The following is a 72,089-nucleotide window of genomic DNA, read 5'->3' on the forward strand; positions in this document are numbered from 1 at the left end:
CCAAAGGTACTCGTATATGTGGTTCGCTGCCATAGTCCACTAAAGCCAAACTTCACAGCACTGTCCTATCGGATACGTTCGTCGTACGTCCTGCATTGATTTCTGCGGCTATTTCCCGTAGTGTTGCATGTCTGTCAGTACTGACGTCTCTAAGCAAACGCCGCTGGTCTAGGTCGTTAAGTGAAGGCCGTCGGCCATCCTCTTGTCCGTGGTGAGAGATAATGCCTGAAATGCGGTATTCTCGGCACACTCTTGACACAATGGATATTGGAACAATGAATTCGCTAAGCATTTACCATGCGTCTAGCTCCAACCACCATTCCGTGTTCAAAGTCTGTTAATTTCCATTCTGCGGCCATAATCACGTCGGAAACTTTTCACATGAATCACCTAATTAGGAACCACAGCTCTGCCAATGGACTGCCCTTCTATACCTTCGTATGCGATGCTACCGCCATCTGTATATGTGCATGTCCCACGACGTTTTGTCATTTGTGTATCCAACCGCTCGGGAGTACATTCAACCTTTTACATTTCACGTGCTGACTAGTAGAGTGTTAGCCTATCGTCGATTGTTCAGTCCTCCCCCTGACGGTACCCTCCTAAGAGGACAATGGTATATAATTTGAAGTAAAATCAAACAGCTTGTTACACTTTCTCTTGATCATTAGAATGAACAGAAGAAAACATATCAGAAATGCTTTGGCTTTCGTTGATTCACTTCCTCATACAGGGGGAATCAGAAGGAGAATCGTAGGCATATTAGATTTTTGGCAAACAGAATTTTACGAACTGGGACTGAATGTCAGCAGCTGTATAATATCTATCACTTCACTAAGAGTTTAGGTACTAGAAATCGAACGAACAAACCACTTAAAATATTTAGCGAGCTTGTTTTCTCAATCTGGTCTATCAATCAAGAAATAGCAAACAGAATTCAAGCAGCTTCCTAAATCTTCTATTCTGTTTCGTCACTTAGTGTTAGATTGAGCTTTCCCGTCTCTTTAGAAGATCGCACTTTTTAAAACGTATTTGGCCAAATATTTGAAATGTTGGCATGTAAGTACCGAAATTGGTAACATGAATCAGTAGTCGCCTTCAGGGAGCTGAGATGCCGTTTCTTCAGTCTTGTCTTCAAAAAGCAAAGTAGGATGAAACAGAAAAATGACGGCATCTGAAAACGTATCTATTCAGAAAGGAGTCGGATGGATGCCATGGAACTCAACATAGTGAGTGGTAGGGCCGTATGAAAAACAAAAATCATCTTTAAACAAAATTCGTTGACAATAATTCGAAAGATTATATGATAGAGAAGACCTGGCTGAATGATAGCGACATTTTAACGACCGCGACGAACACATTTAGAACGACACTTGCGAGATATGTACTACTATTTTAAATGTCGAAAGCCAAGAATATTAACGGGTCATAACTTCATGAAACGGTCCCCCGTACAACTTTGACCGGGTTAGGTGCGAACAGCAGACGAAGATGTGTGTGATGATGATGGTGACAACAGGACGTATAGCAACTTTCCTTATCAGTGTCTGGGTTTCCATCGTTTTGGACCACGCTTTCTGAGTGCTGCTGTTTTCAGAAACCTTACTGTAAATGCTTGAAATACCGCTGTACGATTAACTTTTACCGCCTAACCATGTTACAGCACGGAATAACTTTATAAATTTAGGTCTCAAAATCGCTCTTCAGTCAGAAAGTTCTTCGTAGAATCTTGACTCCAATTTCAAACTTGTAAACTGCATAAATGTTCACTTAAAATTCTACAAATTTTTGTGAATGTTCCTTTCAGTCGATAGCAGATTTACTTTGATAACATGGAGATAAGATCTTCCTAAACTTGCAATCTTTGACAGACCGTAATTGACAGAACCAACAAACAGTACTGCAAAAGATGAACTAGGGGATTACAAGTGTCTTTGCAATCGACATACTACTTATGTTTTTGTAATATACATTTCTCATTAGTACTAAAACAGACGCACCGACTTCCAGCCCCTAATGCCTTGATAATTGGTGTTATTAATAACTGGACCCTTCTGCTCATAAAAGTTCCACACACTGACATTGCACAAAGGCCTTGTGAAGAGTAGTTAGAAATATTCCCTTTTCTCAGATGTGAAACTGTAATTCTACTCTGCGACTCGCTGATATATTAACGAGTACTTTCTATCCCAATGCAGAAGTCAACAAAGAGGTCTCTTTTATCAAAGGGCAGAAACGCTGTGAAATGTTGTCCTTTCCGAGCCGTTTTACTCGTCATGAATGGGAGGTGAGACATTTATTCGGATAAATTTTAATGTTTAGCTCGATGTGGAGACAAAAGTGTCAAAGTAAATGGACCCATCGTGTCTCTTGGCGTGTTAAAATTCCTGGAAATTCTCAATAAGAGCTTGCCAGTACGCTTGGAACAGTCTGTTAAAGAGAGGGAAAATGAGAGGAAGAGGGAAATCAAAAGAGTCGGACGCATTTCTGAGAACACCTAGTCTTCCGTGCTAAATTACCGTCTCATGAAGGGGTTTAGAGTGCTTCGTAGGGTTCCCGTAATTTCCGTGCGGCAGACAGTGACATTTCTCTTAAAGTGACTAAAAGTTGACGTAATTTGGGAAGCAGAAACCGGGACAAACAGGGACACATCTCTTAAGCTTCACAAAGTGGCAGATGAGAGCAAATTGTCCCTTTTAGTCGCGAGATTGCGAACCACTGCAGCGATCGCCTAACGGTAGGAGAGAGGTAGTTCACACAAGCAGATCCTCAGAGCAGACACACCACACAACAGCTGACATTCGATGAGTGAGACACTATTTTCGAGGGGGAAGGAGTATTTAAAAAAGAGAAAGAGGAGGAGAGGAAAGTTGTCACAAAACTGTACAGCATTTAGCAGAATAAAAGATTTAATCCAAAGGTACATTGCACACTTATTGTTTTGCCCGTTAGCTGCACCCATATGTACTGAAATTCATGATGCGCAAGTTTAAAATTTTTTGGTGAACTGGTAGGCCTAACAAGAAGTCCTCAGTGGTGCGATCGACCTTTTGAAACCATCTATGCGGTTATGTAGGAGAAGATCCCATGTACCACAAATTGCAGTCATTCACCCTGGTGGGTCCTCATTTACGAGTAATTGGCAAAAAAAGAATTTCAGAATTTTTTTTGACATTCAATAGCATTAAGAAAGGTGGTTCAAATTATCTGGTTTTGTGGTGTAAACGGGAGGATAATAGGTGCACACGCAAGGGATTTTGGATTTGAATCTCGCCAGGTCCAGTCAACTTTTTTCTTTTTCAAAAAAATCTTTATCGAAATAACTTCGATCATCTTCTCTATTATATTGCTTGAATTACGTGTAGTTCTTTTATCCCCATTCTTTTCTCACATCCTTTTAATCATAATATCAACTTGTTCATTTGCTCTCATTTGGCTTCTTATTACTCTCTTTCCACTTGAGTCCGCAGCTCGTGGTCTCGCGGTCGAGTTATCGCTTTCCGGGTAGGGCGTCCCGGGTTCCATTCCCGACGCGGTCAAGGATTACCACCTGCCTCGAGATAACTGGGTGTTTCTGTTATCCTCATCATTTCATCATACTTCCTGAAAGTGGCGCGACTGGACTGAGTAAAGGTTCGGAATTTTTACTGTCGATGATGATAATCGCGCACTTGACTGCCCCACAAACCAATCATCATCATCATCATCTTTCCACTTGAAATCGTTATTCGTGTGTTTTTAACTAATTTTGTGTATTAATTTCGATTTAATTTACTCTGTTTTATCGCCCTGTTCTTTCATTGACATTATTGTGTGGATATTTGATTATATCTATTTCTCATTTTCTTTGAATTTTTTTATACTTCTAAAAACTTCTTTCAGTTAAATCTTCATTTACGTTATTTTGTTCATAGTCCAATAGATATTTAGGTTATGTTTTAATTGTTTGTATGATGATTACCATGCAAAAAAATGCACAGCTGGTAACAAAAAATATATTTCTCACACCACTGGACAGTCAATATTTGTAGATTATTTGGTCTCTTTTTTTTAGATGATCGGTATTTCAAAATATTTAAATATTATAATACATAAAGACAATTTAAATTCATATTCCCAAAAATTCCGATTGGAAACTTAATGATATAAAGAAAAATTAAACAAATAAAAATGTACATTTAAACCAATTAACGGAATAAAAGTAATGATCAAAGTCATTTCGATAAAGATTTTTTAAAAAAATTACAGCAACTGACGAGTTTAATCCCACAACCTGAAGTATGTGAAGCTGTTATCCTATCGATTACACCACACAACCAGACTATTTAATTTAGCTTTTTCAACGCTATTGGGTATCGCACTAATATCAAAATTTTTTTTTTTTCGTCTGTTACTGGCGAACGACGGGCCACCAGGTTGTACCCCTGCGGGGTATGATAACTGGGATCTTAACCTGCATCATCGTATATTTCATTTTGAGAAGTACACCGCCCCGCTGGGGGCTTCCCTTTGAACTGTATTTTTCCAATTCTTTTCCAAAAACAGACGACACCTAACAAATCAGACAGAGAGAAATTTACACATTCCAATGTGGCTGTCTACAAGAAGTTATTTCAAAAGTACGGAATCTAGTACTGACACTATTCCGTTACTGTTAGAATTATCGCTCATCCGTACTAGCACGTTCATATTATTGCGCCCGCGCACACCGCAGATGCTCAACATTGCAAGTTGCGATCAGTCGGTTATAAATTTGTTCGCAGTGTGTAATGCGAGTAGCAGGCGATTCGCTTTACAACTGCCAAACCAGCTGCAGAGCCGAAGCACTCGTGTGGAACGCTCTCATTTGACCCCGTGTATTGAGAATCGCTTCAGCTAACTACAGCCAGCCCGTATTCTCTCGCGCGAAAGACCCAAAGCTTCATTCAGCTGATTTAGTAAAATAAATAAATCACACTTAATACTAAGTATAATTAATGTAATAAAATCAGAGATAGAACATTATAATAACAATACTTGCGACGACATAATAAATTACCCAGCTACTTTTTTTAACAACTTTGCATTATTAGGCGCAAATTAAATACTTAAATGTGTTGAAATGCAGAGGTTTGTCTGTACACAAGTAACACAATTTCATTTAAAATTCTCTGCTCTCCTCTACATTTGATATTTATCGAGTTTCTGAGCTTTCGAGGTAAGATCCTTCCACTGACTTAAAAAAAAAAAAAACTGAACTCTGCCCGAACATGTAGTCCCAACGGTACCGACCGGCCGTCGTGTCATCCTCAGCCCACAGGCGTCACTGGACGCGGATATGATAGGGCGTGTGGTCAGCGCACCGCTCTCCGGGCCGTATGTCAGTTTACGAGATCAGAATCGCTACTTCTCGATCAATTAGCTCCTTAGTCTGCCTCACAAGGGTTGAGTGCACCCCGCTTACCAACAGCGCTCGGCATACCAGATGGTCACAAGTCACAGCACTTCATTTCGTAATTAAAAACACAATTTACTGTTGCTTCGACTGTTGATGTTTGTTATTTATGCTGTTCCTCAGTCCGCTCGACACTGATAAGAGAGAGCACTATTCCCAAGTTAATATTGTGTCCTGGAACACTAAACACGAATATACGCAGATTTAGTACTTGCAAATACTGCTCTATGCGTCCGCACTTTTCGGAGAAATTGATCCATTTCTCCTAACATGATTTACTAGACAAGTTGTCACTATTCTTTCTGATGCAGTGACTTGTATGAAGTTCCAAAACTGGTCAAAGAATGCACTGTCGCCTACTGATAATTCTTTAGGTTGCAGAAATATTACTGGCCTTGTCACTTCATTTGCAACCAGCTCCCTGTCCAGCAACAGTCTTTAAAAATGTCGAATTCTTCTACCATTTCTTTAAAGAAACCGGACAAGTTTCTACATCTACATGGATACTCTGCAAATCACATTTAACTGCCTTGCTGAGGGTTCATCGATCACCTTCACAATTCTCTATCATTCCAAATTCGTAAAGGGCGCCGAAAGAACGAATACTTATATCTTTCCGTGCGAACTTTGATTTCCCTTATTTTATCATGGTGACCGTTTCTCCCATCGTAGGTCGGCGTCATCAAAATGCTTTCGCATTCGGAGGAGTAAGTTGGTGACTGGAATTTCAAATGGTTCAAATGGCTCTGAGAACTGTGCGACTTAACTTCTGAGGTCATCAGTCGCCCAGAACTTAGAGCTAATTAAACCTAACTAACCTAAGGAAATCACACACATCCATGCCCGAGGCAGGAGTCGAACCTGCGACCGTAGCGGTCACGCGGTTCCAGACTGAAGCGCTTATAACCGCACGGCCACACCGGCCGGCGGACTGGAATTTCGTGAGAAGATTCCTCCGCAACGAAAAACGCCTTTGTTTTAATGGTGTTCATCCCAAATTTTGTATCATTTCAGTGACACTCTCCCCCCTATTTAGCTAATAATAATAGTAAACGTGCTGCCCTTCATTGAACTTTTTCGATATACTTCGTCAATCCTATCTGGTAAGGATCCCACACCTTGCAGCAGTATTCTAAAAGAGGACGGACAAGCGTAGTGTAGGCAGTCTGCTTGGTAGGTCTGTTACATTTTATAAGTTTCCTGCCAATAAAACACAGTCTTTGGTTAGCCTTCCCCACAACATTTTCTATATGTTCCTTCTAATTTAAGTTGTTCGTAATAGTAATACATAAGTATTTAGTTGAATTTACGACCTTTAGATTTGACTGATTTATTGTGTAACCGAAGATTAATTGATTCCTTTTAGCATTCATGTGGATGACCTGACGCTTTTCGTTATTTGGGGTCAATCGCCAATTTTCACACCATACGTATATCTTTTCTAAATCGCTTTGCAATTTGTTTTAAAATTCTGATGACTTTATTATCAATAAACGACAGCGTCATCTCCAAACAACCTAAGACGGCTGCTCAGATTGTCTCCCAAATCGTTTATATAGATAAGAAACAGCAAAGGGCCTATAGCACTACCTTGGGGAACGCCAGCAGTCACTTCTGTTTTACTCGATGACTTTCCGTCAGTTACTAAGAACTGTTACCTCTCTGACAGGAAATCACGAATCCAGGCACGTAACTGAGACGATATTCCATACGCACGCAATGTCGCTACAAGGCGCTTGTGTGGTACAGTGTCAAAAGGCCTCCCGAAATCCAGAAATACGCCATCAATTTGAAATCCCTTCTCAATAGCACTCAACACTTCGTGTGAGTAAAGAGCTATTTATGTTTCACAAGAACGATGTTTTTTGAATACGTGTTGACTATGTGTCAATAGACAGTTCCCTTCGAACTAATTCATGATATTCGAACACAAATATGTTCCAGAATTGTGCTGCGTATCGACGTTAATTATTTCAGCCTATAATTTAGTGGATGACTCCTACTACGTTTCTTGAATGTTGGTGTGCCCTGTGCAACTTTTCGTCTTTGCATACGAATCTTTCGTTGAGCGAACGTTTGTTTCCTAAAACTTTTCGATTTCAGGATGGAATTTCAGAATTTCTCTCGCTGATGCAACCTCTATTTTGTGTCAAGGTACATGTCACTTTGCGTGGTACAAATTTTTCCTCTTTACGCCATACTTACATTCCCACAACGCCTTCCAAAATCGCAGATACTTCTGTAATCCTGCTACCTGCTGAAACACCCACCGTTATGTCCCTTATGGGGTTTTGTGTGATTTACCAAATCCGCGAAAGAGTTAATTATTATGAATATATGACCGTGTGCTTAATGGATGAAAGGCCTTCGGTTTTTCTGCTGTGGTTTCGGGTTTTTTTCAACAGACTGCGGATGTTCTGAGACGGAATACTTGATGATTGAAAGTTTTTCCATTATTAAAGACCAAAAAGGTTGCGATGTACAAACTGATATGTATTTTCTATTAACACACAAATTCTGAGGCAGTTGGTACCTTCGCCTTACACGTTTAATTACGGTTATATGTGTTATTAGTTGCTGATTTTAAGTACTTCGTCACACGCAATGATGATGGTTAACAAACAATCCATGGTTGCTGCTGGCCGACGCGGTTGACTCGAAACACGTTTTGTATCACTCGCGAATGGGTATTGATGAGTGTAAACCCCACGACGATAAGTGGACGCGCTCATTTGTCACACTCCGGTGAATTTACGATTTACTCCTCACTCGGCACACCCGCCATTGACACCGTACTCAGCTCGAACGCTATTCTTGTCCGTCTTCCCAGTACTGCTTTCACCCGACACTAATCTCACTGCCTCCTGCAGCCCTCGACAATCGACTCCTGTCTGCTATCGACCTGGGTGTCGGATACTAATATCTATGTTCGTGGGATCACGAATCCCTTACAGTGCGTTCTCAAATTTAGTTGTCTCTGAAATACACTCATCTCACTGTGCAGAAACCGTAAATATGGCTCATTCAGCGTATTCAAAAACAGCTGTCACAAATTAAAGTGCGTTTAGTAATGAAACGGAGAATAGCCTACGACCATCATGCAGTTTTAGTACTCGCTCCATTGCAACAAAGATAACAGTTTTTGTTTGTCTGTAACAGCAGTGTATGATACTCTATGTGAACAAACACAAAAAATTCTTTTAGGCCTTTAGACGCTCCATTCGACTTCGTGAGTGGATACGTGTAATTACAAATGTTTTCACGTCAACACTCAGCACGTCAGCGGCTGCCTTTGCAGTATTATGCAATGTGTGTGTGTGTGTGTGTGTGTGTGTGTGTGTGTGTGTGTGTGTGTGCGTGTGTGAGTCCGGAATGGAACTCTTACAAGATATTTGTTTACTTCATGTTTACTTCACTTTTCAGTTTCACAAAACATCCTTTGTCCCACCTCGTTGTACTCCTTGAAAATTAGTGTGCTACGGCAAACCGGTACGCTCTTTTATCAGTTTCGTTTTCTATTGTGACAGTGACACGAAATGTACTTATTACAGAGAGAGTTTCATGTGGCAGAGAAGTTTATTTAAGTAATTTCACTCAAAAGCTATTTTTCGTTATAAAATACTGAATAATTAAAGGAAATATTATCTCGCCCACATGATTACCAGCGTCTGTAGCTACATCAGAATAACGGACATTTGAAATATCATAACACATTTGTTTGGCAGTGTTGGGTGCTAACACTGATTTCACAGTTGCTGCTGATTTTGTTCCGCGCCTGCAGCTTAGCCTAGAAACACAATCGACTAATTTAAAAGACATAATGTTTGAACCAATTGTAGCACATCGTTAATTCCGCTGCTGTTACTAATTCGCCCTGTTTAAATGAATTTTGAAACAAAATAACTGAACATTTTTTAAGCTCTTCGATTTTTGCTTTACGCTAGGTTAAATGATCCTTAATACCCCCCATGTGCACCCATACCTCTTATAAATTACACATTCTCGTTCATAGTCACTTCTTCCTCGTTTTAAGAAGAATCATTCTTCTGAATACTTTTCTTGGAATGAACACTGTCTGTTTGGCATTTTCAGTTTACGTCAAACAGCCGAACAACTGAACATCAAATTACCCGCTACACGACTCATAGAAATAGACAACCATGTTGCTGTAAAGCGAAAATTAATCTGAGATATGGGATAATAATACAAACTGTGCAGCGTTACCGTGCAATAATACTCCTTAAGAGACTCAGTCAGCTGCGATAACAGAAGCTGTCGTTTCTTAGGTAAAGAGCTCAAGTTGAAATGTAGGTTCAAGTAAGAACTTGGAGAAATGATAGATAATATTAAGAATATTTCTCTGAAATCCGAAATCAGGGAGAAACTGCGGTCTGTCCTAAAAGTATTTTTCGGGACACTGATTTCTTTAATCTGAAACCGGGACAGTCCATGAAAACCGGGATATCTCGCAACCCTAGCTTCGTATCGTCGATATTAAGTAATTATTAGCGAAGAATTACTTTCGAATCCAACAATGTAGCGTAAGTTGGAAGGGTCCGATCAGAGGTTATAGCTCACACACTCAGGCAATTTTTTTTAGCACTGAAAACAAGCACATATCTGTCTGTGGGTGAAGCTATTTACACGCCCGACTTGCCCGGAAGTGACGTCAAAATGATGCATCCGTGTCCAGCAGCACATTTCGAGTAAGCCAGCCGTGACACTGATACTATCTTCTCCCGTGTGGGAGAGGACACACAGAACACAGAAATATACTGGACGCTTGGAAATCCAGAATCAACAGCTAAATATTTCACTCACAACAATTTAAGTTGTACACTTAGGTTCCTGCTTACTCATATCCTCGAAAATCACATCATATTCAGAAATAAACGGACAAGCATTAGTGACTAAGAATAACATAAATTTATATTGGTTCACATTTCACTTGCTGCAATTGAAGCAGCACTCTTAGGTTCCTGCTTAACCACAACCTCCGAAATCTTTACATGCGCTGAAAAATCGGCCAAGTATTTGTGACAAGCAAAGATACGAAAGTCATTGTTGCTCGTTTCACTTGTAGCAGTTTCATACTTTGATTTCTAATTACTCAGAAGTCACAAAATTAAAGAAACTCATATCTGAGACATCCTGCTCGTCTACGTAACGATATTGTAGAATATACTTGAATTACATTCATAGCGAAGTCACAGAAATGTTTAAAACACTAAGATAAAAATGTTAACATGTAGCAGAACGCGAACCAACTTCCTTCTGCTTCACAATCCACGTGCTTCACTACTACCCTGAGCCGCAAACATGCAACTTTCACCTTCATTTTTGTTCATCTTACTATTGCTGAAGGTTTTACTGCCGTTATGTCATTAACTTTCATTTAATTGCTCAAATCGCACCAAGGGTAATGTGTTTGGGATAAATCTTCACTCCGGCGTTGCCTTAAAGTGACATACTGGAAATCATAACACGAAAGCAGGGAAATACGACAAAATCGATATTGCGTCCGTCGCATCAAGTGACACTTCATTTTACATCACTTACCTTTAAGCTGTGCGTCTTGTTAGCTTATCCCGTCTGATAATGTACACTCACGTGATGTCGTGGGGCTTGTCAGAGATAACTAGCGGAGGCCACAGAGAACATAATTCACAGTACTGCGTGCTGCGGAGAGGAGGCCTATTCTCATCAAGGGTTTTGGGGAGTTCTGCGTCAACCTCTTTGGCAGGCAGCCTTTCCCGGCACCATGGAGAGTCGGTACATCAGAGAATCCGTTAACGGCAGACTTAGACCACTTCCGTTTAGGACCAGAGATTTTTATATCATACTGGTACTATCTTTGATTCAATGCGGCAGGTGCCATATTCATTTTGCCATAATAACTGTTTTGTGTTATAACTTCCAGCTCCCGTTTCAAGGCAACGTCGCATTGAAAATTTATCCAAACACGTCACCATCATCACTAAATGTCAGTTAATAACGCATCAAAATATAAACCCTCCAAGACATACTTTTATAACCAATGCAGGATATGGCAGTTCTATGACTGAAGCCTAGAACAATGGATAATGTCGAGGATTACAGTCGAACGATGTACGTTTGTGTCATGCTATACGCAAATATTTTTATCCTTGCTAGCCATAAAACTTCCTGATATATTAAAAATGTGTACCGCAGTGAGACTCAAACGTAGGTCCTTTGCCTTTCGTGGGCAAATGCTCTGCCAATTGAGCTACCCAAGCGCGACTCACGTCCCATCCTCGCAGCCTTACCTCCGCCAGTACCTGGTCTCCTACCTTCCAGACTTTACGCAAGTTCTCCTGCGGAACTTACGGTACTAGCACGCCTGGAAGAAAGGATACTGCTGATACATTTCTTGGACAGGTCGTGAGTCATACTTGGGTAGCTCACTTGGTAGACCACTTGACAACGCGATACAAAGGTCCTGACTTCGAGTTTCAGTCTGGCATACAGTTCCAATCTGCCAGAAAGTTTCGTATCAGTACACACTCTGCTGCTGAATGGGAATTTCATTTTGGAAACATCTTCCAGGCTGTGGCTCAGCCAAGTCCCCGCAGTACTCTTTCTTGCAGAAGTGCTGGTCTTGCAAGTACCGCAGGAGAGCTTCTGTGAAGTTTGGAAGGTGGGAGACGAGGTACTGGGAGAAGTAAAGTTGTGAGCGCGGGTTGTGAGACATACCAGTGTCGCCCAGTTGGTACAGCATACGTCTGCACGAGGTAAAGGTCCTGAGTTCGAGTCTCGATCAGGAAGAGTTTTAATCTGGCAGGCTGTTTCATGTCAGCGTACACTCCGCTGCAGCGTGAAAATTTCGCTCTAGAAACATTGTTAACACGTTTGGGGACTTTCGTATGAATGTAAAAAAAGTATATTCTGCAGTATTCAATATTTTTTACATTTCCCTCAGGTTATAGAACGAAAGATAAAATAAATATTTGGGTGTTTATTTCTGAATATGTGGTGATTTCCGAGTGTGTGGTTAGGCAGGAACCTTAGAGGACAGCTTTAATTTCTGAAGGTAAAAAGATGACCAATAACGTGCATATTTTTCCTTGTCACAAACATTTGGATGTTTATATCCTAGCGTACGCGAAGAGCATGTAGAGACAGGTACTTCACATGTAACAACCAATGGGTGTTCCAGTTGGTGGCTATAGTGTTGTGTCGGGGTTGCAGCTCACTATACGGGCTAGGCTGTGGCTTGTTGCGAGCCTTGACCACGCATTTAATTCGCGGTTTGGTTGGGATTCTCATTTTACATACACATATATCTTGCAATGTTCATTCAAAGTGATTTCACGAACCGCTTGTTTTATGACTCTTATGGGAATTTTGAGGTTCTGGTGTGAACTATTTCAGCCACCTTGACATGTGAGTCCTAAGACCCAGATATAACTTCTGCATCATCAAGTGGATGTGGTTTTAGAAATCTCCTTCTCTTCCACAAAACCCATTAGAAAATTGTGTAATTTTTGTTATAGCTCTTGCTGAGTAGTTAAGTGGTTTGTTAATTTGTGTGCAAGTGGACTATACAGACCATGTGGGAGTACAAATTTTTTATATTCCCAAACACAGTAGTATACATTTCCTTAGATTTCTCGGACCTCATGTAGTTTTTCTGTAGCCTCCCATACTGCCACGTGGTGTTCATTCATACTTATAATTGGTGCTCTCGTGGCACCCAACACCATTTCCAGGGAAGTCTGTTCAAAAACCGAAGCACATACACAGTTTTAAGTGCAAATACCAGCTGTCTTTCGTAAGATTTTTCAGCAATCAGGTAAGAATGCAGTAATGCAGCTTGTGGGGAGCAGCTTATTCATTTTTAGATTTACTAGAGCTGATTCTACGACATAGAAATCAAATTTGGTCACAAGGAATCGATGCTCTAAGGAAGATAAGGTACACACTCGGTAATTTTTTAAGTGCTACATATGCATAATATTCAGAGCTAGTTGGAAATGCTGTGCAGAAAACAAACCCGTGGCACTCACGAATATCCTATTACGTTTTTGGTTGGTATTTTACTGAGATCTGCGTTATTCAGGGTTACATATCTGAAAATTTGATAAAATATATGAAGATACGTATTCAATATTTATTTGAACTTGGATTCAGGGTTATTTACGAAGATAAAGTAAACTTTCCACCTTACAAACTGAACGGTATTAGTTGCCCAACATACACACTTTTGCTTCACCCCAATTCCTAGAAATCCTGAAGATAGACGTTGACTGCGGATATTGTATCGCAGACACAGTCCCTTTGACTGTTCAGAGATGTCACTAAGCCCGCCAAAAGATATAAACAACCACCCATGAGCAGCGCCAATTAGATGGAGGGGGTCCGACAGCAGATCAGTTCCAGTCATTCCACCAATAAGAAGGTACACGGTTCGATCGCGTCCGCATTGTTACTTTGTGCCAGGAAGGGCTCACAAAACTGGAAGTGTCCAGGCGTCTCGGAGTGAACCAAAGCGATGATGTTCGGATATGGAGGAGACACAGAGCGATAGGAACTGTCGATGACGTACCTCGGTCAGGCCGCCCAAGGGCTACTACTGCAGTGGATGACCGCCACCTACGGACTATGGCTCGGAGCAACCCTGACAGCAACGCCACCATGTTAAATAATGCTTTTCGTGTGGCTACAGGATGTCGTGTTATGACTCAAACTGTGCGCAATAGGTTGCATGATGCATAACTTCACTCCCGACGTCCATGGAGAGGTCCATCTTTGCAACCACGACACCATACAGCGCGGTACAGACGAGCCCAACAATATGCCGAATGGACCGCTCAGGACTGGCATCACGTTCTCTTCACCGATGAGTGTCGCATATGCCTTCAACCAGAAAATCGCCGGAGACGTATATGAAATATACCCGGTCAGCCTGAACGCCTTATTCACTGCCCAGCGAGTGCAGCAGGGTGGAGGTTACCAGCTGCTTTGGGGTGGCATTATGTGGGGCCGACGTACGCTGCTGGTGGTCATGGAAGGCGCCGTAACGGCCTTACGATACGTGAATTCCATCTTCCGCCCGACAGTGCAATCATATCGGCAGCATATTGGCGAGGCACTCATCTTCCTGGACGACAATTCGTGCACGTCATGTGAATGACTTCCTTCAGAATAACGACATCTCTCAACTGGAGTGGCCAGCATGTTCCCCAAACATAAACCCTATCGAACATGCCTGGAATTGATTGAAAAGGGCTGTTAATGAGCAACGTGACCCACCAACAACTCTGAGGGATCTACGCTGATTCGCCGTTGAGAAGTGGGACAATCTGAACCAACAATGCCTCGATGAACTTGTGGATAGTATGCCACGACGAATACAAGCATACATCAATGCAAGAGGACGTGCTACTGAGTATTAGAGGTTCCGGCGTGTACAGCAGTCTGGACCACTACCTCTGAATGTCTCGCTGTATGTTGGTTACAACATGCAAATGTCATGATGATCTCTCCACTGTCAAGATATTCCCGACTTGACCTCCATTCGGATCTCTGGGAGGGGACTCCAGTGGGGAGGGGGAGGTGACTATGACAAAAAGACGGAATAATCAACGAAAGGATAACGTTTTAAAAATGTCGGCGTGGTATATAAGAAGTTTTAAAATGGTACAGAAGTTAGAAAATCTGAAAATGGAATTGCTAGGCTGAATCTAGATACAGTGGTTGTCACTGAATTGAAATGGAATGAAGATAAGAGTTTCTAGTCCATGTGTATAGAAAATATCAACATCATCGGAAAATGGTATGACGGGAGTAGGATTCGTTGTGAAAAGGATGTTGGGGCGGAGAGTAAGCCACCGTGAAGAGTTCAGCTACACATGCCGATATCTGAAGCAGTAGATGGAGAGACGGAGGAAGTATATGAAGATACTGAACCAGTACGTCAAGTGAGATGACAATCTAACAGGCATGGGGGACTGGAATGTGGTTGTAAGGGAACGAGTAGGAGAAAAGATAACAGGAGAATATGGGCTTGGGACAAGCAGTGAGAGAGGAAAAAGTCTAATAGAGTTCTGTAATAAATTACAGCTAGTAATAGCGATTACTCTGTTGAAAAATGAGAAGAGGAGGATAAATACTTGAAAAATGCCGTGTGATACGGGAAGATTTCACTTAGATTACATCATGGTCAGATAGAGTTTCTGAAACAAGATACACGACTGTAAGGCGTACCGAGGAGAAGATATAGACACAGAGCACAATGTAGCAGTGATGGACAGTAGGCTGAAGTTTAAAAGATTAGTCAGGAAGAATCAATACGCAAAGATGTGGGATATGGAAATGCTAAGGAATGAAGTTTTTTAAGGTTGTGAACACTGCAATAAGGAATAGCTCAGTAAGCATTACAGTAAAAGACAAATGGACATCTCAACAAAGAGCAATCATAAAAGTTGAAAGAAAACATCGGTACAAAGTACGTAACTGGAAGAAATCATGAATAACAAAAGAATTAGAAAAATGTCCAGGGAAATTCAGGAATACAGAAACACAAGTCTCTGAGGAATGAAATAAAAGGGAAATGCGGCGAATCCAAGGCAATATGGCTGCAGGAAAAATGTGAAGAATTAGAATGACTGACTCAGCATATAGGAAAGTAAAAAGAAGCAAGGGTGGTGACATTCACTGCGCAATGGAAATTTCCATTCTTAAATGCGGAGGAGAGAACGGGTATGTGGACATAGTACACTGGAGGCCTCTGTGAGGGGGAGGATTTGCCTGCTGACGTGATAGAAGTAGAAATTGTAGTCGATAGGGAAAACAGAGGAGATGCAGTATTAGAATCAGAATTTAAAGGTGCTTTGGAAGGCTTAAGATCGTATAAGGTAGAAGGGATGGATAAAATTCCATCGCAGTTTTTAAAATCATTTGGGGAAGTGGCAACAAAACGAATATTCGTATTGGTGTGTAGAATATATGAGACTGGTGATACACCATCAGACATTCAGAGAAGCATCGTCCACGCAATTCCGAAGATTGCAAGGGGTCGACAAGTGCGATAACTATCGCACAATCAGTCTAACAGCTCACGCATCCAACTTACTGAGAAGAGTCATATACAGAAGAATGGAAAAGAAAATCTGTTAAATGACGATCATTTTTTTATGGAGGTTAAAGGCACCAGAGAGGGAGTACAGGTGTTGTGGTTGATAACGGAAGCAAGACTGAAGAAAAATAAAGACACGTTCATTGGATTTGCCAACTTGGAAAAAGCGTTCGACAATGTAAAATTGTGCAAGATGTTCGAAATTCCAAGAAAAATGTGGGTAAAATATAGGGAAAGACGGGTTATATACATGTACAAGAACCAAGAGTGAACAATAAGACTAAAAGACCAAGAAAGAAGCGCTCGGATGAAAAAGGGTGTAAGACAGAGATGTAATCTTTCGTGCCTATTGTTCAATGTATAGATCGAAGAAGCAATGATGACAACAAAAGTTAGGTTCAATAGTGTGATAATAATTCAAGGTGAATGGATATCAACCATAAGTTGTCATTGACAGTGGGGAAGAATACGGAATACGGATTGAGAGTAATCCAAAGAAAGACGAGAGTCGTAACAGAAATGAGAGGAGGTAGAATCACGACATAAGAATTGGGGACACGAAGTAGACGAAGTGAAGGGATTCTGCAAAAAAGACCTCATGATGGACATAGCTAGGAGATCATAAGTAGACTACTGGTGAAAAGGGCGTACAAGGCCAAGAGACGTGTATTAGTATCAAACATGGACTTTAATTTGAGGATTAAATTTCTAAGAATGTACGTTTGGAGCACAGAATATTATGGTAGTGAAACACGGACTGTTGGAGAACAGGAACTGAGGAGATTCGAAGCCTTTAAATGCGGTACTGCAGAAGAATGTTTAAAGTTAGGTGGACTGATAAGGTACGGAATGAGGAGGTTCTCCCCAGAATCGGCGAGAAAAGGACTATATACAAAACATCGACAGGAAGAAGGGACGGGATGATAGGACATCTATTAAGAGATCAAAGAATAACTTCCTTGGTACTAGAGGGAGTTGTAGAGGCCGAGAACTATATTACTCATACGATCCAGATACAAGATACTAAGGTCTTCTCAAAATACTCTCAGTTATTCACAATTACTGGCAGTCATATGTCACGTAGATCACACACACACATCATGCTGAAGGCACTCAAGTACGAGTAATGAGATATATGCATCTGGCCTAATTTTACGTAAAACGTAATGGCCACAGTACCAAAAATGCATGCCAAAAGTCGCCAAGTGATGATCGAAGGGATCGCTGTGATAAGAAGAAATCTAAGGTTACCAGTCACTAAATGCTGGCACCTATTTCGGCTGGATCAGAGGTGTGATTCTTTCTACACATCGGTCGTAGTGCCTGGAGACTGTGTAATGTAACGCTGAAACTGGTTGCACAAATAAAAGAGAACTGGAAATTTAGGTGGCTCCTCGAATTTTTATTTGATATGTTATAGTGAACAGCCGAGGTCCCTCAACAATCACATATAAAGATGGACTTACAGGGAAGACCAAATGGGACCTGCTATGAAAAGAAATGGCACTGCAGACCATCACTCGGGCGAAAATCATATTGGACTCCCACCATTGGCCAGGCCGTCTCCAGACATGTATTCGACGTCGAATCACATGAACTGGAGTAGAATTGTCTTCGGAGGTGAGTGCCGTATTGAACTGAGGCCCGCTGAACAGTGAATATGTGTCTGGAAACCCCCCTTCCAGACAGCAATGGGACGACAGTCGCCTGTCATATGGCCCAACAACCAGGAGTGATATTCTTGGACACCATTTCTTTTTACAGAACGACACGTTTGGTTGTCATCCCCGGCATCCTTGCAGCACAGCTTTACCTCGACGATATTCTACGCCTCGTTTTGTTTCCCTTGGTGGCAGGCATCCTGGGTTTGCATTTCAGCTAAATAATGCCTGGCCGCACACGGCGAGAATTTCTGGTGCCTGTCTTCGTGCTTGAAAAACATTACCTTGGCTATAAGGGTTGCCACATATCACCCCAACTGATAGAGTTTGGAGTATTATTGGCTTGACGATCTAAGACGCCACTTGGACAGAAATTGGCACTATACTCCTCAGGACATCCAACAACAGTATCAGTCAATGCCAAGCCGAATAACTGATTGCATAAGGGCCACAGATGGACCAACGCGTTATTGCTCAATTTGTAAATCTCTTTCTCTTGAATAAATTTTCTGAATTTGTGATCGTCTGTGTCTTCAAAAGAGGTTATAAGAGGAACATCAACAAAAGTAATACAAGGGAAACAGAATGTAGTCGAATTAATTCGGAGGATGCTGAGGGAAATAAATTAGGATATGCGACACTGAATGTGGGAGATGTGTTTAGCTTCCTAGGCAGCAAAACAATTGACGATGACCAAACAGGGTACAAACTGCTGAGTGGCAAGGCAATAGCAAGGAAAGGATTTCAGAAAGAGAGAATTTCGTTGACATCGATTATAAAATTAAGTTTTACGAAGTCTTTCCTTGGTGTCTGTATGCAGTGTAGCTTGCCATGTAGGTGAACTACGGACGACAAGCAGTTCAGACAAGAAGAGAACGGAAGCTTTTGATATATGGTGCTACAGAAGAATGTTGACGATTACATGAGTAGATCGAATAACACATGAGGAGAACAGAATTAGGGAGAAACATTTATGGCAGAACTTGACTAAAAGTTGGTATGCGATTATATGACACGTCATGGGGTATCCGTCACCGCCATACTGGCGTATCACCCGGGTTGATGGTATGGGATGCCACTGGTTACACGTCTCGGTCACCTCTTGTTCACATTGACGGTACTTTGAACAGTGGACGTTACATTTCAGATGTGTTACGACCCGTGGCTCTACCCTTCATTCGATCCCTGCGAATCCCTACATTTCAGCAGGATAATGCACGATCGCATGTTGCAGGTCCTGTAGGGGCCTTTCTGGAGACAGAAAATGTTCGACTGCTGTCCTGGCCAGGACATTCTCCAGATCTCTCACCTATTGAAAACGTCTGGTCAATGGTGGCCGAGCAACTGGCTCGTTACAATACGCCAGTCACTACTCTTGATGAACTGTGGTATCGTGTTGAAGCTGCATGGGCAGCTGTAGCTGTCCATGCCATCCAAGCTGTGTTTGACTCAATGCCCAGGCGAATCAAGGCCGTTATTACGGCCGGAGGTGGTTGTTCTGGGTACTGATTTCTCAGGATCTATGCACCCAAATTGCGTGAAAATGTAATCACATGTCAGTGCTAGTATAATATATTTGTCCAGTGAATACCCGTTTACCATCTGCATTTCTTCTTGGTGTAGCAATTTTAATGGTCAGTTATGTATTAGTCATGGCTTCGTTTGCGCGGTACAGAGTAGCGTGGAGAGGTACATCAGACAAGTGTTCGGAGTGAAGACGGCGGCGTATTTACGATGCCTGGGCGCTGTGAGAACTCGAGAGAAACGGCGTGAGTGCGTGCGGCCCAGGTGTGATGGAGACAGAGGGGAGCGGCTGTCGTCATTTGCGGCGCCCCTCAGCCCAGCTACCCTCCCTGGGGCCACATGTGCGCGCGGGTTCCGTTTGCATGCTAATGCCGCGGTCGGCCGGATGGCTTCCGCGAACGAGCCGAGGCGTCGCTGGGAGCATCTCCGCCGATATCCCGCGCCGCAGCCGCCGCCTCCACCTACCACCACCGACCACCCACACCTGCCAGCTGCTACCTGCGCAGTTACGACGCATGGCCGGGGAGCGGCCAGAATCACTGAGCAGCCGGGCAAACTCGGCGCGCAGAATGGCTCCATTCTCAGCCGACCCACCACCCCGTGTGCCCACTCAGCAGACGCACATTGCCTTTGGCCCACTTCACTGGGCCAGTGTAGGTTTGGACAGCCAGGAGCTGTGAAGGCAGATCGTGCCTGAATGATTACCTAAATGTAATTGGTCAGTAAATAGAAAGAGTTACAGCGATCACCTTCCAGGCTAACACCATTCCATTCGTGGCAGAAATCGACATAGAAAAAAAAAGCTGAAAGTTTTAATTGCAAATAAAAGAGTCAGAGTCAAAGAGTCAAATAAAAGAGTAAAACCGTTCGCTCGACGAAAGATCCGTACCCAAAGACTTGAAAGTTGTACAGGTCACACCGATATTCAAGAAAGTTAGTATGAGTAATCCACTAAATTACAGGCCCATATCTTTAACGTAGATATGTGGCATGATTTTAGAACATATATTGTGTTCGAACATTATGAATTACCTCGAAGAAAACGGTCTATTGACACACAGTCAACATTTGTTTACAAATCATCGTTCTTGTGAAATACAAGTAGCTCTTTTTTCACATGAAGTGTTGAGTGCTATTGACAAGGTATTTCAGATCGATTCCGTATTTCTGGATTTCTGGAAGACTTTTGACACTGTACAACACAAGCGGCTCGTATTGAAATTGCGTGCTTATGGAATATCGTCTCAGTTATGTGGCTGTATTTCTGATTTCCTGTCAGAGAGGTCACAGTTCGTAGTAACTGACGGAAAGTCATCGAGTTAAACAGAAGTGATTTCTCGTGGTCCCCAATGTAGTGTTATAGGCCTTTTGCTGTTCCCTCTCTATATAAACGATTTGGGAGACAATCTGAGCAGCCGTCTTCGGTTGTTTGCAGATGAAATGTCGTGTGGCTAGGGCCTCCCGTCGGGTAGACCGTTCGCCTGGTGCAAGTCTTTCGATTTGACGCCACTTCGGCGACTTGCGCGTCGATGGGGATGAAATGATGATGATTAGGACAACACAACACCCAGTCCCTGAGCGGAGAAAATCTCCGACCCAGCCGGGAATCGAACCCGGGCCATTAGGATTGACAGTCTGTCGCGCTGACCACTCAGCTACTGGGGGCGGACGTTTGCAGATGACGCTGTCGTTTATCGACTAATAAAGTCATCAGAAGATCAAAACAGACCGCAAAACAATTTAGAAAAAAATATCTGAATGGTGCGTAAAGTGGCAGTTGACCCTGAATAACGAAAAGTGTGAGGTCATCCACATGTGTGCTAAAAGGAACTCGTTAAACTTCGGTTACACGATAAATCAGTCTAATCTAAAACCCGCAAATTCAACTAAATACCTAGGTATTACAATTACGAACAACTTAAATTGGAAGGAACACATAGAAAATGCAAACTAAAGACTGCGTTTTATTGGCAGGACACTTAAAAAATATAACAGACCTACTAAGGAGACTGCCTACACTACGCTTGTCCGTCCTCTTCTAGAATAGTGCTGCGCCGTGTGGGATCCTTACTAGATAGGATTGACCTAGCAAATCGAAAAACTTCAAAGAAAGACAGTACGTTTTGTATAAGCGCGAAATATGGGAGAGAGTGTCACAGAAATGATACAGGATTTGGGCTGGAAATCATTAAAAGAAAGCCGTTTTTCGTTGCGACATTATCTTCTCACGAAATTCGAATCACCAACTTTCTCCTCCATATGCGAAAATATTTTGTTGACACCGACCTACTTAGGGAGGAACGATCATCACGATAAAATAAGGGAAATCAGAGTTCATACGGAAAGAAGATGCCAGAAACGTTTCAAGATTTTGTCTCCTATTTCATAGATGAAAGTTAATTCAAAATGGCCAAAGTCAGGATTAAACTATATTTCCTGTTGTCATTTATGGTTTATTTAATATGCTGTTTAGATCTATCTATTAACTTTCAGCATCAAATTGCAAAATATTAAAACTTTCTCTAGAGCCCAGTGCACCCTATGTGAAACTTATACTGCCGTACATGTGCCAGATACCATTTGCGTTCATAATATATGGAGATGTAGATTTCATCTAATAAATGGTCTGTGTTTTCCTGCCGTACAGTGAATGGCAATCGTTATCATACGTCAAACGGTTCCGGTTTTATTCAGGTACCACTTCAGCAATTACCTATAAGTTAATAATATGTAAGAATGATACAGGAGAGCTGCATCGTTTAGAACGGTACAACTTCTACAAAACTGCCTCATCACGACGATATTACCGTCCGTTTGAGGCGTGAAGCCTTATATTGCTCCTGTTTAGAGCCTGTGTATCGGGAGAATGACTCGTGCGTGCACAGTGGCAGATGGTCTGAAGCACGTTCAGTCGAGTACGTAGTTCTAATTTTCATCTGCTAGGGGACAGAAGCGGACAGAGAGACTCAAGAAACCGGTCAACAGAATGTTTTTGTGAATTGTTCTGTTTATCTTTTGAACGCTTTGTTTTGTTTATTTATGTTTGTACAGTTTTGTATACGGTTTTAGTAGTGTGAGGTATGCGCGAATGTGATCTCCCGTTACGTAGATTATTAGTCTACAGATAAACGCTGTGCGAACTAGCGTGGGAAATTTTAAGACACTGTGAATACAGACGATGGGGAATTTTGTATCATTATATATTACGTAATTTCCCTAAGTCACTGCAGGCAAATGCCGGGATAGTTCTTTTGAAAGGGCTCGGCCGGCTTCCTTCCCAGTCCTTCCCCAAGCCGATGACACCGATGACCTCGCTATTTGGTCTCTTCCCCCAAAACAATTCAATATTACGTAAGTTTATGGTAAAAGGAAAGCTAACTCGAATGCAAATGAAAATAGTTAATAACCTCAAGTATAAAAAAAATATCAGAATTTTAAATATTTATTTCGCGAAAAAATACAGTTCGAATGCGTGTTATTTGTTGATTAGTTAGTCATGGGAAGCGTGGACTAACGCGGGAAAATAATGTTTTTCTATTGGCCTTAAAGAAAATTGACTAGTCAGAACGGAATATTCTTTGCGCGTCTTTTTGTCTTGGAGATAGAGAATTCTTACAGCAGTCTAAAGTAGTCGGAGCCCAGCATTTCAATGGTACGGACGTGTGTAGTGTGAGCCAATTTTAGTTGTGCTACATGCCACAACAGTGCTTTTAAGTGAAGGCATATTTATTCCGGAGTGGTTTTATTTCTTTTTAATTTTAATTTTTTTTAATAGAAAGTATGGACTTTCTAAGTAATTCTGTGTACGAGAAAAGACATTAATCCCCGTGGCCTACTGATCAGATCGGGGACTAAAAACTTGAGTGCATTAGACAGCGATAAACTTAACAGTGTGGTGAGCATTTTCATTTAAGAACAATCCGTGCTTAGTAGCTGTTCAGATTTCGGGAATACGTTAGCATAAACTTGCTAATATGAGTCAAAGAGTTTGTGCACGACTGTGTTAGGATTAGAACGGGCTTGGCCAGTGAACGTGTAATTCTTGACTTAAGAATATACCAAAGTTTTCCCAGTATTTCCACCCTTCATTCAAAATAAAAACCTTTTCCCGATTCTTAAAATAGTAACGTTGTATGCAGCCTGGTGCGAGGTGCAGTACGGTAGGTTTCTGCTCGGCTTTCCTACCAGCGATCTGCTGCAACGAGTTCATGGGTAGGTGCAGGTAAAAAAGGAAAAAAGGAACCGCACCGCCGCACATTGTCACAAGTCACATTCACCTCTAAAATGCTTCCGGGTGGATAAAGCAAGACTGAAGTTTGATGTTCGTTTCAACAATCTTTAAATGCTCAGAACAATTTTTAATTGTGGGACTGCCTAATATCGCTTATCTTTTATCAGAAACTGCGCCTAACTGGTGTTGCCCAAACTCCCTCAGCTTCAACAAAATACAAGTTTCATTTTCATTTGAGGATACAAGTCAGGATTATGGATGAAATTTATAGAGACCATTGATGGTATTAATAAGGGCAGCACACCTAAAAGCAGTTGACATAGGGAAACTCATTTGTCTAACAATGAAAGGTTATTGATTCCAAAATCTCACAAATTAATGAAACGATTCAATTCAGGGAATCTAAACTAGGATATGACGTACACTGAGTGCAATCAGTTCTGCCACAGTCCAGCGCTAATCATCCCATCAGACAGTGATAATTTTCAATTAGAGAATTATCCCATTAGCTAATTAGTATGCGCTGTAATCTCACTAATCCTTATAAGCTCATTAGGCCCAAGCATTGGCTTCCCGAATGGAGACATTGCTGGTAATTAAATATACATGAAGTATTGTTTTAACGTCTCAAAAGCATGTTCTGCACAATTACAGTCCATTCTGACAAGAGACTAACGAATGTGGGAAAGTATTAGAATTCTTGCCTGGAAAGTTCTTTCAGAGTTATGCTGATCTCTAGATGTTTGAAACATTTTAAAACGCATTAAAATAACAGTCTTTGGTACAAGTCACATATCAGCATTTTATTTATTTTTGCTAGACTCGTAAATAAACTGCTCATGCAGGAGAAAATAAAATGTAATTGAAATAATATCCATCCGATTTCGGAAGGCCATAGCTTCTATATAAATGGAGATAAAACTTTGGATGAATTTCTGCTTGAACATAGAACTACGAACTTTTAATAGAAAGAATAATCTACTTTTATATAATACACACAACCATAGCCTACTTTTTACAGTTACATTTTGCGTAAACACTTTCATTCACCTTCCTCAAATACTCAGTGTGCCTTCCATAGCACATTTGATAAACTTTCAAATGACAGAATTGTCCCATAAAGTTGTTATCTCGTTGCTGTTGCTGTGTAGCGTCCATTTATCCAAATATTTTGTCGGCACAAATACGCAGTCTATCATAAACATAAAAAGAAATCACATGCCATGATGTCTAACGACAATTCAGGCCAATACAGCAATGCGAAACATGGATGGCCCTTATGCTGCACGAGATACAATGACATATACACAGATCGTAACTGAATCGAACCTGTTGGAACGAAGAATTCAAGGCATATTTTCCTACTTTGCTCTCTGAATCTGCATCTACATCTACATCTACATGTACATGGATACCCTGCAGATCATACTTTAGTGCCTGGCAGAGGGTTCATCGAATCACCGTCACAATAATTCTCTGTTGTTCCACTCTCGAACAACGCGCTGAAAAAACGAACACCTATATACTCGTATTTCCGTACGAGCTCTGATTTCCCTTATTTTATTGCGATTGTCGTTTCTCTCTATGTATGTCTGCGTCAAAAAAAATATTTTTCCATTGTAAGTTGGTGATTCAAATTTCGTGAGCAGATCCCGTGACAGCGAGAAACGCCTTTGTTTTAATGATGTCCACCCTAAATCCCGTGTCACATCCGTTACACTCTCTCCACTGTTTCTCGATAATGCAAAACGTGCTGCCCTTTTTTGAACTTTCTTGATGTACTCCATCAATCCTATCTGGTAAGGATCCCAGACCACGCAGCAGCACTCCAAGAGAGGACGGACAAGCGTATCTATATCTACATCCATACTCCGCAAGCCACCTGACGGTGTGTGGCGGAGTGTATCCTGAGTACCTCTATCGGTTCTCTCTTCTATTCCAGTCTCGTATTGTTCGTGGAAAGAAGGATTGTCGGTATGCTTCTGTGTGGGCTCTAATCTCTCTGATTTTATCCTCATGGTCTCTTCGCGAGATATACGTAGTAGGGAGCAATATGCTGCTTGACTCTTCGGTGAGGTATGTTCTCGAAACTTTAACAAAAGCCCGTACCGAGCTACCGAGCGTCTCTCCTGCAGTGTCTTCCACTGGAGTTTATCTATCATCTCCGTAACGCTTTCGCGATTACTAAATGATCCTGTAACAAAGCGCGCTGCTCTCCGCTGGATCATCTCTATCTCTTCTATCAACCCTATCTGGTACGGATCCCACACTGCTGAGCAGTATTCAAGCAGTGGGCGAACAAGCGTACTGTAACCTACTTCCTACGTTTTCGGATTGCATTTCCTTAGGATTGTTCCAATGAATCTCAGTCTGGCATCTGCTTTACCGACGATCAACTTTATATGATCATTCCATTTTAAATCACTCCTAATGCGTACTCCGAGATAATTTATGGAATTAACTGCTTCCAGTTGCTGACCTGCCATTTTGTAGCGAAATGATAAGGGATATATCTTTCTATGTATTCGCAGCGCATTACACTTGTCTACATTGAGATTCAATTGCCATTCCCTGCACCATGCGTCAATTCGCTGCAGATCCTCCTGCATTTCAGTACAATTTTCCATTGTTATAACCTCTCGATTCACCACAGCATCATCTGCAAAAAGCCTCAGTGAACTTCCGATGTCATCCACAAGGTCATTTATGTATATTGTGAATAGCAACGGTCCTATGACACTCCTCTGCGGCACACCTGAAATCACTCTTACTTCGGAAGACTTCTCTCCATTGAGAATGACACCCTGCGTTCTGTTATCTAGGAACTCTTCAATCCAATCACACAATTGGTCTGATAGACCATATGCTCTTACTTTGTTCATTAAACGACTGTGGGGAACTGAGTCTGCAGTCACTTTAGTAAATCTGTTGTATCTTCTAAGTGTTCTGCCAATAGAACGCAGTCTTTGGTTTGCCTTTCCCACAACAGTTTCTCTGTATTCTTTCCAATTTAAGTTGTTCGTAATTGCAATTCCTAAGTATTTAGTTGAATTTACGGCCCTTAGGTTTGATTAATTAATCGTGTAACTGAAGTGAAAGGACTCACAGCATTCATGTGGATGACGTCACTCAGTTCATTATTTAGGGTCAATTGCCAATTTGCGCAAAATAAAGATACCTAATTTAAATAGTTTTGCAACTGGTTTAGATTTTCTGATGACTTTACTAGACGATAAATGACAGCATTGTCTGCAAACCACCTAAATCGGCTGCTCAGATTCTCTCCTAAATCGTTTTCATAGATAAGGAACAACAGAGGGCCTGTAACACTACCTTGGGGAACGCCAGATATCACTTCTGTTTCACTCAACGACTTTCCGTCAGTTACTAAGAACTGTGACCTCTCTGGCAGGAAATCACCAATCGAGTCGCCTAACTGAGACACTATTCCATAAACAAGCAAATTCATCACAAGCCACTTGTGAGATTTAGTGTCACAAGACCTCTGGAACTCCAGAAACATTGAACAAATTTGAAACCGCTTGTCAATAGTCCTCAACATTTCGTAATCCGTGTTGACTGTGTCTCTTCGAGGTAATTCGTAATGTTAGAGAACAACATATGTTCAAAAATTCTGCTGCATATCGACTATAATTATATGCGCCTGTAATTTAGTGGATTAGTCCTATTGCCTTTCTTGAATACTGGTATGACCAACGCAGCTTCCCAGTTTTTGCTGGAGCGAGCGGTTGTATATTATTGTTAAGTATAGAACTATTGCTATCACCATATGACTCGACGCCTCGGGTGCCATACCGATCAGCCTGGCTGCATACAATCCTCCCCCCCCCCCCCCTCCCCGCCACACCATGCACTCCAAGAAAGAAGAGTGGGAAGCTGCGAACATGCCATATTAAGATGACATTGCAGTCACACTCCATATATTTCTCAATAGCATATATCACAAACGGAACAAATGTTCTCTATGTAGTCTAAGCGGCGAGTGGAAATTTGTACTCTGAGCAACGGCAATCCTGCGCGGCATTCGTATCTATAATACTGTCGTCTCTTTTTACAGTTTGTGGCAAGCCAGTACAGCTAATACGTACCCTAACCTCATTATTATTGCTACTCCCTTCATCTAACAATTCTTGCTCTTCAAAACCTTGCAAAATTCACTCTTATTCCTCTCTCAAAACTTTGGTCTTCAGATTGCCACTGTTGCCTTCATGTAAGCCTTTACCTCATCTTCGTCCTCATGTGATTTAATCCAGTTAATCTGTCCCTCCCTACTACGTTAGGGTTTACCATTTCCTTCTTGACCCGTGTATCTAATGTGTCCAAAATGCTGTCAGCTATATAATGAGAGCGGTTTAGTACATCACTGGTACTGCCTGTATCTGTTTCATCATCCCTCTTTTCGGTTTGCCTGTACTGACTATCTGCGGTCTGCGCTTTCTTTACTGCCTGTGTTACTGTTTCCGCCTTGTGGGTGCCAGTTTCCTCGTAGACGGAACTTAGTTTCCCTCACGCGGCCTATTCGATTCAAATTCGATTCAGAATCAGATCGGGTAGTATTCTGCTCTCCGTCTTGTCTCAACGGTACATAATTTCTATTTCTGCCTTCGTCACAATAATTATTGCGGAAGCACTGTGGATTTCGACCTCCTATACCTCTACCAAGCCTCGACAACGATAATTATGTCGTGTATTCTAAACTTCCATACCTCTAGCGTTCACGTTGCCATTGACATTATTTAGGTTGTTTAAATGACTGTTAACTTATCAGTTAAAGATTTCTCTCAAACGTGTTTCACGGCTTTCACATCTGAGAGGAAAGTTGAAATCGGATACGATGATCATGAGACTCGAAGGTAAGCTGCCTTGTTATTGGCAGAAAAAAATCATTTCCGCACGTAGGGACGTTGTGGTTCACTGAGTACCTGGAGCGAATGGAAAGAGTAACTGATGTTGAGAATGTCAGAAGCTTTAACTATAAAATCTAAAAAGGAAAATGCAAAGGCTCAATCTAGATAGGGTAGGGGTCAGTGAAGTGAAGTGGAAAGAAGACAGGGATTTCCGGTCAGATGAGTACAAGGTAATTTCAACAGCAGAATGAAATGGTATAAGGGGAGTAGGATTCGTTATGGATAGGAAGGTAGGGCAGAGAGTGTGCTGCTGTGAACAGTTCAGTGACAGGGTTGTTCTTATCAGAATCTACAGAAAGCCAACACCGACAACAATAGTTCAGGTGTACATGCGGATGTCGCAAGTTGAACATGAATAGATAAAGAATATGTATGAGGAAATTGAAAAGGTAATACAGTATGTAAAGGGGGATGAAAATCTAATAGTCATGGAAGACTGGAATGCAGATGTAGGGGAAGGAGTAGAAGAAAAGGTTACAAGAGAAAATGGGCTTGGCGTAAGGAATGAGAGAGAGGAAAGACTAATTGAGTTTTGTAACAAGTTTCTGATGGTAATAGCGAATTCTCTGTTCAATAATAACAAGAGGAAGAGGTATACTTGGAAGAGGTCTGGTGATACGGGAAGATTTCAGTTAGATTACATTATGGTCAGATATATATTACAAAATGAGATTCTGGATTGTGAGGTGTACCCAGAAACAGACATAGACTCAGATCACACTATAGTAGTGATGATGTGTTGGCTGAAGTTTAGGACATTAGTCAGGAAGAATCAATACGCAAAGTGGGATGCGGAAGTACTAAGGAATGACGAGATACGCTTGAAGTTTTCTAAGGCTGTAGATACAGCAATAAGGAATACCAGTAAGCAGTACGGCTGAAGAGACATCCCCTAAAAGTGAAATCACACAAGTTGGGAAGGAAAACGTAGGTAAAAAGAAGGTAACTGCGAAGAAATCATGGGTAACAGAGTAGATACATCATTAGATCGATGAAAGGAGGAAGTACGAAAGTGCTTCGGGAAACTCAGGAATACAGAAACACAAATCGCTGAGGAACGAAATAAATAGGAAGTGCTGGGAAGTTACGCCGAAAGGGCTGCATGAAAAATGTGAAGACATCGAAAAAGAAATGTCTCAGCATACAGGAAAGTCAAATCAAGCTTCAGTGACATTAAAAGCAAGGGTGACAACATTAAGAGTGCAACGGGAATTCCACTGTTAAATGCAGAGGAGAGAGAGGAAAGATGGAAAGAGTACATTGAAGGCCTCTTTGAGTAGGAAGATTTGTCTGATATGATAGAAGAAGAGACAGGAGTCTATTTAGAAGAGATAGGGGGCCTAGTATTCGAATCAGAAATTGAAAGAGCTTTGGAGGACTTATGATCAAATAAGGCAGAAAGGATAAATAAGATTCCATAAAAATTTCTAAAATCATTGGGTGAAGTGGCAACAAAACGATTGTTCACGTTGGTGTGTAGATTGTATGAGTCTGGCGACATACCATCTGACTTTCGGAAAAGCATCATCCACACAATTCCGAAGACTGCAAGAGCTGGAAGGTGCGAGAATTGACTCGCAGTCAGCTAAACAGCACATGCCTCCAAGTTGTTTACAAGAATAATATACAGAAGAATGGAAAAGAAAATTGAGGATACGCTAGATGGCGATCAGTTTGGCTTTAACAAAAGTAAAGGCACGAGAGAGGCAATTCTGACGTTGCGTTTAATAATGGAAACAAGACTAAAGAAAAATCAAGACACGTTCGTAGGATTTATCGACCTGGAAAAAGAATTCGTCAATATAAATTGGCGCATGGTGTTCGAAATTCTGAAAAAATTAGGTTTGAGCAATAGGGAGAGACGAGTCGTACACAACATGTATTACAGCCAGCAGGGAATAATAATAGTGGACGACCAAGAACGAAGTTCTCGTATTTAAAAGGGTGTAAGAAAAGAATGTAGCCTTTCGCTCCTACTGTTCAATCTGTACATCGAAGAAACAATGATGGAAATAAAAGAAAGGTTCAGGAGTGGAATTAAAATACAAGGTGAAACGATATCAATGATACGATTCGCTGAGGACATTGCTATCCTGAGTGAAAGTGAAGAAGAATTAAATGATCTGCTGAACGGAATCAACAGTCTAATGAGTGCAGAGTTTGGATTAAGAGTAAATCGAAGAAAGACGAAGGTAATGAGAAGTAGTAGAAATCAGAAGAGCGAGAAACTTAACGCCAGGATTGATTTTCACGAATTAGATGAAGTTAAGGGATTCTGCTACCTAGGCAGTAAAACATCCAATGACGGACGGAGCAAGGAGGTCATCAAAAGCAGTCTTGCTATGACAAAAAAGGCATTCCTGGCCAAGAGAAGTCTACTACACTACTGGCCATTAAAATGGCTACACCACGAAGATGACGTGCTACAAAAGGGAAATTTAACCGACAGGAAGAAGATGCTGTGATATGCAAATGATTAGCTTTTCAGAGGATTCACACAAGGTTGGCGCCGGTGGCGACACCTACAACGTGCTGACATGAGGAAAGTTTCCAACCGATTTCTCATACACAAACAGCAGTTGACCGTTGCCTGGTGAAACGTTGTTGTGATGCCTCGTGTAAGGAGGAGAAATGCCTATCATCACGATTCCGACTTCGATAAAGGTCAGATTGTAGCCTACCGCGATTGCGGTTTATCGTATCGCGACATTGCTGCTCGCGTTGGTCGAGATTCAATGACTGTTAGCAGAATATGGAATCGGTGGGTTCAGGAGGGTAATACGGAACGCCGTGCTGGATCCCCAACGGCCGCGTTACACTAGCAGTCGAGATGGCAGGCATCTTATCCGCATGTCTGTAACGGATCGTGCAGCCACGTCTCGATCCCTGAGTCAACAAATGGGGACGTTTGCTAGACAACAACCATCTGCACGAACAGCAGCATGGACTATCAGCTCGGAGACCATGGCTGCGGTTACCCTTGACGGTGCATCACAGACAGGAACCCAGGCGATGGTGTACTCAACGATGAACCTGGGCGCACGAATGCCAAAACGTCATTTTTCGGGATTAATCCAGGTTCTGTTAACAGCATCATGATGGTAGCATCCGTGTTTGGCGACATATCGGTGAACGCACATTGGAAGCGTGTATTCGTCACCGCTATACTGGCGTATCACCTGGCGTGATGATATGGGGTGCACGTCTCGGTCAACTCTTGTTCACATTGGCATAACTTTGAACAGTGGACGTTACATTTCAGATGTGTTACGACCCGTGGCTCTACCCTTCATTCGATCCCTGCGAATCCCTACATTTCAGCAGGATAATGCACGACCGCATGTTTCGGGTCCCGTACGGTCTTTTCTGGATACAGAAAATGTTCGACTGCTGCCGCGGCCAGCACATTCTTCAGATCTCTCACCAATTGAAAACGTCTGGTCAATGGTGGGCGAGCAACTGGCTCGTCACAATACGCCAGTTACTACTCTTGATGAACTGTGGTATCGTGTTGAAGCTGCATGGGCAGCTGTACCTGTACACGCCATCCAAACTCTGTTTGACTCAATGCCCAGGCGTATCAAGGCCGTTATTACGGCCAGAGGTGGTTGTTCTGGGCACTGATTTCTCAGGATCTATGCACCCAAACTGCGTGAAAATGTAATCACATGTCAGTTCTAGTGTAATATATTTGTCCAATAAATACCCGTTTATCATCTGCATTTCTTCTTGGTGTAGCAGTTTTATTGGCCAGTAGTGTAATATCAAATATATCAAATATCGGCCTTAATTTGAGGAAGACGTGTTTGGAGACAGCCCGGTCAGGCTGAACGCGTTAGACATACCGTCCAGCGAGTGCAGCAAGGTGGAGGTTCCCTGTTTTTTTGAAGTAGCATTGTGTGGGGCCGACGTACACCACTGGTTGTCATGGTAGATGACGTAACGTCTGTACGATAAGTGAATGCCATCCTCCGACCGATAGTGCAACCATATCGGCGGCATACTGACGGGGCATTCGCCTTCATGGACTACACATCGCCCCCCATCGTGCACATCTGTGAATGACTTCCTTCAGAAGAACGACATCGCTCGACTAGAGTGGCCAGCTTGTTCTCCAGATATGAAACCTATCGAACATGCCTGGTATAGATTGAAAAGTGCTGGTTATGGTCGACGTGATCCACCGACCACTCTGAGGCGTCTACGCCAAATCGTCGTTGAGGAGTGGGACAATCTGGACCAACAGTGCCTTGATGAACTTATGGAAAGTATGCCACGACGAATACAGGCATGCATCAATGCAAGAGGATGTGCTACTGGGTATTAGAGGTAATGGTGTGTACAGCAATCGGGACCACCATCTCTGAAGGTCTTGCTGTGTGGTTGTACAACATGGAATGTGTGGTTTTCATGAGCAGCAAAAGGGCATAAATGATGTTTATGTTGATATCTTATCAAATATTCTGTACAGGCTCCGGAGCTCTCGGAAACGAGGTGACGCAAACCTTTTTTTTGTATATTACCTATTATCCCTACTGCTAAAAATAGCTGGTAAAGATCAGCGTGTATTCTACCACTAAAATTTATTGGTGTGGGGTGCACTGTTCGTAAACTGGTTTTATATTACAGCAGTCACAAGTTGTAAGCAACGCTCCACTCACAGTGGTCTATTTGCGATTCACTACAACTTATTGTTTGTTTATTAGTTCCTCGATTATTTGCAAGTCTCTGTTCGGATACACAGCTCTGCTTTTGATACTTTTCACAGGTTCTCGTAATTAGCGCTATTTCATCGTAACAATGGTGTCAGTCTCTTTCACGAGTGTACATGTGACTCTTTCGCGACACAGCTATCTGTTGATCTCATGACACGTTACTCGAAAAAAAAATACATATATATATATATATATATATATATATATATATATATATATATATATTCACTCGTGAATTTTAACTACGCACATTTATTCGTCTCTCACAATTAGAATTGAAACGTCCCCTTTGAATAATTATACATGACTGTGCTTAAACTGACACACAATATTTTTGGCGCAACGCAATCTGACTTTCAGTAATCCCTACAAAAGAATGGCCCTGACTAACATTAACCTATACGTTTCACAAATCACTTACCTCACAAAAATCTTCGTTACTCGAACTACTGCAATACAGCGAGCGCCACTATTGCCAGCTAAATAAAAGATTCAAACTACGGAAGGCACTAACTACTGATAGGCATAGTTAGCAAAAGAAAGATTTTAATAGAGAACAAACAATGTATTTACCTTAAGAGTCATAATATGTATAAAAGTTCATGACATCCAGTCTTACAGATTTCAAAACTCCGCCATCTCTCCCCCCACATCCACCACTGCTGGCGGCTCACCTCCAACTGCGCAACGCTACGCGCTGTTAACATCCAGCTGCCCAACACTACAATGGCAGACAACAATGCAAACCAGCCACAGACTGCACACAGCACAGCCAGTGATTTTCATACAGAGCGCTACGAGTCATTACCAATATAAAAAGGGGACTGATGACCATGGATGTTAAGTCCCATAGTGCTCAGAGCCACCAATATAAAAACCTGAACAGCCTACTTATAGAATGCTCACTGTATGATGATCAAATTCATCTATCTTTCTCAGCAAACGTGCTGATGCATCTGATAGTTATCTTGACAACAAACACATGAATGTTGAATGTAGGCTCCTCACGATAATTTACAGATGCAGTCACTCATGAGGACAAATATAAAACATTCAGCTTCTATCGTGAATATTTTACCCTTTCCTAACAACACAACACTTGTCATTTTTGCAGGCCGAACGTCGTATACCTGGTGTGGCCAACAAAAACTTACAAACGGCTCCTTAACAGTGACAACTTGTGCTCTCGAAAGGGCAACTATCGATTCTGATGTTAGCAATGATACTTAAGTGCTTTTACAAGCATTGAAAATTTCGTATGACTTACACATCTGATCTGGCTTCCATTTTTTCTTACAGCAAAACAACCCAAAATATTTTATGTTGTACAGAAAAACAAGCTGAATGTGACTGCAATTGATTATACAATGCACATCCAATCTGAAAGTCTATTTTCTGCCAAATTCGCTGCGACATAATCATATTATGATGTGTAGCTTTTCAATCTTTTCATAATATGGAAATTTTGTTACATAAGCACAGTATCCTTGATGAATCCCAGAAGGTAAAATTCATATGTGTCAGTTACAGTGAATGTGGGCGCAGCATATAAATGTTGAAGAGTTTTCAAAGAAACCTACGACGTCCTTGAGGTAGCATGAGAATGCGCCATCTTGCATGATGTGTTCCTGCGTTCTTGGTTAGGGTCAAAAGTTTTTCGAACATATCTAAGTTCACTAATCTGTAGATTCTATTCTATATGAAAAAGAAAGGGCCATCAACTTTTTTCTTGCTCAGCGCATAAAAGACGTTAAAGTCTGGGTCATTACGAACGTTGTTGTGGATTTTCATTTCCCCAACTCCCAGAGTCGTGTTCATTAACTTCACCGCATTACTAAAACGTCAACTCATCTCTTAAGATATTGTTTCCAATCAGATTTTCATCTTTTACCAATCAATGTAACACTTCCACACAAAAGTCGTCATATGCAATCCCGTAAGATTTTTTAGGTCATACGCGATTATTAATTTTTATCGTTTGAGATGTTTGTGTGTCAAACAGCAACATGTAAGACACCCAGCTCACAAGAAATATCCTGGGTTAATTTAGTAAATCTATTAATAGGGCTTTGCTGACACTTGCTTTATAAAGTCATCAGACACCAGTGGAGAACCTGGGGATGTTTATGGATCACCGAGCCCCAAGTTTGACGAAACATATATGCTTGTTGGTTGACAAACTGGAAGGATCTTTACTGTACTCTGTACAAAAATTACGTTGCACATTTTCAATTTACTAGCCGAAATAATACAACGAGTTTGTCCAGGACAAGTAAAAGCAGCAATGTTTGCTCAAATTGGGCCTACTGCTTGCAGTGGTATGATTCGTATTAACGTTCTGCGTGAATCAAAACTTGATCCATCTTCCTACAAAATTACGGCATGAATAACTGTGTGAAACGTCGATTAAGTCTGCATGAACATCCAGAGTATTTATAAACTCGTTTTATAAACACCCCGTACGGAAGAAGGCTGACAAAGCAAGTATAAATTCTGACCTGCTACGGGCGTCACACATTATTCACAAAGTGCTTTTCAAGCACGACACTCGACAAACGTAATTTTTAGTTGAGAGACAGACACCTGTAATTGACTAACAAAGTTGATTAGTATCGTTTAGATTATGCAATCTTGCCGGAGAGCCATATTGTCGCTTGGTTGCAGCAGGGGAATCCCCCCCTCCCCATCCACCTGCCACCCTCTTCTCCTCCGCCCCTCCCCCTTTTCTCTCCACCATTCCCTGTCGCTGGCAGGTGGCAGTCCCTTCTCGCGTGGTAATTTACTTTGCTCCCCGGTGCTTCTTCCCTGCAACATCAAAGGCGGCGCCGTGAAGATCAATCAAGGCCGCTGCAGCCGCTTCCTCCTAATTAATTGGGCCTTCTGTGTGGCGGCGACGATACGCCCGCCCGCGTAATTGCAGAGGCAAATCTAATCTGCACGCCGTGTCGCTCTCAAACATGGGCGCTGGCCGACGAATGCGCTCCGGAGCGGCCGTAAGTTTGTGACGTTTTGACGAACGGTTCAGTCGGCGACGGTCTACAAAAGGAAGGTACTGTACTTAAACAGCGATACTGAGGAAATTTATAGCAGTTAGTCGTGCCAGCGCTACTGCAATACTGTTTATGGCTCTCGGCAGTGGTGAGATATTTCTTGCCACCGGAAACTTACTAACTGAGCCTTAAACGCCCGAAGCAACAACCTCTAATTCTCTCTTTACATACACTGTTGTAAAAAGTGTTTAACTAAACATACACTCCTGGAAATGGAAAAAAGAACACATTGACACCGGTGTGTCAGACCCACCATACTTGCTCCGGACACTGCGAGAGGGCTGTACAAGCAATGATCACACGCACGGCACAGCGGACACACCAGGAACCGCGGTGATGGCCGTCGAATGGCGCTAGCTGCGCAGCATTTGTGCACCGCCGCCGTCAGTGTCAGCCAGTTTGCCGTGGCATACGGAGCTCCATCGCAGTCTTTAACACTGGTAGCATGCCGCGACAGCGTGGACGTGAACCGTATGTGCAGTTGACGGACTTTGAGCGAGGGCGTATAGTGGGCATGCGGGAGGCCGGGTGGACGTACCGCCGAATTGCTCAACACGTGGGGCGTGAGGTCTCCACAGTACATCGATGTTGTCGCCAGTGGTCGGCGGAAGGTGCTCGTGCCCGTCGACCTGGGACCGGACCGCAGCGACGCACGGATGCACGCCAAGACCGTAGGATCCTACGCAGTGCCGTAGGGGACCGCACCGCCACTTCCCAGCAAATTAGGGACACTGTTGCTCCTGGGGTATCGGCGAGGACCATTCGCAACCGTCTCCATGAAGCTGGGCTACGGTCCCGCACACCGTTAGGCCGTCTTCCGCTCACGCCCCAACATCGTGCAGCCCGCCTCCAGTGGTGTCGCGACAGGCGTGAATGGAGGGACGAATGGAGACGTGTCGTCTTCAGCGATGAGAGTCGGTTCTGCCTTGGTGCCAATGATGGTCGTATGCGTGTTTGGCGCCGTGCAGGTGAGCGCCACAATCAGGACTGCATACGACCGAGGCGCACAGGGCCAACACCCGGCATCATGGTGTGGGGAGCGATCTCCTACACTGGCCGTACACCACTGGTGATCGTCGAGGGGACACTGAATAGTGCACGGTACATCCAAACCGTCATCGAACCCATCGTTCTACCATTCCTAGACCGGCAATGGAACGTGCTGTTCCAACAGGACAATGCACGTCCGCATGTATCCCGTGCCACCCAACGTGCTCTAGAAGGTGTAAGTCAACTACCCTGGCCAGCAAGATCTCCGGATCTGTCCCCCATTGAGCATGTTTGGGACTGGATGAAGCGTCGTCTCACGCGGTCTGCACGTCCCGCACGAGCGCTGGTCCAACTGAGGCGCCAGGTGGAAATGGCATGGCAAGCCGTTCCACAGGACTACATCCAGCATCTCTACGATCGTCTCCATAGGAGAATAGCAGCCTGCATTGCTGCGAAAGGTGGATATACACTGTACTAGTGCCGACATTGTGCATGCTCTGTTGCCTGTGTCTATGTGCCTGTGGTTCTGTCAGTGTGATCATGTGATGTATCTGACCCCAGGAATGTGTCAATAAAGTTTCCCCTTCCTGGGACAATGAATTCACGGTGTTCTTATTTCAATTTCCAGGAGTGTAGTAGCGATTTTTAAAGTTTATTGGCTTCTTACATGCCCAGGGAACGACCACACTCCTGTCACATTACTCTGCGTAATTCATATCTAGCTCGAATCGTCTGAAGTTTTCGAGATCTCATAATTTGTGAACTACACGACAAAAAAAGGTAGTTCGTATACCATGACTGGCTGGGTGTCCATCAAGAAAGACGTTCATCCACCTGTTTACAAGTTGGTTTAATTGTTCTTTGGATGCCACTTCACTAACTTGCCTATAACCTACTCCAAGTAATGCTGGCAGGGATAGGGGATGTACAGTTTAACGTGATATTCAAACATTTCCTATTGGCATATCTTCGTATCATCGAGAGGTAAGACATACTGAAAAATTCTGCCATCTGGCAGGTATTCAGTCCCACCACTTTACAGTCTCCAGTCTCGCACTCTATCCATAGACCACCAAGCCCAAAATTATAGTAGTGTTATATGACCTTTGGATTGTCATCCATAGAGAGTGAAACGAGACACCAGGATGACAGTAGATTAGTTCATTTAATTTCTACTCTATTGACCATTAAAATTGCGACACGACGAAGATGACGTGCTACAGACACGAAATTTAACCGACAGGAGGAAGATGCTGTGATATGCAAAAGATAAGCTTTTCAGAGCATTCACACAAGTTTGGCGTTGATGGCGACATCTACAACGTGCTAACATGAGGAAAGTTTCCAACCAATTTCTCATACACAAACAGCAGTTTGCCGGCGTTGACTGGTGAAACGTTGTTGTGATGCCTCGTGTAAGGAGGAGAAATGCATACCATCAAGCTTCCGACTTTGGTAAAGGTCGGATAGAAGCCTATCGCGATTGCGGTTTATCGTATCGCGACATTGCTGCTCGCTTTGGTCGATATACAATGACTGTTAACAGAATATGGAATCGGTGGGTTCAGGAGGGTAATACGGAACGCCGTGCTGGATCCCAACGGCCTCGTATCACTAGCAGTCGAGATGAAAGGCATCTTATCCGCATAGCTGTAACGGATCGTGCAGCCACGTCTCGATCCCTGAGTCAGCAGATGGGGACGTTTGCAAGACAACAACCATCAGCACGAACAGTTCGACGAGGTTTGCAGTAGCATGGACTATCAGCTCGGAGATCATGGCTGCGGTTACCCTTGACGCTGCATCACAGACAGGAGCGCCTGCGATGGTGTACTCAACCACGAAACTGGGTGCACGAATGGCAAAACGTCGTTTTGTCGGATGAATCCAGGTTCTGTTTACAGCATCATGATGGTGCATCCGTGTTTGGCGACATCGCAGTAAACGCACATTGGAATCGTGTATTCGTCATCGCCATACTGGCGTATCACCCGGCGGGATGGTATGGGGTGCCACTGGTTACACGTCTCGGTCACCTCTTGTTCGCATTGATGGTGCTTTGAACAGTGGATGTGTTACGACCCGTGGCTCTACCCTTCATTCGATCCCTGCGAAACCCTACATTTCAGCAGGATAATGCACGACCGCATGTTGCAGGTCCTGTACGGGCCTTTCTGGATACAGAAAATGTTCGACTGCTGCCCTGGCCAGCACGTTCTCCTGATCTCTCACCAACTGAAAACGTCTGGTCAATGGTGGCCGAGCAACTGGCTCGTCACGATACGCCAGTCACTACTCTTGATGAACTGTGGTATTGTGTTAAAGCTGCATGGGCAGCTGTACCTGTACATGCCATCCAAACTCTGTTTGGCTCAATACCCAGGCGTATCAAGGCCGTTATTACGACCGGAGATTGTTGTTCTGGGTACTAATTTCTCAGTATCTGTGCACCCAAATTGCGCAAAAATGTAATCATATGTGAATTCTAGTATAATTTATTTGTCCAATGAATGCCCATTTATCATCTGCGTTTTTTCTTGGTGTAGCAATTTTAATAGCCAGTAGTGTATATTCTAGACCTCAGTCATAGTACATCAGGAACAGCTCGGAGGAGGCATCTAATTGCGTCTCTTACAAAGCAGATGTCTGGCATTGCTGACACTACAAAGAGAAGGACCGTGAATGAAGTCCCTCGAATGCCACTGTCACCGACACCCCCGGCTGCGGCCATGATGACAGCACAGCGGCACAGCTGACGATGGCCGTGAACTTCCTGCAGCGAGACGGTGGTTCCGTTGTGACTCAGAGCAGGCTGCCCTGTCTCGTAATCGAACAGCAGACCCCGTAACGCATTCTCCAATGTCGCTCCAGGTGTCACGGGCTTGTGGTGTAGACTGTGATACTGAGATGAGAGTGATTTAGTACACGAATGGTTAAGTACTTATATGCCACAGACTATGCTCGTTTAGGTGTTGAGGCATGTACCCTGAACACTTTGATGGTGGCAAGTGAGGAAAGACTTCTGTCATTCTCCTAGCGTACTGCAGTGTCAGCTGTTGCTATACCACACCCAGGTGATCCCACTTCACATCTGTCAGCCGTGTTTTGCATCACAATAAATAACACTCTTGTCTGCCTGCGGCTGCTCAGCTGCAGTTCACTTCTTCTCTGGCGTATTTTTTACCAAATACAGTTGATAAGCTATGATAGTAAGGATTTCTCTGAACTGAAGACTGGACTATATTTTCTTTAACTTGAGATGGAAACATTCTCTACATCTCTGGACTGCTCGTAGCAAAGATAGAGAGAGCGAGATTTCTTGCATGCTGCTCCAACAGATTCTTCCAGTTTACTGTCATACCTCCTTTGTCAGTCACTTTCGCTGACTCGTAGTGCCAGCGACTCAGTGGGAGTTGGAACTTGAAGCCCCTAGAGCAAGCGCCAGGGATGAGTTTTGCAATTACACAGGGGTTTTGGCGGAGGCCTTAGCCTCGCTTAAAGGAATAACATCTTGCAAGGAGCCTGGCGGTCAGTGCGAAATGTGCAAATACCTGGGGGACCCATGCAGATACGAGGATAGAGTGTAGACACAAAGTTCCAAGAATTCGCACAGGGTGGCGTTTGACACTAAACAACTATGGAAAAAAGTGTGCTTAAAGAAAAGTTTCTTGGACAGTGAGGAGATTGCTTATAAATCATGAACTCCAGCAGATTCTTGGATGAAGTACGAACATGAGACTGTTGGGGCCTTACAGAGAGAAATCCGTTACAAAGAAATATTGTGTGGCTGGTTTCACAGCACCAAATGATTGAAGAAACACGCCAAAAAATATGTGTAACCAATGTTGCAAGCAGCCCTGAAAGCGAAAATCTGAGAAAGGCGCCAATTCTCCACACAATGTAGAAAATTTCCATCCAGCACTTGGAGGCGTGGTTACAAAACAGCTGTCAGTCATTGGACGACATTGCAAATTTACTCCGCAAAAGATAACCCCGAGAGCGTGAAAATTTCAAGAAGTCGTTGAGTTTCGCAAGGTGATGAGAAGGGAAGAGGACGGAGACAACGTGGACGAAAGAGGATACGGGGGCTCTTCCACCCATCGCGCACATCCACCTGCAGACACCGTGATATCGCCGCCACAGCTACAGCAACATACGGTGACAAGGCAGAGACCAGTCGTCGAAAAGCCGCGAGTCACTGGTGAGAGTCGTCGACTTGCCACTGCCGCTACGAGACAATGCGCCGTACCGACACACGACAGATAACTTTGAAGAGTGTTTAAATGATTCATTGTCCCCTCCTTCCCGTGAATAATCGAGTCGCGTCCACCCCAGCGAAATCGGCCCTGAGGCGTGAACTAATTTTATGTTTTGCCATGTGCGTAAAAGTTACCGAAAGAAATGTAGTCATCCAAATAATATGGTCCATTCGCTTGTAAATCCCTTACCCTCATAACCTTTTGCTTTTTGATTTCACATAATTACTGATGTTAATTAGTTAACAGCATAATTAGTAATCTAAATGTCAATTTATACAAGAGATCAAAGCAATCTCAACTCACCACATGTTTGATTCCCAACGTGGGGCAGTATAATTAGTATTCTTCATGTCATTTTATGCTAGAGATCAAAGATTTCTTGATTCACTACATTACTCGCTCATTAAAAACTGTACCACAATCTCTTACTGTTTTTTTATTGGATAATAGTATACAATGAAGAAGTGATGGGGACGAACTGTTTTACAAAAATATCTGCTGACCATCTTTTGACGGGACAGAATGACCTGTGATGTCTTAGTGTTTAGTTTAAGAACAAGGTTTTGTGCTTAGTTCGATACTGAACCAAGGTCTCCAGCCGAGAGTATTAATAACCAATGAACACGGTTCAAGGTTCATAGTTGACAGTCCTCATTCCAGGTTGCCTTTCTAATGGCTTCCATGGGCAACAAACATTTGATTTTCAATATTTAATACAGTTATTGTACAAAATTAAAAATTTTATATGCTTTCATAATGCACCCATTAAGAAGCATAATCTTACATGTCTGACACAACAACACAAGTTAGAAACTGCTTAGACGTGTTCAGACAGCATAGCTCCCCACGCCCAAATGCTATGAATGTACTCATCCAGTATTTGAGAGTGAGAGCATGTAACGACTTCCAACAAGCTTTATACGTAATTCCAGAACTTTTCCACATTTTTTTCCCATATACATAGTTAACATCAAATATTTAACGCTATGACATGGCACTTTTATTTATTGCTTATTTGTGAGGTGAGTACAAGGCTTGCTAGCTCAGGAAGGACGCTCGGGGTTATCTTGCTAAGAAACGAGATGATGGGGGGGGGGGGGGGATTAGAGAGTTGATTTGGCCACAGGAACTAAGTCTCAGGGACTCTAGAGAACGGAAGTGGGTCCCCTGGGGTTGGGGTCTATAGTTTCTGGGTAAGGTTGTCGTAAGCCTTTGGTCAAAGCTCTGGAGGCGAATGTGGTTTTCACATTAGCTTGTCAAACCGAGACTTGAGTTGAATCTCAGACAATTGTCCTATAACTGATTCTTGTTAGGCGACCCGCTAAAAGCAAATACGACCTCTGGAATCCTAATTTGTTTGTCTCGCTAGGAAATGCTTCCTATGCAAAGCAAGCGTAGATCCTTTTTGTTTAGCTACCAAATATGATTTCTATGTGTTGTTACGACTTGCGTTTTGCGAGTTTTGAACTAAATTCGTCGTATATGTGTTAAAGGCTGGTTAAAGAGAATTAAAAAAGTTAGACGGGGCAGTTGCTGTCCAACACATTAACTCATTTGTAAAGTAATCAGACGTTTGAAGCCGTTTTACACGTGTAGTTCAGTTTACTGATACATAACTGATAAGCCACCAGAAATGTTCAAATTGACCTATAATGTACGAATTCCTCCAAATCAATTACCTGAATTATTACTGTAGCGTCCGCAATTTGCTTCTCAAATAAGTATCAGTCGTGATTCCGGTGCCGTGGACGATGAGTATAGGGGACAGACGCGACCGCTCATCAGTGACTAACGCCTCCACAGGAGCAGAAATTCGTTCCCCCCGACGTTTACGGAATCAGCGCGGGTTTGCATGGAGGCCTCGCCGGCTTAAACGAACCGGCTAACCGCTAAACCGAGGGTGGAGGCGAGGTGTGTTGCGGGCCGGCCGACCCTGCGCCTGTGGAGCCTGCAGCCCTTTAACATTTGCGAGATTTTGCGATTTACACGGCGAAGCGAGAATTCTCTGGCAAACTCAGAGAAACGGGTGAAACTGCTGAGAGCGAAGTTTCCTCTCAGTTAAGCAGGATCTTCCAACGCCTCGCTTTGCGCAATAAAATCGTGTTTCGGGCAAAGCAGATCCGTTCAAGATAAACCCAGTGAACCTCACATTTGAACTAAATAAAAACTTTTCTTTTTCGGCTGTCTAAATGTTCTTTTCGCATAATCCAGCATACTTCTGAAATCTTTTTCATGATGTATTAAGAGGACTTGGTGGAGGAGAAGAAGAAGGGCTAGAAGAACACGAACAACAACAAAAAGAACAAGTAATGAGAAGATAACTGTTGTAGAAACACAGCCTATCTTTTTTACTATTTTATTTATCCAGAATACTTTCACAGTTTTACTCAGTAAGCGACCGGTGATAAAGATGTACCTTACTGGCAAAACTGCTCATTCACAAACTGAAGTGTATTTTGCAAATATCAGTGAGTGAAATTTTGAATCAGTAAACTCATACAAATACATGCGTGCAACAATTTGTGAAGATGTTCATCTACATCTACATGCTTACTTTGCAATTCACACTTAAGTGCCTCGCAGAGGATTCATCGAACCATTTTCATACTACTTCTCCACCATTCCACTCTCGAATGGCGCGTGGGAAAAGGGAACACCTAAATCTTTCCGTTCCAGCTCTGATTTCTCTCATTTTATTATGACAATCGTTTCTCCCTACGTAGGTGGCTGTCAACAAAATATTTTCGCATTCGAAAGAGAAAGATGGTGATTGAAATTTGGTAAACAGATCTCGCCGCAAAGTAAACCGCCTTTGTTTCAGTGACTACCACCCCAACTCGAATATCATATCAGTGATCCTCTCACCCCTATTGCGCGATAACACGAAACTGGCTGCCTTTCTTAGCACTTTTTCGATGTCCTCCGTCAAACCTACCTGGTAGGGATCTCACACCGCGCAGCAGTATAGCAGAGGACGGACAAGTGTAATGTAGGCTGTCTTTTTAGTGGGTTTGTCGCACCCTCTAAGTGTTCTGCCAACAATGCGCAGTCTTTGTTTCGCCTTCCCCACAATGTTATCTATGTGGTCTTTCCAATTTAAGTTGCTCATAATTGTAATTCCTAGGTATTTAGTCGAATTGACAGCCCCTAGATTAGTGCGATTTATCGTATACCCAAAATTTAATGGATTTCTTTTAAAACCCATGTGGATGACACTCTTCTTTGTTTAGTGCCACTTTTCGCACCATACATAAATTCTCTCTAGATCATTTTGTAATTGGAATTGATCGTCTGATGATTTTACTAGACGGTAAATTACAACGTCATCTGCAAACAATCTAAGGGGATGCTCAGATTATCACCTAGATCATTTATATAAATCAGGAACAGCAGAGGGCCTATAAACCCCACCTTGCAGAACGCCCGATATCACTTCTGTTGTACTCGATGGTTTACCATCTATCACTACGAACTGTGACCTCTCTGAGAGGAAATCACCAATCCAGTCACACAAATGAGACGATACTCCATACGCACGCAATTTGATTAATAGTCGCTTGTGAGGAACGGTGTCAAAAGCCTTTTGGAAATCTAAGAATATGGAATCGATCTGAGATCCCTTGTCGACAGCACTCTTTACTTCATGGGAATAAAGAGCTAGCTGTTTTGCACAAGAACGATATTTTCCGAATACGTGTTGGTTCAAATGGCTCTGAGCACTATGGGACTCAACTGCTGTGGTCATCAGTCCCCTAGAACTTAGAACTACATAAACCTAACTAACCTAAGGACATCACACACATCCATGCCCGAGGCAGGATTCGAACCTGCGACCGTAGCAGTCGCACGGTTCCGGACTGCGCGCCTAGAACCGCGAGACCACCGAGGCCGGCGAATACGTGTTGGTTATGTATCAATAAGTAATTTTCTTCAAGGTGATTCATAATGTTCGAGTACAGTATATGCTCCAAAATCCTACTGCAGATTGAGGTCAGTGATATGGACCTGTAATTCAATGTGTTACTCCTATTTCCCTTCTTGAATACTGGTGTGGCCTGTGCTACTTTCCAGTCTTTAGGAACAGACCTTTCGTCAGTGAGCGGGTACGAGGGGCCCTCTGCCGGTCACGTTCCTCCAACCACTTCCCGCCTGTGCGGAATTCTGGCGTTAGCGCTAACAGAGGGCGCTGATTATGTTTTCTTTCATTTGTGGCTCCTTTAGCGATTTGTTTTATGCTTGTGTAATATTACCCGGTGCACTATCAACGGTGTTTAATATTTATGTCATTATCTAGACTTTTGGCACTAGAGCACATGTCAACCACTGTTTCTTAACTCTTCCTCTTTTTAACAATATTACTTTTGCCGTGTTCTTCTTTTTATTGCTTTTTATTACTGTAATACCTTTTATACGTTATTAGCTTATTACAGACTTCAACTATTGTATCCCCCTTTATTTTCGCTGTTTCTATTAATTATTGAAAACTAGTGTATGCCGACATTAGCGACATCTGGTTAACTTACAACACAAACATCTTGTGGCTATTGTACGGCAGCTTGTTTTAAACAGTAGTACTACTGACAACATGACTCGTGCTTGTGATGTTATTTGTGTGTATTTGACGATACTGGTGCTGATCCCGCATTTAACATTTGACGATGCCACTATGGCTGCAGTACATTAGAACTTTGTTTTTTATGAAACAGGCATGCCTCTTCATATTTAAAGCGCACAAATGAAAATTTTGTCAGTACTACTTTTCATTATCGTCTATACATTGTTCTTAAGCTGTATACAGTTTGCAAGTGTATTTATGTCTTTTCCCATTCTTGCTGCAGATCTGATGATGGTCATTAAAGACCGAAACCGGTAATCTGTTAACAAAAAAGTTTTTTTTCCATAGACGTAAATTAAAGGAAACTTATTACATATACGGGTCACTGTTTTTTCGCTACGATGTCGCAGCTTGCGAAACTTAGATAGATTGATCGCCTTCCACCATCATCGATGCCACATGCACCGTGCGTTTTTCTGACTAGCAGTCATTCCTCGCCAGGTGGTGCTGCTATCGCCTGCATGTGTTTATATCGGTGGTCATAATGTCTAGCTGATCGGTATATTCGAGTAAGGATGAAGTATGTCTGGAACAACAGTGAAAAATTTACTATATGGGAGGTGCGTTGTTGGTGCATCAACTATGTATGTTTCAACATGTTACCCACAGACGCACATATATTTACTTTAAGTTGATAATTACATTCGCTTACGTTTATTCTGTAACTTCTTCTTCCTCTGGACTTCAAGGTTTAGACACTTGTGCCTCTTACTGTTCTGCGTTCATCTTTCACTGTCACCTCCTTCTGGGCTTTCCTACGTCCCTTCTTCCTCTTGGCTGGTACACCATGGCGTGATGTGGGATTCTCTCTACACCAGTGGTGGTAACTGATGTTTCCTAAGATTTCATTTGCTTCAGTTTTTATTAATACTATAATTATCTAGCTTAATGCTAATATTTTGGTTTCTTACATAGTCTTCCCAGTTAACACCTCTAATTGTCCCGAGAAACATGATTTCGACTGCCTGTATTTTACTTTCACCACTCTTCTTAGGGATTCATGACCTACATTCATATAGTTGTAGCCGGGGTGTTATAAAAATTTAATTTTGTTTCCTTCCGTATTTTGTTCTGGAATGTTTTATGATTTCCCATGTTGAATGTTGTTTTTTAATCTTATTTTCTATATTCCTAACATATCACAGGTTACTTCGTAACGTAAAAAATTAAAGCTGGAGGCCTGCTTGAGTGGTGCCGCATCTATTATTGTTATTTTTGAGTGGTTGCTGTATTTCACATAATGAACCATGATTTTAGTTTTGTTCATTCATATTCAAAGATTATATTACCCTTATCCAAACTAATGAAATTTAAACTCAGCTTGCCTAGCTCGTTATCAGTTTCTTCCAAAATTGGAACAACATCTACGTACGCAAGGATATTAGGTATATAGTTATATTAATCTATATACCCGAATTTACTTCCTATCGCTAGATCTTAATCAAATCACTTCCACATGCATTAAAAAATGTTGGTGACAGGCCACAGCCGTATTTAATTCCCTAATTGTCAGTGATTTCTTTACTTTTATTATTATTTTTGTAGCCTTGTGTAAGCTTTTAACATTTAGCTTTAGTGAGATGTCCCGCTTCATTCATGATATCTTGTAGTTCCTGTCTGTTCCCAGCTGTACGTTAGGACCGCCAAGTAATGTTACTAGTTGGTGTTCCTATTGTGCGACTGCCTGGCGGCGGAAGGTTTCTGCCAACATACAATGATTGCAGCACCTGCATTACCTGGCCCGACCGCTGTTATGTGTTACCAAACACAGTAATTTCATAAACCTGAAGATGGGTTTCTCAGAATCTCAAAACAGGTCGTGGTTTGCATAAATAATTAGTACAACTGAAGGGGATCTCTCTAAATTAATTACCAACCGACAACAGTAGTTCAGATATATGTGCCTACGTTGCAAGCAGAAGATGTAGAGGTAGATAAATTATATGAGTATATCGTTGTGCAAAATGTACGAGGCAGGCGATATAGCACACTTCTGGAAAAACATCATCCACACAATTCCGAAAATTGCAAGGGCCGTCGAGTGCGAGAATTATCATATAATCAGCTGAACAGCTCATGCACCAAAGTTGCTGAAAAGTCTAATATACAGATGAATCAAACAGAAAATTGAAAGTTTTTTCGATGACGATCAGTTTAACGCTAGGAAAGGTAAAGGCACCAGAGAGACAGCCCTGACTTTGCGGTTATTAAAGGAAGCAAGACTGAGGAGAAACCAAGACATGTTCATACGATTTCTCGACCTGGCAAATGCGTTCGACACTGTAAAACGAAGCAAAATGTTCGAAATCCTAAAAAAAACAGGAGTAATTTGTAGGGAAAGAAGAATGTTATACAACACGTACAAGAACCAAGATTCGTAGACGACGTTAATACCCTCAGCGAAAGTGAAGATGAATTATAGAATCTGTAGAATTGACTGAACAATCTATTGAGTACAGAATATGTACTGGGAATGAATCGAAGAAACATAAGTAATGAGAAGTAGAAGAAATGACAACATCAAGAAACTTTTCATCGGAACTGGTGATCACCAAATAGGCAAAGTTTAGGAATTGTCCTACATAGATAGCAAAATGACGCATTATGGACGGAGCAAGGAAGACGTACAACGCAGACTAGTGTTGGCAAATAGGGCATTCCTGGCCGTGAGAGGTCTACTTGTGTCAAACATACGCCTTTATTTGATGAAGAAATTTATTTTTGGGGCACAGCATTATATGGTACTGAAACAGAGCCTATAGGAAAACCAGAACAGAGGACAATAGAAGCATCTGAAATGTGCTACTGTAGCAGAATGTAGAAAAGGAGGTAGACTGAAAGGTAAAAATAAAAGCTGGCAGATGGAACAATATCACACAGAGTTCTTTGCTAGCCTGGAAGTTCATTTCTGTCCGACAAGAGCTTTGACGTTTTTTCAAAAGTTATATTTCCTTGCTTTGTACTAATTTCGTAGAATTATGTCTACAGTCTAGATCGTCAGTGAAACATTTATTTCGTGCGTTTTTCTTATTCCGCTTTGGCAGAGACACTAGAACGTTGCTCCACTCGCCGCGTTCATGTCACTTCCCTTATTAGCTTCACACCACCGACTTAGTGCCTGCTAAGCTGTGACTGCACGTTAGGTGGTCTTTTCTGTCAGCACTATCTCACTCTTCTTGTTCTCATTGTTACGGAAGCTAATGACACTAATCGAAAGTTGTCACGGCTTCACGCGAAAGGATTTTCCGCCATCAATTTTCGCGAGCAGATCTGCAAAGTGGGATTGCGTGCTACTTTCATGTGAAACGTAACTGTCCTTTTTCATGTCACGAAGTTGCTTGTCTCTAGAGACGAATGATCCGCTCACCTTTTTGAAGTCAGCTGCACTTTAACACCTAACACTATCTTCCCAAAAACTCGATATATGTTTCTTTCGCGCAGATGAAAAAACATTTCTTTGCTTAACTAGGGCAACATAAAAATGTACATTTCCTCTATTTCTTCATGTACTTCCTCTGATGATAGTCACAATTTTATAAACGTCACACTTCCGCAGCAATGAAGGATGGCTAATAGGATTGCGGCCATGCTATTACTGCAGTGCGGGAAATGAACTATCGGAAGTAACTCTAGGTCAGCGACGTCCGGAGGCAGTATGGGAGGCCAACTTGCGCTTTAGATAGAACATTGTGCAAAACAGAAAGAAAATCGCTAACCAGCAGATGGCAAGCGCAACCCTCCAGTTGGAATGAGAGAAATGGGGGCTAGACTTGAACTATCTCTCTCTCTCTCTCTGTGTGTGTGTGTGTGTGTGTGTGTGTGTGTGTGTGTGGTGCATGCAGCTCCAGGCTCCGTTGCATGTTGTCCGTCTGCCTGTGACACAGACTCTGTTGTTTTACAGGAAGTAAAAAAGCAGAACGGTGTACTCTATATGTAGAATCGCTGTGTGTCACTATATTAAATTACACATCGATCAAATTCTTGCAAAACTGATTTTGAAGAGAAGCCCTAAGTTGGACTGCAGATTTACAAGACGGCCATCAGTGTATCAAACTGGCATTGTCTTATCATTGCGAACGTATCTAAGTAATAGACTTCGACACATGTCAGGCATCGTGGTAATTCCGATTAATAGGCAGTGTATAATTCAACAGCACCACGGTCTCTGTTAGCTGACAATGAACTTTCTGTGTGTATAATTGGCTCATTTTATTTGCTTCTTTGATTTCATTTACATTCACTGTAAAAGCGCAAAGCGTCCTGTGTAACATAAACGTGCCAGGCATATACGAGTGGCACTAGTAGTGCCACCGTGAGGATATAATTGAGGTTTTCTTTAAATACAAGCTGTAGCGGTTATAGAATCAGTTATCTTTGAGGCTGGATTTGGTGAATTGATGTTAGTCAAGAATGCCCTTAAGGCGAAAACGACTCCATTATCAATACCTCACTGAGTTCGAACGAGGTCATGTAGTAGGGCTACGAGAAATACGAGAAACTGGATGTTCCTCCTGAGATACTGCAGAAAGACTTCGCAGGAATATAACAACTGTACATGACTGCTGGCCACGTTGGTCGCGGGAATGTACAGTAGCAAGAAGACCGGGCTCCGGACGGCCACGTGGCACTACCGAGAGGTTCAAAAAAATTGTTCAAATGGTTCAAATTGCTCTGAGCCCTATGGGACTTAACATCTATGGTCATCAGTCCCCTAGAACTTAGAACTACTTAGAACAAACTAACCTAAGGACATCACACACATCCATGCCCAAGGCAGGATTCGAACCTGCGACCGTAGCTGTCGCGTGGTTCCAGACTGAAGCGCCTAGAACCGGTCGGCCACTTCGGCCAACCCACCGAGAGGGAAGACCACCGTGTTCATTACCTGGCTCTGGCACATCGTACTATATCTGCAGCAGCAATTTGAGCAGCAGTTGGCACTACAGAGTGCTGAAGAACTGTTACAAATCGGTTACTCCAAGGAAAGCTCCGACCCAGACGGCCGCGCAGGGTAGCCTTGCCACTGCCCACGCGACTCCCCCGCATCAGTGGTTCGATTCCTCCCTCGGGCATGGGCGTGTTTGTTGTCCTTAGCGTAAGTTCGTTTAAGTTAGATTAAGTAGTGCGTAAGCTTAGGGACCGATGGCTTCAGCAGTTTGGTCCCATAAGAGCTTACCAGAAATTTCCAAAAAAATTCCGACCCAGACGCCCTGTAGCGTAAATTCCACTGATCCCAAACTACCGCCAGTTGCAGAGTCAAGCGAGAGCTCATAGTAGTACGGGTTGAAGTCTGTTGTTTTTCATGATGAAAACTGGTTCTGCCTCTGTGCCAATGATGGGCGTGTATTGGTCAGAAGGTGGTTAGTCGAAGCTCTGCATCCAACATGTCTGCGTGCTAGACACACTGATACTACACCTGGAGTTATGGGATGGGATGCGATATCGTATGACAGTACGACCACTCTCGTGTTTATTCCTCGCATCCTGACTGCGAAACTGTACGTCAGTCTTGTGATTCGACCTGTTGTGCTGCCTTTCATGAACAACATTCCAGTGGGTACTTTCCAACAGCCTGACGCTCCACCCACGTACCATTGTTGTAACTCAACATGCTCTACAGTGACGACATGTTGTCTTTGCCTGCTCAACTACCGGATCCAACTCCAACCGAAGCATGGGACATCATCTGATGACAACTTCAGCGTCATCCACAAACATAATGAACCGATCCTGTATTGACCAACCAAGCGCAACAGGAAAGGAACACCATCCCACAAACTGGCGTCTGGCATCTGTACAACACAACACATGCACATCTGCATGCTTGCATTCAACGTTCTAACGGTTACACCTGTTATTAAAATACTAGCGCTTCATATTTCCTATGGTTTAGGTCGCTCTCGGATTACGCTGTCATTTTGTAACGTTAATCCCTTAAATACGTTACCTAGAAAAATGTATTGCCGAAACTTCATTACTCTACAGTAATTGTTTTTTATGTTATTATGTGTAGTTCCTGCTTTTAATATTTTAATTATTATTGAATATTGCGTATATTGTGCAGTAGAATTCTTTTTGGCTTCTCTTTATTTTCAGTATTGTTGTGGTGGTGGTGGTCTTCGGTACTAAGACAGGTTTGATGCAGCTCTCCACGCTACTCTATGCTGTGCAAGCCTCATCATCTCCGCATAACTACTGCAAATAGCACCCTTCTTAATCTGCTTATTGTATTCATCTCTTGGTCTCCTCTACAATTTTCTCCCAATGATTACCTCCAGTAATAAATTGGTGATCCCTTGATGTCTCAGTCGACTGATCCCTTCTTCCATTCAGCCTGTGCCACGAATTTCTTTTCTCCCTAATTCTACTTAGTACCGCCTCACTTGTTACGTGATCTACCTACTTAACCCTCAGCATTTTGAAAGCTTCTTTGCTCTTCTTGTCTAAACCGTTTATCGTCCATGCTTCACTTCCATGCATGGCTCCACGAATTATCTAACATTTAAATGTCTAATGGATTATCTTCAGAAGCGGTTTTCTTGTCGTCACCAGTCTACATTTCACATCCTCCCTACTTCTGTCGTCATCACTTATTCTGCTGCTCAAAGAGCAAAACTCATGCGGTACATTAAGTGTCTCATCTCCTAATTCCCTCAGCATCGCCTGATTTAATTCGACTACATTCCATTATTCTTGTTTTGCTTTTGTTGATGTTCGTCCTATTCCTCCTTTAAAGATACTATCAATGTTGTCCGTCTGCTCTTCGGAGTCCTTTGCTGTCTCTGGCAGAATTACAATGTCTTCGGCAAACCTAAAAGTTCTCGTTTCTTCTCCCTGAATTTTAATTCCTACTCCAAATCTTTATTTTGTTTCCTTCACTGCTTGCTCGATGTTGAATAACATCTGGGATAAGATACAGCTCTTTCCCACCCCATTATCAACCATTGTTTCCCTTTCAATCCCCTAGGTTCTTATAACTGTCGCCTGGTTTCTGCAAAAGTTGTAAATAGACTTTCGCTTCGTGTATTTTAGCCCTGCTACCTTCAGAATTTCAAAGTGAGTATTCTGGTTAACATTGTCAAAAGTTTTATCTGCGTTTACAAATGCTATAAACGTATGTTTACCTTTCCTTGAACTATCTTCTATGGTAAGTCGTAGGGTCCGTATTGCCTTGTGTGTTCATAATTTTCTACGGAATCCACACTGATCTTCTCTGCGGTCGGCTTCTGCCAGTTTTTACATTCATCTATAAAGGACTAATATCATTATTTTGCTACCACGAGTTGTTAAAGCGATAGTTCGGTAATATTCACACCCAGCATCATCTGCTTTTATTGGAGCTGGAATTATTACATTCTTCTTGAAGTCTGAGCGTATTTCGCAAGTCTCACACCTCTTACACACCAAATGGAACAGTTTTGTCATGGCTGGCTCTAAAAAGGCTATCAGTAATTGTGACAGAATGTTGTTTACTCACGGGATCTAGTTTCGACTTAAATCTTCCTGTGCTCTGTCAAATTCTTCTTGCAGTATCTTACTGGCCAGCTCATCTTCATCAACATCCTCTGCCATTTCTATATCTTCTTCAAGTTCATCTCCTTTTCATAGATCCTTTACATACTCCTTCCACTTTTCAGCTTTCCCTTCTTTGCTTAGGGCTGGTTTTGCATCTGAGCTCTTGATATTCACAGAGCTGGTTCTCTTTTCTGCAGAGATCACTTTCATTTTCCTGTAAACGATACCTATCTTTCCCACACTGAAATATGCTTCTAAATCATTACATTTGTCCATTAGCCATTCCTGTTTAGCCGTTTTGAACTTCCTGTCAATCTCATTTTTTAGACATTTGTGTTCCCTTTCGCCTGCTTCAGTTGCTGATTTTTATATTCTCTTCTTATCAATTGAATTCAATATCTGCCCTGTTGTCCGAGCATTTCTACTAGTCTTGTCATACCTACTTGAGCTTCTGTTCCCATCACCATTTCATCTCTCAAAGCTACCCACTTACCTTCCGTTGTGCTCCTTTACCCTGTTCTAAACAATTGTTGCCTAACGCTCCCTCCGAAAATCTCAACAGCCTCTTGATCTTTCAACATATCTGGGTCTCATCTCCTTAATTTCTTACCTCTCTGTTTCTTTTGTTCTAATCCACAGTTCATTACAAATAAATTGTGATCAGAGTCCACACCTGGCCCTGGAAAGATTTAAAAGCTTGTTCCGAAATTTTTATCTTACCATTATACAATCAGTTTGAAACCTTCTCGTGTTTGTGTCCCTCCCACGTATACAATCTTCTTCCATGGTTCTTAAACCAAGTGTTAGCGATGATTACATTATACTCTGTGCGTAATTCTGCCAGGTTGCTTCGTCTTTCATACCTTTTCCCCAGTCCATATTAAGCTACAATTGCTCCTTCTCTTCCTTTTCCTAATATCTAATACCATTCCCCCATCACATTTAAATTTTCGTCTTCTTTAACTATCCAAATAATTTATTTCACCTCATCACATATTTATTTAATCTCTTTATCATCTGTGGGGTTAAATTGCCTGCTGCCATCTACAGTACGGTTATCTCCGTCACTGAGGCACGCAAGCAATCGCTCCAACGGCAAAGTCCATGGTTCATGGAGGGTAGGTAAATTTATTATCTGGTAAGATTATCGGTTCCACAATCATCATGAATTTAAATTACTCGCTGTTGTAGTACATTATCCATTTTCAGCAACTATAAATATATTTGTCGAAAAAATCAGAAGCCATTGGCATAAAAGCAATTTTATTTCTTTAAAGGTTTCAGATACTTAGTGCCCTTCTTCAGGAGACAAAAACTATCACATTATTAGCTAGTTTCAAATGTCATATGTCAAATGTCATACGGATCATAGTGCATGTACAAATTTGGTATAATACAAAGGGAGTTCAGTTAGTAACGCAACACATATTTTTTCTGGACTAATTTCTTCTATAAGATGAAGAATTTGTTGTGGATACCGTAGAATATTCCCGCTTCAGCCCCTATACTTTCATGAAGCTCGGATGGATAACCTCTCTGTACGTGGTCTTCAAAATGAAGTCTATAGCGGAAGTGTGTCCCAAGCAGAGAGCCGTCATTGAGTTTCTCTTGGCGGAAAACCAGAGCGTCGCAGATATTCACAGGCACTCACACAATATCTGCGAAGACCTGGCAGTGAACAAAAGCACGGTGAGTCGTTGTGCGAGGCGTCTTCATCATCGCAACAAGGTCGCTCTAACCTGACCGATTTCCTGCGGACAGGCTGGCCGCACATAGCTCTGCTACCCTCTTGTAATTGAAGTAACGAGTTCAGCCTGTTTTTCACCAAAACAATGGAAACTGACTTCTTCTGCAAGACAACGCAAGGCTTCACACACGTCTGCGCAGCCGAGATGAGCTTACAAATTTTCATTGGATTGTTCTTCTTCATCTACCCTACAGCCCGGATCTTGCACCATTCCACTTTCATCTGTTTGGTCCAATGAAAGATGCACTCCGCGGGAAGTAGTACGTTGATGATGGGGAGTTTATTGATTCAAGAAGATGTTGGCACCGACGTCGATGACTAGAGAGGTGTCATGCGGTCATACATGCCATCGCAGTAACGTGGCGTAAGGTCGCCGCAATGAACGGACATTATGTTGAAAAATAGCGTTTCTTAGACAAACGAGTGAGGGATAATGTGGTGTACTGAAATCCTGAATAAAACCAACCTACTTTCAGAAAAAAGAAGTGTGTTGCATTACTTACTGAACACCCCTCGTATATTTGCACATGCATCTTCCATATAACTACACTAATATGTTGCATATACCTGCTTATTTTCGACACTCTCTAACAGTGCGATAATTCCGAAGACGAGCACTAGGTGCCTAAAACTAAAAAAGAAATAAAGTTTCTTTTGTGAAAATGTTTGCTGATGTTGTGAATAAAAGCTATTTTGTCTTGCATTTGGCCCCTGTAGAGGAAGTTTTCAGTAAGTTCTTCTTGTTGTTGTTTCGGCTATCCAGGTGATTCATGCAAAGTTAGTAACTTTTAACTACATTTTGTGAACTGAAATTTTATGTGGTAAATAAATTAGAACATATATATGAGTTCACTCACAGATCAACCATGTCCTTCCTCTTCTCCTACCATCATTTCAGTTACAACTTTCTGATGATCTCTTTCAGCTATGAACTACTACAAATCCGCCTATTATATCTAGACAGAGCAGCCTACTTAGGCAGCGCAGTGGAGCAGGGACTCGCAGTACGCCACCGCCAAATTAGGGTCCGCGCCGTGGGCTGTCGGTAGTTTGGAAGCGCTGTTGTGACGGGACGTGGACGTGCAAGCGCCGGGCCGGGGGTTAATCTGTCTCCCTCGGTTTATGAGGCAGTTTAGCCGGGCTCTCTGCACGTCCCGTTCCAGTGCTGTAGGCCAGGGGTCGATATTAAAGCACGCCTCGCGTGCTTCCAGCAGCAGCTGGCCTCCTATCTTCCACACCACAGGCGGGAGCACAGCTCTCGTTGCTGGCCCGTGAGCCAAGTACTGGTACAGATAGTACAGATACTTCATACACTATTAATTGCAATACCCAGCTACACTAATGGAAACCGAGAAGACTGCATACTAAACATTTCATCTTTCGTGTGAAACGAATTAGAATTATTTCCAGTATCAAGTTTAGCAAGTAAGACAGTGGCTGAGGAGACAAGCAAGTAGACGGAAGAATGAACAAAGATGATTGAAGAAGATATCAGAGGCAATAAGAAAATGAAGGGTGTCGCTAAAGCCCCTTTACAACTTCAAAATTTTTTTTACAACGGCAGTTGTTCAAATATTTTAACATCATTTCTTTTATTGTAATCAGTGTTTATAATTTTTTGACAGTGTTTAATAGACCTCTATATGGGCGCCTTTAGTTACACGAAGCACATCAAGACGATACTCGATTTCTTGCCATGTTCGCTGCAGCATAGCATCGTCAGTGGTGGCAACTGGCATTACGAATCCGTATATGTGTTTAATACACGATATTTTTCACATACTCACATGAAAAAAGTACAGAGGAGTGATATGGCGAACGCGTTGGCGAACGAATTGGCCCATCCGTCCCAATATATCTGCCAGGAAACGTTTCATTGAGAAACTGACGAACTTGCAGTCCGCAATGTGGTGGTGCACCATTTTCCTGGGAAATGATAGTTGGTTGTAAGTTAATCAGTTGTGGTGCTACATATTCGGTCAGAAGGTCGAGGTAAGCATCTGCAATAATTGTGGACTCGTTGAAGAAAAATGGAGCAATTATTCCGTTGCACGTGATTCCACAATACAACTTCACTTTTGGACTATCCCGCTGTAGCTCCCTAGCCACATGGGGGTATTCAGATCCCCAGATTCTTACATTCTGTCTTATATCCCAGAAACATGAAAAGTTGCCTCGTCACTAAATCAAACTCGCTTGAGGAATGCTTCATCCTCCGAAAGGCGTTCTAGCATGTTGAGTGCAAACTGTCCGTTTTGGCTTGTCGTTTGACTCAAGTGTCTGTAACAGTTGCACTTTGTAAGCATACAACCGTAAATTCTTGTGGAGGACCGTACGCACAGTTGAACGTGGTAGTTGCAACTGTCTGGCAGCAGTGCGGATGGACTTCGTAGGTGAACGAGTGACGATGTTTAAAACGCGATCTATGTTTTCCTCAGAGGTTCTTGGTCGCCCGCTCCTTACTTTATCCAACACTGCCCATGTCTCCATAAAGTTTGTGTGCCACGCACGGATTGAAGGGCGCGATGGTGGATCTCTTCGTTCTGAAGTTTCGATGAGTCAGAACATTCCTTTTGGTCTCAATAAACCAGGACACACATTGTGCCTTCTCTTGAGGAGTTGCCATTTTATAGAGGTTCAGTTCCTTCCATCAACATAATATCTGAAACACAAAATTTTAATTTATATAAAAACTTTAGTAAACAATGATTACAATAAAAGAAATTTTGTTAAAATATTTCAACAACTGCCGTTGTAAAAAGCATTTGAAGTTGTTAAGGGACTTTATGGACACCCTGTACTATAGGGAACGGTGAAAAAGAAGAGAAATTTGAAAGAACAGGCAACAATGATAGACAGAAATTAGACATAGGTTAATGACAATGAGACTCTGGAGATTGTGTGGAAGGAGTCCTTCGAGCATTTGCTAAATTCGGACGGACTTGGAGATGAGGATAAAACATTAAAGAGGTAAAAAGGTAAAAATAAATTCTTGGGGGAGGAGGGGCCAGGGGAACGACCAGACATGGCAGGAAATGGAAATGGCACTGTACAAAATGAAAAGAGGAAAGGCACCTGGTATGGGCGAAGTTAGTGTCGAAATGATGGAGACAGCAGAGGAGGTTGGAAAACTGTGGCTGTATTGTATGATGAGGGTGGTGTGGACTGAGAAAAAGACTCCATAAGATTGGAAGAGGACACTAATTGTCCCTTTGTTCAAGAAATGGAATGGGAAGGATTGCAGAAACTGCCGGGGAATCACACTGTACCACATTGCGCCAAGTTATATAAAAGTATCTTGGAGAGCAAAATCCGAACAAGGGTCGAAGGGCAAACAGTTAGAGGAACAGCATGGCTTCAGACCAGATAGGTCAACTTTTGACCTCACATTTCCAGTGAGGCCTCTCCAAAAGCACTAATGTGAATTCGTGGAAACTTGCGATGGTCTTTCTCGATATTGCAAAGGCATTTGACAGCGTTCGCAGAAGAAAGATCTGGGAAGAACTAGAAAAGAAGAGACTCGAGAAAGAGACAACAGGGAGAGTCGAGGGGATGTACTGTGGAAGTCTGAGTTGCCTGAAAATGGGAAATGAAAGGACTGATTGGTTCCAGCAAACACGTGGTGTGAAACAGAGCAGCGCATTGTCATCTCTCCTCTTTATTATCTTCTTGGATGAGATAATGGCTAACGTAACAGAGGAAACTGGAGAAGACAAAATGAAAGCAATGGCAGATCATTTTTTGATCCACGGAAACAAGGAGAAATAGATTTAGAAACAGCTGGATGCTTGGAAAGAAACTCAGAGACTGTATGCGATAAAATTTACGTAAATAAATGTGACATCATGGTTACAATTAAAAAGGAAGATAGTTCGACTGGCAGAATAAGGATTGGAGGTGAACAATTGAAGAAGACGGAAAATGTCAAGTACTCTGGAAGTGAATGGAAGAAATGACAAAGAGATCAGTGAAAGTGACAGACAGGCAGAAGCATTTCAGTGAAGTGTTAGGAGACAGGGCTCGAACAATGAGGTCCCACAAAAAAGCGAAGAAGTGATTACATCCCGTTATTAACCCATGCCTCTGAAACATGGCTAATGAAGGAAAGAGCAGGTTACAGGCATGTGGAATGAAGTCCCTCAGACGTAGGTTACGAGTGTCAAGGAGAGATAGGATAACGAATAAAGGGGAAAGGGAAATATTGAAAGAGGAACCCTTGCAGACCAGGATAGAAACATCAAAGCTAAGCTGGTATGTACACTTAATATTGGCCGGCCAGAGTGGCCGAGCGGTTCTAGGCGCTACATTCTGGAACCGCGCGACCGCTACCGTCGCAGGTTCGAATCCTGCGTCGGACATGGATGTGTGTGATGTCCTTAGGTTAGTTAGGTTTAAGCAGTTCTACGTTCTGGGGGACTGATGACCTCAGAAGTTAAGTTCCATAGTGCTCAGAGCCATTTGAACTTAATATTGGTAAACAGGAGGGATCTTAAGAACATGCGACCAAGAGGAAGACCGAGGTTCAAAATGGCTCTGAGCACTATGGGACTCAACTGCTGTGGTCATCAGTTCCCTAGAACTTAGAACTACTTAAACCTAACTAACCTAAGGACATCACACACATCCATGCCCGAGGCAGGATTCGAACCTGCGACCGTAGCAGTCGCACGGTTCCGGACTGCGCGCCTAGAACCGCGAGACCACCGCGGCCGAAGACCGAGGGACAAATGACTGAAATGTGTGGAGGAGTGCGTTGAAAAGAGGCGAGGCCTGGACCAGAGTGAACACAGAAAGATGGTGAGAAAACTGGACTAGATGGTGAGACTTATGTTCCTAACAGATCCACTCTGGGATTGAAAACTGTTCAAGATGATGATGGTCAATATTATGCGTCTGACACAAAAGTGCTGTGGTTAAACTATTACGAAATCGAAGGCACAGCACGTTCGTCGTCTGAATGACGGCAGGTGGGCTATATCTGTTCCATATCGTTCACACAGAAATTAGAAGCGATGAAAAAAGGTGTACCACAAAGGTCTATGTTGGACGTTTTTCTATTGATATGTAAAGCAGGAAACGAGATAGCTAAAATCATCGTTATTCTGAGCAGTGCTCAAAATGTAATTTATAATAACATAATATCCTTGAAAATATGAACATATTACGCCGATTGAGAAAGGGTGAAAACACGAACGCTTCTTTTAATGAATAAAGATGTGTGGAAAGTGTATGATCACTTTATCTCTTCTCCAAGTAATTTAATCCAGTTACACGGGGCCCATCCATCAATACCTTGGATAAATTAATGGTTGGTAGACGAATCAGGTGATGGTTTTAGGGCATCCCGAGGAAATTGTAATGTGACGTGGTCGTGTATTAAAACTACACACTGACTAGCGGAGCAAATCTATTTCATTTACATGTAGTGCAATCCATAAATGTTGAAGACACATTCCTGTCAATATAATCAGTTGTCATCCGAAAATACTCACATGTGGAAAGCAAAGAACGGGAAATGGTGAATCATTCTATGAAATAATCGAAATGTGAAGCTCAGCATGTTCAAGATTAATCGAAGATTGTGCAATGTAGTGATTTAAATTTCGCTCTCATTTTTAACTAAGTTTTTTAATGCAGTGCAGCATGAAATAGTAATTAGATAACCTCGTATTTTCAACTTTGACAATGATAATAAGTATTTTGCTATTTTAAAATTAACACTCATGTAACTTCACTTACCACCGCTTCTAATCCCCATTAAGGGTACGCGTCTCGGAGAAACAACATTTAATCAACGGGAGGAAATGGATTTGAACATAAGACGTATTTTCAAGCTACTGCTTGAAATTAATCAGAAGGCACATTCACAAATTTTCCTGCTTCAGCAGTACTAATCTGACGTGTTACTAGTGGTCGAAGTGGTGGTATGTATGTTGTAAAAAGTGAACGACTAAGCCAGTACGACCATGCTATTGAAATTCTACGAATTTGCTTTTGTATAGATTCTGAGATCATATACAACGTCAGTCAGCCTCTCCGGTAAACCGCTACACATTACAAGCAATACCTCTGCGTAGTCTTCATCGTTGGTAAGTTGATATGGAACTACCACTCCATCTCGTGGTGCACTACTAGCCTCGGTTGCCAACAACAGAATATGTCAAGCAATGACAATTATCACTTAATTACTGATACGTCATCAGTATTATGTACAAATAATAAATATTTTAATGAGCATTCTCACACTAAATTTATTACAAAATGTCAGTTTGAAAATTAATAAACCTTTCTTTAATATTTCAGATATTAGATGCCACTTACTTACGGAAAATACGAATACAATGAAATGAAATATAGCTAATAACGAGGCAAAGATTGAACGTTCGTCACACACTAAAATTCTGTGTTTACTCTGTATAGTGAAAGATTCTTTCTAGAAACAATCCCCCAGGCTCTGATTCTACATCTAGATATACAAAGATATTCCGCAAGCCAACTTACGGTGAGTACGGAGGATACCATGTACTACTAATACTCATTTCCTTCCTGTTACACTCTCAAATAGAGAGAGGGTAAAACGACCGTCTATTTGCGTCCGTAAGAGCACTAATTTCTCTAATCTCATCTTTATTCAAATGCCCGTTTCTAAATTTTCTCAACAGTTTTTCTCGAAAAGAACGTTGCTGTCCTTCCAGGGATCCCCATTTGAGTTCCCGAAGCATCTCCGTAACACTTACGTGATGTTCGAATCTAACGATAACAAACCTAGCAGCCTGCCTCTGAATTGCTTCGATGTCTTCCTTCAGTTCGTCCTATTATGGATCCCAAACACTCGATCGGTACCCAAGAACACGCCGCACTGGCGTCCTATATGCAGTCTCCTTCACAGGTGAACGTCTCTTTCCTAAAATTCTCCCAATAAACCGAAGTCGACCATTCACCTTTGCTACCACAGTACCACATGCTCATTTCACTTCGTATCGCTTTGCCACGTTACGATCAGATATTTAAATGACTTGACTGTGTCGAGCAGGAAGCTAGTAGTACTGTAACCGATCATTTTAGGTTTGTCTTTTCTACTCATCCACATTAACTTACATTTTTCCACGTTTAGAGCTAGCTGCCACTCAAAACATGACCTGGCAATTTTGTCTAAGTCGTCTTACATATTTCCACGGCCACTGAACTTCGACACCTCACTGTACACCACCGCATCATCAGCAAACAACCACAGACTGCTGCCCAACGTGTTGGCCAAAACATTCATATATATATAGAGAAATCAAGAACCTACCACTCTTCCCCGGGGCACTGCTGACGATACGCTTGTCTCTGATGAACACTCACCGTCGAGGACAGCATACTAGGCTCTATTACTTAAGAAGTCTTCGAGCCACTCATATATCCGTGAACTCCTTCTTTAACAGCATCCAAACGGGGCACCGTGTCGAACGTTTTCCGAAAATCTACAAATATGGAATCTGCCTGTGGTTTTTCATCCGTAGTTCGCTGTATATCGTGTGAAGAAAGGGCATGCTGAGTTTTCCATGAGCGATGCTTTCTAAAAGCATGCTGATTCGTAGACATAAGCGTCTCAGTCTCAACAAAGTTTATTATATTCGAGCTGGGAATATGTCCAAGCCTTCTGCTGTAAACCGAAGTTCTGGATATAGGTCTATAAGTTTATGGGTCCTTTTATAACACCACAGCTCTGTGGATGATCACACATTTTCTACATGTTTTGCGAAGTTTGTTTTATCAGTTGTGCTTAATATTATTCTTGAAAATATGTTGTAACGTCACAAATGCAATTTGTTGTTTAAGAAAGAGAATACGCATGGAATGTTAACATTTTGTAAGTAGACACAACGACCTAGCCAGGGAAAAGCTATTGTCAAAGAGTATAATAAATTGTAAATGCATTATCGCTGGGCGTTCGTGGGCGCCAGAAGAGCAGCATTTCGGAGTAGCGAGGGCACGATTGGTGTCGCTGGTTGGGTGTATTCGCCGATGTGGCTATGTAAAAGTGCGGAGACAAAACGTCTGCTTCCGAAGTGCGGAGTAGTGAAAACTGAAGTGGTTGTTTTGGTGGATGTTTAATATTGGCAAGCTATGGCATTTATTGGGCACAGTACAAAGGCAGCAAGAGTAATTCACATAACATCTAGAGTACTGCAGGCCCTTGCTATGGTACGGCAAGAAGATCAACCTGTGCCCTATTTACCGTTAAATGAAGCCACTCGACAAACCGACGGCATAATGAAGTGAAGTAAGATCTTGACTTTTGTAACTAGAAGTGTAATATACTGACCAGTGTAGTTGGAATTTTAATGCTTGAATAACATCGTTTTCGTGCATATTGTCACGTAAATAATTTTCCCCAGTCAAGATCCCAGTAGTATCCCTTTATATGAACAGAGATAATCAGAAAATGAACTGAGAATGGAGTGAACATTAAATTATTAGATTATCAAAACATAATTTATCCAACTTTTGAACAATTACGTAATAATGAAATCTTTGGGTGTAGTATGAATAACGTCAGAAGTTGTTGTCGTTGCTGTGGTCTTCAGTCCTGAGACTGGTTTAATGTAGCTACTCTATCCCGTGCAAACTTCTTCATCTCCCAGTACCTACTGCAACCTACATCCTTCTGAATCTGCTTAGTGTATTCATCCCTTGGTCTCCCTCTACAGTTTTTACCCTCCACGCTGCCCTCAAATGCTAAATTTGTGATCCCTTGATGCCTCAGAACGTGCCCTACCAACCGGTCCCTTCTTCTTGTCAAGTTGTGCCACAAACGCCTCTTCTCCCCAATTCTATTCAATACCTCCTCATTAGTTATGTGCTCTACCCATCTAATCTTCAGCATTCTTCTGTAGCACTACATTTCAAAAGCTTCTATTCTCTTCTTGTCCAAACTATCTATCGCCCATGTTTCACTTCCATACATGGCTACACTCCATACAAATACGTTCAGGAACGACTTCCTGACACTTAAATCTATACTCAATGTTAACAAATTTCTCTTCTTCAGAAACGCTTTCCTTGCCATTGCCAGTCTATGTTTTATATCTCCTCTACTTCGACCATCATCAGTTATTTTGCTCCCAAAATAGCAAAACTCCTTTACTACTTTAAGTGTCTTATTTCCTAATCTAATTCCCTCAACATCACCCGACTTAATTCGACTACATTCCATTATCCTCGTTTTGCTTATGTTTATGTTCATCTTATATCCTCCTTTCAAGACACTGTCCATTCCGTTCAACTGCTCTTCCAAGTCCTTTGCTGTCTCTGACAGAATTACAATGTCTTCGGCGAACCTCAAAGTTTTTATTTCTTCTCCATGGATTTTAATACCTACTCCGAATTTTTCTTTTGTTTCCTTTACTGCTTGCTCAATATGCAGATTGAATAACATCAGGGAGAGGCTACAACCCTGTCTCACTCCCTTCCCAACCACTGCTTCCCCTTCGTGCCCCTCGACTCTTATAGCTGCCATCTGATTTCTGTACATATTGTAAATAGAGTTTCGCTCCCTGTATTTTATTCCTGCCACCTTCAGAATTTGAAAGAGAGTATTCCAGTCAGCATTGTCAAAAGCTTTCTCTAAGTCTACAAATGCTAGAAATGTAGGTTTGCCTTTCCTTAATCTTTCTTCTAAGATAAGTCATTCGGCTTCTACCAGTTTTTCCATTCGTCTGTAAAGAATTCGCATTAGTATTTTGCAGCCATGACTTATTAAACTGATAGTTCGGTAATTTTCACATCTGTCAACACCTGCTTTCTTTGGGATTGGAATTATTATATTCTTCTTGAAGTCTGAGGGCATTTCGCCCGTCTGATACATCTTGCTCACCAGATGGTAGAGTTTTGTCAGGACTGGCTCTCCCAAGGCTGTCAGTAGTTACAATGGAATGTTGTCTACTCCCGGGGCCTTGTTTCGACTCAGGTCTTTCAGTGCTCTGTCAAACTCTTCACGCAGTATCGTATCTCCCATTTCATCTTCATCTACATCCCCTTCCGTTTCCATAATATTGTCCTCAAGTACATCGCCCTTGTATAGACCCTCTATATACTCCTTTCACCTTCGTGCTTTCCCTTCTTTGCTTACAACTGGGTTTCCATCTGAACTCTTGATATTCATACAAGTGGCTCTCTTTTCTCCAAAGGTCTCTTTAATTTTCCTGTGGGCAGTATCTATTTTGCCCCTAGTGATATAAGCCTCGACATCCTTACATTTGTCCTCTAGCCATCCCTGCTTAGCCATTTTGCACTTCCTGTAGATCTCATTTTTGAGAAGTTTGTATTCCTTTTTGCCTGATTCACTCACTGCATTTTTATATTTTCTCCTTTCATCAATTACATTCAATATTTCTTCTGTTACACAAGGATTTCTACCAGCCTTCGTCTTTTTACCTACTTGATCCTCTGCTGCCTTCACTATTTCATCCCTCAAAGCTACCCATTCTTCTTCGACTGTATTTCTTTCCCCCATTCCTGACAATTGTTCCCTTATGCTCTCCCTGAAACTCTGTACATCCTCTGGTGTAGTCAGTTTACCCAGGTCCCATCTCATTAAATTCCCACCTTTTTGCAGTTTTATCAGTTTTAATTTACAGTTCATAACCAATAGATTGTGGTCAGAGTCCACATCTGCCCCTGGAAATGTCTTACAATTTAAAACCTGGTTCCTAAATCTCTGTCTTACCATTATATAATCTATATGATACCCTCTAGTATCTCCAGGATTCTTCCATGTATACAACCTTCTTTCATGATTCTTGAACCAAGTGTTAGCTATGATTAATTTATGCTCTGTGCAAAATTCTACCAGATGGCTTCCTCTTTCATTTCTTACCCCCAATCCATATTCACCTACTATGTTTCCTTCTCTCCCTTTTCCTACTCTCGAATTCCAGTCACCCATGACGATTAAATTTTCATCTCCCTCCACTACCTGAGTAATTTGTTTTATCTCATCATACATTTCATCAATTTCTTCATCATCTGCTGAGCTAGTTGGCATATAAACTTGTACTACTGTATGAGGCATGGGCTTCGTGTCTATCTTGGCCACAATAATGCGTTCAGTATACTGTTTTTAGTAGCTTACCCGCAGAAGTAGAATGATGCAAAAGCCAGTATTAATTCATTTTTTTTTTAATGCAGTAAGTTTTATAATAAAAAAATTGGTAGTAAACAATGAATTTCGCTGTCAAAGCACAATTCTAATTTATAGCTTGTGGCATAATTTATAACTTTTATTACAACGAAATATCAGGATAACTGCTAGGTAAAAGACAGTTCTTATCAATGGGTAGATTCAAACAATCTTTCTGCTTGCTACAATTACGAGAATCAGTATTACGGTGAGTAACGTAACAAAAAGTTTCTGGGCAGAGCCAGTAAACAATCATACATTAATTGACCTTTGCAAATTAATATAATATGTTGTATGTGTTTGCTGTTTTTGTATTATTTGACTACTGTGACATGTGAGGTGTGAAGTGTGCGTTAAGCGCTTTTCCTACGTTATGACGCCAATGACTATTCTTACATAAGGTTGCTTACGAGTATAAAGTTCAGTTTCAATTTAATTATTCTTGTTCCGGCGAGGAACTGGCGGCCGTTGGTTATTTTATTAATGACATACTTTGAAAACCTTTCTTCCAAATTTTCCACTAACTAATTTTTATTAAAAAAACTAGTTTACGCAATTAAAATATATATAACGTTAACCGAACATTTTTCTAATCATCATAAATAATACTGAGCAGTGGCAATTCGGTTATAACCTCATCTACTCTCGTTTTGCATTATTCTTCGGATAGATGCCTATTCCCCAGAAATTAGGGACTTTATGTACGCGGTCATATAGAAAAGCCTAATTAGCAGGAGAGGTAGGAGGGTTATTCGTTCTTTTACCCTTCTTATATACTAAAGTCACCTGCGCTTTTTTAAAGACATGTGTATGCACTATACTTCCTTTATGGAATGCTAGTTCCGCAAGTTTCTGAGGAAAATTTATGTGACATTTTCATGGTGCAAATATACTAGGTGGAGTAAGACCGTAAGGACGGTTTTGAATCATGCTTGGGTAGCTCAGTCGTTGGAGCACTTGCTCGTGGAAGGAAAAAGCCCTGTGTTAGAGTCCCGGTCGGACACGCAGTTTTAATGTGTCAGGAGTTTCATGTCAAAGCACACTGCACTGCAGAGTTAAAGATTCGTTCCGCAGGCAAAGATTACGCATGTATCGAAACTGTCGATTTCAAAGATCACAATAATCGGGAAAAGCATGTGTGCTTAGGTCACCAATGTCAATCAACGGACACCTAATCCATTAAATTTCGGGCATGCAGCCGCGCAAATAAAATTTCCTCTACTGATATTTCGGCCGCATATCGTCCGGCCATCTTCAGAGCGAGCCACAAGACTGACGACAAGGTGCCAAGCGCGGCCTAATATTCTCCACCGCGGCGGTACGGCGCATGGGGGTCACAGAGGCTGGTCGGCAGCAGAGACATACGCTTACACATGCGCCGCCTGTGGCGAAGGCGTACAGACATTCAACTCGCTTATCGATGTTTGATCGGCGGCGGTGACACGATGACGACTTCTCTGCAGTTTAATAACTCCAAGTGCCGGATTCCATGCTTTGTTCAAATTAAAACCATTATCTGTGTTTATTAAATTGTTGGCTAATCGAATTTCTATAGCTTCCTTGAATACAGATTCCCAAAAATAAGAGGTGGATGTTAAAATCTTCACATCACTGTAATTCATGGAATGACCCGTATCAATACAATGTTCCGCCACAGCTGACTTGTCTATTTGTAATAAGCGTGTGTATCTTCGGTGCTCCACACACCTCTCATGAACGATGCGTGTTGTTTGACCTATGTATGACTGCTCACAACTTCCGCAAGGAATCTGGTAAACACCCGCCTTACGAAGCAGTAAATCGTCCTTCACAGAGCCGAGTAAAGCTGCAATCTTCGTGGGAGGCCGGAAGATCACCTTAACACAGTGTTTCTCAAGAATACGGCTTATCTTTGAAGAAAGAGCACCCACGTAGGGCAAAAACACACTAGATCTGAAGACTTTACTATCTTCTTGCCCATCACATACCTGCTTTTTAGGTTTTGCATGGAATGCTCTACGAATTTGTTGCGGAGAATTTCCATTCAATTTAAAAATGCTCTTGAGGTATGTTAGCTCTCCTTGCAAATTGCCTTTATCTGAAGTACAGTGCGCCCGATGCACTAAGGTCTTAAGGACACCCATAGTATGGATGAATTACATCGATTTCTTGGGCATCTGAATTCCATCCATGCTAGCATTAGATTGACTATGGAAATAGAAAAAGACGGCTGCCTCCCCTTTTTGGATGTTGTCGTTCGCCATAAAAGTGATGGTACATTAGGATATGCCGTATATCGGAAACCAACGCACACAAATCTGTATCTTCATGCCAGAAGCTGCCATCACCCTTCACAAACCATGGGTGGAGCATATTAGGCACCGCTTGCACCTTGTCGTCAGTCTTGTGCCTCGCTATGAAGATGGCCGGACGATACGCGGCCGAAATATCAGTAGAGGAAATGTTATTTGCGGGGCTGCATGCCCGAAATTTAATGGGTTATTCATTACGCCGCGAGAAGTTGAAAATGCACAACGGACACCTGTTTATTTAAAAATTTCGCAAGGCTGGCAACAATGAACAGTAACACTGTTGTGTCAAAATATAATGATCACTGTCCTCGGAGAGACTGAAAGGCACCTTGTGGTGCTGCAGGCCCATGACGTAGAGAAATACGTACACTACTGGCCATTGAAATTGTTACACCACAAAGACGACGTGCTACAGACGCGGAATTTAACCGACAGGACGAAGATGCTGTCATATGCAAATGATTAGCTTTTCAGAGCATTCACACAAGGTTGGCGCCGGTGGCGACACCTACAACGTGCTGACACGAGGAAAGTTTCCAATCCATTTCTCATACACAAACAGCAGTTGACCGGCGTTGCCTGGTGAAACGTTGTTGTGGTGCCTCGTGTAAGGAGGAGAAATACGTACCATCACGTTTCCGCCGTTGATAAAGGTCGGATTGTAGCCTATCGTGATTGCGGTTCATGGTATCACGACACTGCTGCTCGCGTTGGTCGAGATCCAATGACTGTTAGCAGAATATGGAATCGGTGGGTTCAGGAGGGTAATACGGAACGCCGTGCTGGATCCCAACGGCCTCGTATCGCTAGCAGTCGAGATGACAGGCGTCTTATCCGCATGTCTGTAACGGATCGTGCAGCCACGTCTCGATCCCTGAGTCAACAGATGGGGACGTTTGCAAGACAACAACCATCTGCACGAACACTTCGGCGACGTATGCAGCAGCATGGACTATCAGCTCGGAGACCATGGCTGCGGTTAACCTTGACGCTGCATCACAGACAGGAGCGCCTGCGACGGTGTAGTGAACGACGAACCTGGGTGCACGAATGGCAAAACGTCATTTTTTCGGATGAATCCAGGTTTTGATGGTCGCATCCGTGTTTCGCGACATCGCGGTGAACACACATTGGAAGCGTGTATTCGTCATCGCCATACTGGCGTATCACCCGGCGTGATGGTATGGGGTGCCATTGGTTACACGTCTCGGTCACCTCTTGTTCGCATTGACGGCACTTTGAACAGTGGACGTTACATTTCAGATGTGTTACGACCCGTGGCTCTATCCTTCATTCGATGCCTGCGAAACCCTACATTTCAGCAGGATAATGCACGAGCGCATGTTGCAGGTCTTGTACGGGCCTCTCTGGATACAGAAAATGTTCTACTGCTGCCCTGGCCAGCACGTTCTCCAGATCTCTCACCAATTGAAAACGTCTGGTCAATGGTGGCAGAGCAACTGGCTTGTCACAATATGCCAGTCACTACTCTTGATGAACTGTGGTATCGTGTTGAAGCTGCATGGGCAGCTGTACCTGTACACGCCATCCAAGCTCTGTTTGACTCAATGCTCAGGCTTACCAAGGCCGTTATTACGGCGAGAGATGGTTGTTCTGGGTACTGATTTCTCAGGATCTATGCACCCAAATTGCGTGAAAATGCAATCACATGTCGGTTCTAGTATAATATATTTGTCCAATGAATTCCCGTTTATCATATGCATTTCTCCTTGGTGTAGCAATTTGAATGGCCAGTAGTGTATATAAATGTGCAACGATGAAAGGGGAAACTCGATAGTGAAATACGGGCAGAAAACGGAGGAATCCGCTCACATAAGCGACCTAGATGAAGGACAGGTTGTTGTTTTCTGGAGCCTGGGAACAGTCAACTAGAATACGCGAAGCTGATCGGCTATTCGCGTGCTGCTGTCGTGAGCAATTGTAAATCAGGGATGAAGGCACGTGGCCGGCCGCGGTGGCCATGTGGTTCTAGGTGCTTCAATCCGGAACCGTGGGACTATTACGGTCGCAGGTTCGAATCCTGCCTCGCGCATGTGTGTGTGTGATGTCCTTAGATTAGTTAGGTATAAGTAGTTCTAAGTTCTAGGGGACTGATGACCACAGCTGTTATGTCCCATAGTGCTCAGAGCCATTTGAACCATTTTTTGAAGCCACGTGTAGGTGACTGTTGAACATCTGCACCTCATCACTGAACGTGAACGTCCGAGAGCTGCACGATAGGCTGTGATCTGTGGCAGGTCAGACGACACAGTACAGTGTTGGTACAGGCGCAAGTGTTCCGGAGGTTCTGGTGGAAGAAAATCAATCAGGACGGATCGTTGAACACGAGGCTCCGCAATGGACGATGCTTACGTGTTGCAATGTTGACCCAGCGGCATCTCATTTGCGATTTCAGTTGGTGTGGGATCATAGAGATGGGACCGTGGATGAAAGGAGCGGCCTTCGTCCAGGTGAACGGCTGCTCGAAACGTGTACCGTGCAGAGGACGTAGGCCGATGGGATCAGTATTACGTTATGGAGGACATTCACTTAGGCTTCCAGGGGACCCGTGGTTGGTTGGTTGGTTGACTTAGGGGAGAGGACCAAACAGCGAGGTCATTGGTCCCATCGGATTTGGGAACGACGAGGAAGGAAGTCGGTAGAGCCGTTTCAAAGCAACTATCCCGGCATTTGATTGATGCGATTTAGGCAAATGACGGAAAACCTAAGTCAGGATGGCCGGACGCGGGTTTCAACCGTCGTCCTCCCAAATGCGAGTCCAGTGTGCTAACCACTGAACCACCTCGCTCGGTGGACCTGTGGTAGTAACAGAATCCACCATAACGGCTGCCGACTACTTGAAC

The sequence above is a fragment of the Schistocerca americana genome, chromosome 1 (genome assembly GCF_021461395.2).
Source record: "Schistocerca americana isolate TAMUIC-IGC-003095 chromosome 1, iqSchAmer2.1, whole genome shotgun sequence".
Taxonomy (NCBI): Eukaryota; Metazoa; Arthropoda; class Insecta; order Orthoptera; family Acrididae; genus Schistocerca; species Schistocerca americana.